General features: G+C 32.0%; 8 protein-coding genes across 13 annotated transcripts; 3 read left to right on the top strand and 5 right to left on the bottom strand.

Annotated features, from left to right (window-relative positions):
* Positions 1-3,183: 3,183 nt before the first annotated feature.
* ATERDJ3A (DNAJ heat shock N-terminal domain-containing protein) lies at positions 3,184-8,580 on the bottom strand. Its single transcript, XM_089717756.1, has 7 exons — positions 8,254-8,580; positions 7,329-7,384; positions 6,455-6,528; positions 5,612-6,141; positions 5,188-5,529; positions 4,460-4,810; positions 3,184-3,816 (listed from the first exon to the last, which is right to left on the bottom strand). Exons 1-7 carry the CDS (start codon positions 8,338-8,340, stop codon positions 3,529-3,531), a joined length of 1,728 nt encoding a protein of 575 aa, XP_089573882.1. The 5' UTR covers positions 8,341-8,580; the 3' UTR covers positions 3,184-3,528.
* A 2,241-nt stretch (positions 8,581-10,821) lies between these two features.
* Positions 10,822-26,943, top strand: LOC149498504 (ARM repeat superfamily protein). Of its 6 annotated transcripts, none has more exons than XR_016319543.1 (25): positions 10,822-11,345; positions 11,541-11,650; positions 11,824-11,896; positions 12,143-12,204; positions 13,957-14,098; positions 14,190-14,408; positions 14,532-14,598; positions 15,206-15,605; positions 16,469-16,616; positions 16,708-16,868; positions 17,591-17,690; positions 18,099-18,173; positions 18,438-18,572; positions 19,093-19,182; positions 22,002-22,184; positions 22,270-22,374; positions 22,632-22,790; positions 24,171-24,215; positions 24,327-24,548; positions 24,832-24,938; positions 25,017-25,073; positions 25,167-25,239; positions 25,424-25,685; positions 25,834-25,923; positions 26,532-26,943. XR_016319543.1 is itself a non-coding variant. In XM_089717831.1 (23 exons), exons 1-23 carry the CDS (start codon positions 11,205-11,207, stop codon positions 25,583-25,585), a joined length of 3,036 nt encoding a protein of 1,011 aa, XP_089573957.1. In that variant the 5' UTR covers positions 10,823-11,204; the 3' UTR covers positions 25,586-26,943. The 6 variants fall into 6 exon arrangements, 1 of the variants encoding a protein (XP_089573957.1); XR_016319542.1 differs by having other exon boundaries at positions 25,829-25,923; XR_016319541.1 differs by having other exon boundaries at positions 25,834-26,943.
* Positions 26,944-30,395: 3,452 nt separating this feature from the next.
* Positions 30,396-32,746, bottom strand: LOC149498503 (ran-binding protein 1 homolog b-like). Its single transcript, XM_089717742.1, has 4 exons — positions 32,445-32,746; positions 32,202-32,353; positions 31,949-32,074; positions 30,396-30,949 (listed from the first exon to the last, which is right to left on the bottom strand). Exons 1-4 carry the CDS (start codon positions 32,618-32,620, stop codon positions 30,720-30,722), a joined length of 684 nt encoding a protein of 227 aa, XP_089573868.1. The 5' UTR covers positions 32,621-32,746; the 3' UTR covers positions 30,396-30,719.
* A 1,217-nt stretch (positions 32,747-33,963) lies between these two features.
* LOC149498502 (metallopeptidase M24 family protein) lies at positions 33,964-39,289 on the bottom strand. Its single transcript, XM_089717741.1, has 10 exons — positions 39,150-39,289; positions 38,943-39,066; positions 38,657-38,741; positions 38,426-38,575; positions 38,177-38,330; positions 34,980-35,195; positions 34,754-34,890; positions 34,584-34,675; positions 34,317-34,496; positions 33,964-34,192 (listed from the first exon to the last, which is right to left on the bottom strand). Exons 2-10 carry the CDS (start codon positions 39,031-39,033, stop codon positions 34,107-34,109), a joined length of 1,191 nt encoding a protein of 396 aa, XP_089573867.1. The 5' UTR covers positions 39,034-39,066; positions 39,150-39,289; the 3' UTR covers positions 33,964-34,106.
* Positions 39,290-44,285: 4,996 nt separating this feature from the next.
* Positions 44,286-46,819, bottom strand: MSFC1 (Mitochondrial substrate carrier family protein). The gene is made up of 2 exons (XM_089718564.1): positions 46,275-46,819; positions 44,286-44,962 (listed from the first exon to the last, which is right to left on the bottom strand). The coding sequence occupies exons 1-2, from the start codon at positions 46,677-46,679 to the stop codon at positions 44,426-44,428; spliced, it is 942 nt and encodes a 313-aa protein (XP_089574690.1). The 5' UTR covers positions 46,680-46,819; the 3' UTR covers positions 44,286-44,425.
* Positions 46,820-47,800: 981 nt separating this feature from the next.
* On the top strand, positions 47,801-48,373 carry LOC149498500 (multifunctional methyltransferase subunit TRM112 homolog A-like). The gene has a single exon (XM_089717549.1). The coding sequence runs from the start codon at positions 47,880-47,882 to the stop codon at positions 48,246-48,248; it is 369 nt and encodes a 122-aa protein (XP_089573675.1). The 5' UTR covers positions 47,801-47,879; the 3' UTR covers positions 48,249-48,373.
* Positions 48,374-50,806: 2,433 nt separating this feature from the next.
* On the top strand, positions 50,807-51,618 carry EM1 (Stress induced protein). Its single transcript, XM_089718031.1, has 2 exons — positions 50,807-50,978; positions 51,113-51,618. Exons 1-2 carry the CDS (start codon positions 50,864-50,866, stop codon positions 51,331-51,333), a joined length of 336 nt encoding a protein of 111 aa, XP_089574157.1. The 5' UTR covers positions 50,807-50,863; the 3' UTR covers positions 51,334-51,618.
* A 56-nt stretch (positions 51,619-51,674) lies between these two features.
* G4 (UbiA prenyltransferase family protein) lies at positions 51,675-57,166 on the bottom strand. The gene is made up of 15 exons (XM_089718030.1): positions 56,926-57,166; positions 56,791-56,835; positions 56,563-56,651; positions 55,615-55,702; positions 54,815-54,900; positions 54,638-54,724; positions 54,485-54,550; positions 54,316-54,399; positions 54,166-54,227; positions 53,301-53,376; positions 53,155-53,217; positions 52,952-53,033; positions 52,779-52,855; positions 52,069-52,116; positions 51,675-51,923 (listed from the first exon to the last, which is right to left on the bottom strand). Exons 1-15 carry the CDS (start codon positions 57,029-57,031, stop codon positions 51,861-51,863), a joined length of 1,122 nt encoding a protein of 373 aa, XP_089574156.1. The 5' UTR covers positions 57,032-57,166; the 3' UTR covers positions 51,675-51,860.
* Positions 57,167-70,588: the final 13,422 nt, after the last annotated feature.

Below are 70,588 nucleotides of genomic sequence, written 5' to 3'. Positions count from 1 at the left end.
TAACTACTTCCTCCAAGTGATTCTACCTCCATGGGACCACATACATCAGAGTGTACCAACTCCAACTTGTTGTCTCTCCGTCTAGAGCTTTTCAAAAATGAGACACGATGTTGCTTTCCAAATAAACAATGATCACAAGGGTTTATTTTACCTTTGGCTAATAGGATGAGGGATTCCTTAGCCAACATATTCAACCCTTTTTCACTAACGTGCGCCAGCCGCCTATGCCATAAATTTGGTGAAGCATCATCTGCAACTGTATTCAGTTGACCCGCACATATTATTTCATGCGTCTTATACAGCGAGCAACATAATTTTCTTCTCGCCACCACCAAAGACCCTTTGGTGAGTTTTCAATTACCGTCACCTGTATGATGGTGATAGCCTTCCTTGTCCAGTACACTGACAGACAACAGGTTCAACCGAAGATAGGGAATATGTCTCACATTTTTTAGTGTTAATGTGCACCCGACACTTGTTTTTATGCAGACATCACCGATTCCCACCATTTGCGAGACACTATTATTTCCCATTATAATAGTGCCAAAATCTCCTGCTTTATAAGTGGAAAAGTAATCCCTTTTTGGAACACAATGGTATGAAGCACCGGAGTCTACTATCCACTCGGTATCTGCATCTCCAACATGACAGCAATCTACATCGTGAGTGACTAAAGTCACCTCACCATCTTCTGCTAAGACTGTAGCAGATGCATTTCTGTCATTCTCCTGTCTTCGGTTTGCATACTCCTGTTTGAGTAAATGACAATTTCTTTTGAGATGACCCTCCTTACCGCAATGGTAACATTTTCTCATCTCTCTAGACTTGGATTTACCACCTGACTTTACATGCCCTCGACCTCTACTCTTGCTCTGGCCCCTATTTCTGTGACAAAGGCTTGTGAACTGGTACTTGCAACATCTCTTCTTCGTAGTTCTTCATTGAGTAGTCTATTCTTTACCATAGACATTGTTACCACACCATTTGGAGCTAAATTACTTAATGATACCACAAACGTATCCCAACTATCCGGTAGAGATCCCAACAGTAGGCATGTTTGCATCTCGTCATCTAATGACATACCGCTAACTGCTAACTCAGTTTCAAAATCATTCAGGTGTTGTGTAATTGATCGTCCCTCTGACAGCTTTAAGTTCATGACTTTACGAATGACGAACACTTTACCTTGAGCGTTTGTAGCCTCGTACATATTCTCTAATATCTTCCAGAGAACTTGGGGATCTTTTTCATTTCTCACGTGGTTGTACAGGCTAGCATCTATCCATTGGCGTATTGTACCCAATGTCTGCTTTTTAATTTCTCCCACTGCCTTTCTTTCATTTCTTCTGGTTTTGCACTGTCACCTTCAATTGGATCGTACAGATATTTGCAATTGAGGTAGTCCTCCATTCTGGATTTTCACATTGAATAATTCGAATCCGTCAATTTGATCATTGCCCAGTCATTAGCCATGTTGAATTCTGTATTTGATAAAATTTTACTATTCACAAAATTCACTGTTCATATGAATAGTAACTTTGTAGAAAAATGGCAGAATTTACCAACTAAAAGCTCTGATACCAGTTGTTGGGATTATAACTGATCCCGAGTGGGGCCCACGAAAACATGCTCCAATAATTACGTATTGGATATTGATGATCGAATCTACCAGAAATAATGATTACGGTAAAAATTAAATAATTACCGTAAATGTCAGATGAAAAATAAGGACACCGAGATTTACGTGGTCACTCTTCAACTGTTATGGGCTACATCCACGGGACAAAAACTCCGAATAATTCTTCCACTAAAATTAGTAGGTACAAAAGAAATTACAAAAATAGTGGTACTCTAAGTGTTTTCTAAAAACACCCTAAAAATTATAATCCTCATTATTTTCTCTTAATCCCGATTTTAGGAACTCTTTTCTAAAATTCTATACACTCTATGTATTTCTATTCTTTTGTTTTTGTACATTGTGAGCTGCAATGAAAGACGCGTAATCAACGCATCCACCGCCTTCAAGCCATCTTTGTCGAAAAATTTTTTTCTTAAAAAAAACATGCGAACACATTTTCCTTTTTTCTTCTTCTTTTTTTCTTTCTTTCGCAGTCTTCTTTGACTGACCAAAACAAAACATGTTTGTTGCTTTATTTTTTTTTTCTTTCTTTAAACTTGTGTGGGTCCCACGTGTTGGAGGGATCCCACAACACTTCATTCATTTTCACGGCCGGAAAAAATAAATAAAACGAAAATAAATGCCTCCTTAGTTATTTATAGATTTTTTTTTTTTTCCAGACGATGAGATAACTTTAAGAAAAAACTAATGAAGTTAAAAGATTTTTATTGAAACAAAGTATCTATGATAAAATTAGAATATTTTTTAAAAAAAATTATTGATATCATTTATTTGATTTATAAATTATAAATAGAGTAATGGATTGGTCTAAGCAAGTATAAAACCTATTGCTTTATTATTTTCATTCTCCCAGCATAAATTAAAACATTTTTTTTAACTAGTAATTTTTTTAATTCTATTTTATGGAACTCTTTTTTTCCTAGAAATGAAATTTGAATTTTTTGGAAATCTTTTTTTGCTAAAAAGAAATCAAATTTCATTTCTAGGAAGAGACAGCAGTAAGTCAAATCAAAGCATTTTCTCTGTGGACAAAATTTAATTGCTTTCTTACACGGGTATCAGGTGCCTCACCGATGTCACCACTTAATTGACTTGGAGGTGGTCTACGAATCAGGATCAAAGTCAATCACCGTGACGGCTGATTTTCATATGCCAGTAGAAATAAGACATGACAGTCACGGCTGAGACAAAATCCCAAGAAAGGCAAGCTGGACCCTGGCAAAAAGGCATTTCACATTTATACCCCTCCATTCATCTAAGAAAGACAAATAGAGTTGGAAAAAGCAAAAAACGGATACATTATTTTCAAGAAATTTCTACCATATTGACTTAATTATAGTAATTGAGTCTAACACGGTAATTAAACTTTAATTTGTACAAGCAAACACTTCATTTGCATTTTTTGTTCAAACTATGATACAGTCTTTCACAGTTAAAACTCGAAAACAGAATGGGTAGATTTGTAAATTCCGGTGAAGAAATTTCAAGTCCTAAATATATCAGACCAAGGATCAGAGTAGGCGTAGTCCAAAAACAATGGAATATTAAGAATATAATAGTTATATATTAACAAGAAAAAAAATTAATTACAATTTAAAATTTATATTCCTAATAATACTACCAAAACCATTCTCCAAGACAACAATATTTTCCCATCTATATTCCACGCATTGCACTCTTGTAAACTGCACTTTTGCCGTGTGACAAATGATCCGAGTAATAGTATTAGCATCTTCATCGCCAGCATCGTAAGGGCTGACCGCTGAGTTTTTATATCTCTCTGCTCTTAACAAGACCAAGTAATCATGGTTTTTTCACATTTTTCCGCTATGCACATCAGATCAAACACAGGATTATTTATTTATTTATTTATTTTTTAATAAGCTGTCTCATTTGACCAATGGCTTCTGTCTTAACTTGGTAAATTGTACATCTCCATTAAGAACAGAGCTAATAAATCTCTCCACTTGTTCTACACTTATATCACCTGCTAAAGCCGCAAACTTCCCCTTTCGAGGTTTGTAGGCTAACAATAACTTATCTGATGATTTGAATCCGGATTTTTCAAATGCATTTAAAAATGCTGGCTGCCTGTTAGCATCTAAGAGAGCATAGGAAATGGAATCCCTAGAGCCAGACGCTGCGTTCCGTTGCCTTGTAAATGATTTTTGAGAGACCTAGAAGCACAAATCAGGAAGCAAACAATAGAGTAAGTCATACAACAACTTCCATTATCTTTTTTTTCCCCCCAAATATTCCTCTCAGAAAAACTAAATTAACTTTTGAATTAGGCAGCTCAACCCCAATGGAAAATAAAAACATGCACTTTAGAACTGTCCCTCTTGCTGATATTTTATCAACATAATGACACTGAATTATCATTTCAACTCCAAGCTTGCAAAACCAGCTCACAATGTGGGAAATATGTCTTCGTAACATGAAAAGGGTATTCTCAAGAATTAAAACATTAAATATATAGACTTGATTAACAAAACAAAGAATGAAATTTCTTCTAGCAATTTTGTCACAGAAATTAAATCATCCCATTCCACTCCATTAGCTTCAAAAAATATTTTAGGGTTGTCGGAGTCACATCATAAATAAATTTAGTTTTTCACTTTTATTAGTTTCCAATTGCCTTTTACATTAACTAACTAAAACGTTTATCATTATAAAATAGCAGAGAAGTGTAGAATAAAGAGGCATGGGGAATAAAAATGAAAAAGATATATTCCTCTACCATGTTTCAGGTAAAAACAGGCTCTAAAACCTGCTTTTTCTTCCATAAAAAGCAAAATATATCCACTTGAAATTTCTTACCGTAGATAAGATGGATTTTATCTTCTCCCTTGCTTTTGAAGATCTGAAAGCACCAATAATGCAAACAGGGATTTTTTCTCCACATAAAGCATCAAAATTCAACCCCGTTAGCAAAGGTAGTTGCTTCTCAACAGGATCATCCTGCTCTCTGGCTTGATTAGGCGCTGCCTTCTTGTTCTGTTTATCAAAATCTTCTAGCAAGGAACTTAGATCATGAATTGCGGATTGCAAATCTTTCACAGAAATCCCTGCTTTTAGGACATATTTTTCTCCATTTGATAGCCATCCAACTATAGCTGGAAGTGCATCAACTCCCACCGTCTTTACTATTGGATCAGTAACACCATGAACCTAAATAAAAACACCGCACCTATTCTCAGAATATATTATAAAGCATCCTTTTTCCTATAAAAGGAAAACGTCTGCTAACTTTGCCTAAAGTACACCAGTAAATTAATCGGTAAAGGTCCACATTAGAAATATTTAGTTTGATACTAGCAAATCAATAACATGGAGCTTTCTAGTAAAGACAAAAACAGGATTCCCTTTGTATCAAAGTTTGACAATCTAAGACTGTACTGTCAAAAACTAACAACTTTCTAGCATATTCAGATGCATATTTTAAATCACTATAAAGCAAACCAGAACATCTTCAATCTGTCATCCCGAAAGGTAAAATGGAAAAATTTTAATTCATAAATTAAGTTGATGAGCTAGCAATAACATACCTCTGCATCATTGAAAATGAAGCGTTTATGATATAGCCCACTAAGGACACGCCAGATAACAGGTGTATCCTTTTTGGTGGAAAGGAGCAATACTTTGGGTAATTGTTCCCTGCTACCAGAGGAAGACTGAAAGTATTTCACATCGATACGCCTAGAAAACCTTGGCAAATGATCTTGGCAGAAAGTTTTCAAATTTCTAGCTACCAAATCATCTGTGTACTCCACCAAAGAACCCTTATCACCTGCTTTGTACGAATACAAAAACACTCTTGGAACGCGGCGGGGATGTATGCCTAGTTCAGTGCAAAAAGACTTTTCAGCTTCACAGTTTATGCTTCCTACCTGTAAGAGAAAAGGAACATCATGAGCATGTGAAATGATCAATAGAAAATAACATGACGCAGAGCAACAAGTGTACAAGTACCTTTAGAGCTCCTTGCAATGAATCAGCAACCTCTTGCATGACAGATTCATGGTAATTGCTGCCCCTCAAAGAGGGAGTGTAAGATAACAACAGCCAAGTCATCCCTTGGTCAGCAATCTCTTTCTTAAACACCTTAGAGTTTACGGGCTTCATATTCTTAGGGGAGCTTCTTGAGCCAGATTGGAAACTAGACTGAGACCTAGCAGAACCACTGAAACTACCAAAAGGACCCCCACCAGTATCACCTCCAAAAAAATTGGAGAAAATATCATTCAGGCCAAAACCAAATGAATTCTGGGCACTGGGACCACCAAAGGAAAATGAGAATGATTGGGAACCTCCCTGCCCTCCCATGTTTGACCATTCATCTGGTCTGAATTTAAACCGATTTTGCCCCTGCCCACCGGTTGTAAAATATGTATATCCACCCTGGTCCCCAGGATGGCCAGCATCAAATCCAGGATTACCCTTCTCATCTCCATATAGATCATAATTTTTCCTTTTCTCCTCATCTGATAGAATCTCATAAGCTGATAAAACATGAATAGAGCTCAATTACTCGACATTATAACAAGAAGAGGATAACAATTATGAAGGGGATAATATACTAAGAATCCTGTTTTCATCAATCCACTGAGTGATTTATGAAATAACAATTTGATCTTCTCATGGCCAGAAGACCTTCCTCAAGAATTTAGTTTAGTGTTGTAACTTGTCAAGCAAGATCAAGAAATCACACACGGAAAATAACTGAAACATTATTAAACAAAAACCAATACACATTGCATATGGGAATACTGCTTCAGCAAGAAAAATGAGCAAGCAAGGCATAAAGACACTTACCATTATTAATCTCAGCAAACTTCTCCTGAGCACCCTTATTTTTATTCTTGTCAGGATGATATTGAAGAGAAAGCCTACAAAAAGATAATTTGGCCCAGGATTAGCAATTAAAATTAGGAAGCATAATACAACAGCAACAACAATTAGAATTGAAAAGCACAACATGCAAAATAAATAAATAAACGGGTGGGTCAGAGGGTGGCATTTTTGTGTGCTTTCTGTGTATGCAAATTCATGTATATGGTACAGACATGATGCAGTTCATGTTTAAACAAGGATGACAAGAAATAATTCAAGATGATCCAATATAAATTTAAAACACAAAATTTCCACACATAAACCTTGTATTTAAACCAATGTCCACGCAAAATACTTTGAATTGTCTATCATACCTCAAACAAATGTTAGAACAAGAAAACAAGCAATATAAAAGAAAATTCAAATATCTCGATATTCAAGATATCATCCCCGCAGTTCTCAGAGAACATAAAAATGTCATCTCTCCCTGAATCAGCAGCAGAATGGCTATTTCCTTCTTCAGTAATCCCATTATATACTGCATTGGTTGCTCCTTCAACACACCAAGCCAACATAGGACATATCGGCAGGTATTAACACTAAGAATGGCTTAATCCACTCAAGGAAATGCCCAACCCAAATACTGACCCCCATATCCGTGTTCAGGCCCCCGGAATTTAACACACGGGTTAGCTTCCAGGCTAAAACACTAAAGCCATACGAAAAGAAAGTAAAACAAGCATACTCACTTTCAAAATAAATGCATCTAGAATACAAAGAATCTAGATTTAAAAATTTAAAGAACAACAATCTCAAAGTTCTTGAAATAAGAGCAGAAATTGAAGGGAGAATGTACTTGTGGAAAGCTTTCTGTATTTCACGTTGACTTGCATTTCGCTCAACTCCAAGAACCTGGCATGAATAAATGATCTCCATAAACGTCTTGAACAAAATTCAGAAAAATCAAATAAAAAAAAAACTAAAAAGGAATGAAATGGACTATGGTTTTATAAGAAACTATGTTGGATTACAGGAATACTAATATTTTGAAATTTTCTTTGTCCTTTTTTATATTGTTACTATTCAAGAGTTTCACAGAAGGGGTCATTGCTTGGTGCAACTAGCATCAGTAAAAGCCTGTGGAAAGCAGACTCTTCCTAGAAAATATGCCGAAAGATGTGAAAGTTTACAATGACGCATCCAAGTAGCTAATTTTGATTTTATGCCCAAATAGTTAAAAAGACATCAAATTTTAGTTTTTACAAATTCATGTTGTTAGTTACTGCCCAATACATTATCCCAAATACCGACTTACTGATAATTTCAAAGTTCATCAAATCAAAAATAGCTACATCCGCTTAATTATCCCCAGTTCTTTTGCAAGATTTCTTCATTCACAAATATATATATATATATATATATATATAATAAAATAATAATAATAATAATAAACCCTCACTTTGCACCAGGTAAACACTTCAAATTTCAGGAAAAAGCCAATAAGTCGATCAGCTTGGACTGTACTTTCAAAACCGAGAATTGTACCTATTAAAAATATAAAATTCAGAAATTCCCCCTTTAAATTGTTAATTTTAACTCCGACTGAAACATATCTGCTACAAATTGATCCCAAAATCCAGCGAAAGTAAAGTGATAAACAATGAGCAGCATAATCTTATCCGAACAAATATGCAGACCCGAATTCTGAACTCACGAGAATTCGAAGGAAGCTCACTTCATTGTCGGAAAAGAAATATCAGAATACAACCAATTCAACTTACCTTGTAAGGATCAATAGTTTTGGCGTCTCCCGTTAACAGAACCAGAAACAAAACAACAGTTATCGACAAGGTAAAATGCCTGTTCATTTTTTTTAATCAGCAATCGTAACAAGATTGTGTTACAATGGGGAAATGCGAAATTTGTAAAATCTATGGTTGGTTTCGAGAAGCAGCAGGAGGCTAGCTAGCGAGCGAGCAGCGAGAGCAAGACTGAATTGAAGCGGGGCGCATTAATAGTTTCGCGGTGGAGGGGAAATTCTAGATGCTTCGGGTTCAACCGCAAAAGGCCGTTGGGCATACGTGCCGAATTAGAGTAATTCCACGCCAATTGACCAATAGGATTGTTTGTTTGTTTACAATTTCTTTGACTTTACACGCGAACTGGGTGCTTCAGTTTATTTGTCTGTGTAATTGGGATCCATAGTTTACAAAATAATGGGCTCAAGAGGCCCATAGACTCTACAGTTCTGGGCTTTAAGTAGTATTAACTTTCGGGCTTGCCATAATGCTTGTCTAGCGTAGCTAACCATTTATAAAACTTCCCCATCTTATCTGTCATCACCTTTATTTCGTTTTTTCGGAATAAACGCTAATCTCACCCTTGAATTTATTTAGCCCGATCAAGAAGTTAGATTTATCCTTTTAGACTATTTTAACTTTTAAAATTTATTTAAAATGATTGAAAATATTATGTTTAATATTTTTAGACCAATTTAGCTTCTAAATTTATTTTAATTTTTATAAATAATTAAATTGATTTAATTTAACATGATTGATTTTAAGTAAAAAAATAATTTTACCTTGAAACTTATCTAATAGGATAAAAAAAAATTGAAATTGACTTTTTAAATTAATTTAACCCCCCTTGAATTTGTTAAACAATTCAAAAATATCGAATTTGACCTTTTAGACTAATTCAGTTTTTAAAGTTATTCTGATCATTCAATTTAATAGGAAAGTCAAATAAAACTTTCTTCTAACATGGTAAATTTAGAAAATAGATAATATAAGTTTAATCTGTTCAGTATGAAAAATACATGGTTTTCATGTGCAATAATTCAGCAATAAAAGGTCATTTTAAAAATGTTGAAATTAACACATATTTATGAATTTAAAATCATTAGTCAAAATAAAAAAATATAATTCTTTATTACTGCTTATTATAGGTAATAGGTCCTAAAAGGTATCTAAAAGTATAACATACTTCATGCATGATTTTGTTCCATTTTATATTTAATTACTTTTTTTTTAATAAATTATACAACTCAAGTCCAACTGCAGTTTTAATAAAATCTATATAAGGATTCTCACTTTTTTAAGTATAAGGAAGAATCAAATGCTAAATTGTTCCAAAATATTAAAATTGATCTTTTAATCATTTCAAATAAATTCAAGGATAAAATTGACTTAAAAGGTCAAATTTAACTTTTTTTTGATCTAGTTGAATAAATTCAAAAGCTAAATTGATATTTATTTCTGATTAATTTTTATCCCTTCTCGTTTTACATCAGAAACATTAAGATTAAACTCTCCCAACACTTGTAATAAAAATTTAAGATCTATAAAAACATAATTTATTATAACACGGTAAATTTATAAAATACGTGATATAACTTTAATCGGTTATAACTTAAAAAATGCATGAATTTCATATACAACAATCTAATAATTAATGCTAGTTTTAGGATGTTCAAATAATACATATCTATGAACTCAAAATCATCGATCAGGGTAAAGAATAATATAATATACTTTTTATATCATTTTCCTCTATTTGATAATTAATTTTTTTTTTCAACTTGATTTCATCTATAATTTTAATAAATATTTATATAATAATTCTCACATTATAAGTACAATGAATAATCATGGGCTAAATTTATCTAAAATACTAAAAATAATATTTTTACTTATTTTAAACAAGTTAACGAGTTCAAATTAACTAAAATGTCAAATTTGACATTTGTTTATCCTGCTAAATAAATTCAAAGTCAAATTAGCCTTTATTTTTTTATTTAAAAAAATTAAATGTATAACCATGTATCTGAAATTGGCATCTCGTAAAGAAAAAAAAAAAAGTTGGCAAAGTAAATAAATATTAAGTAGAAAGAGAAGCATAAAAGGAATGCTTTTACAAACTCATATTCGTTTTTAGAAGGGGAGAAAAGGAAATATGTGTAAATAATAAATAATTTTTGAGCAATTCAAGTTGTATAATAGATTGGTTGGATTTTGAGTCGTGTTATACCTTATTTTGTATAATTGAATATAAAGTGATAAATGAAAAACTAAAATTAGCTAGTTAAATTACATGAAGTGAAATTAGCTAGTTAATTAGCTAACTATATACCCTTGCATGTTCTTTATAGATGTGGTAATTATACATTGCGGGATTCTTAACATTTACGAAAGTCGGGTTGATGGTTAATCATGGTGTCGTCGGCCTTGATGTGACTCTGTATTGCGCCCGGCAATAGAAAATTATCATTACAGCCCCCTAAAATGGCCCCTCTGTTTTCACTCGATTATCCATTAGCGACGTGTGATTCATTTCATCCTTGAGAAAGGTAGACTCGTCCGCACACAATCACTATTCTATTTCTTAATTGCAAAGAAGTATAATATAATTTTGCGGCCAAACAGAACAGCGACCACCCTCTTTGCTTTTCACAGCTCTCGCTTCCATTTATTCGTGCCGTTTTGTGTTCAGAGCTACACTAGGAGAAGAAGAAGAAGCGAAATCTGGACAATCGTTCATCGAAGCTTGTGCACTAAATTTTTCTCATCAGTACAGAATCACTGTTATAATAAACTCAAAGTTAATGTAAAAACCTCTATCTCACACGCACTCTATTGTCTTAATCATTTCCATTAGGAGTGACAGATTCTTCGATCCGATTCACTGATTGATAGTAACAGTTAAAGTGAGAGAGCAACTTTTGAGGTCCCCGATGGCGTTTTCAGCTTCTGATTTGCCAGCGATATACTCGTTGCTGGCTAATTCAATGAGCGGCGACGAGAGCGTGCGGAAACCGGCGGAAACGGCTCTCTCTCAGTCGGAGAGTAGGCCTGGTTTCTGTTCTTGCCTTATGGTACTCTCTTTGATTCTCTAATGTCTAGGGTTTTAGTTTCGTTTTCATATAATGCCTGTGAATTTATTATTAGTTTCGTTTTCATGTAATGCCTGTGAATTTAATTATTTATTTACTTTACGTGCGTTCATGTGCATGTGTTGATTTGTGAGGAATCTGTCTATTGTGTGTTAAAGTAAAATTTGATGTTTGCAGGAAGTGATAACTGCAAAGGATTTAGCATCTCAAGTGGATGTTCGATTGTTGGCTTCTGTGTATTTCAAAAATAGTATCAATCGGTATTGGAGGAATAGGCGCGATTCCTCGTAAGACAGTGTTTACTGTTCTTGTAATTTGTTTTCTTATTGGTGAAGTTATTTGCAAGCTCGTATTCTATCAGGCTCATTTGATCAGAAAACTGCATTTTTCTTTGGATTATTTATTTACTTGAATTGGTGATATTGTTAATGTATGTACCGTAACTTTGCTTTTTGTTCAGGGGAATAAGCAGTGAGGAGAAAAATTACTTGAGGCAAAAACTGTTATCGCATTTGAGAGAAGAGAATGATAAGGTGTTAAGCAAAACTTCTCAAATTTTTTTTTTCTTCTTTAATTCCCATTGCTAGGCGTTGGTAGCATATTGTTAGCAGTTTTTAATTTTTCTAAGTTTCTTTTTTGACTTTTCTCTGCGGTGCATATCAAAGTGTAGAAAGCTGTAGTTTATTTTTGTATATCACTTGATATTCCTTGTAATTTATTCATTTCTGGGAGTTGGTTTAGCTAACTAGATGTGCTTATCTGTGATTGTGTTTTACCAGATAGCTGTAATGTTGGCTGTGCTCATTTCAAAGATTGCTCGCTTTGATTATCCCAAAGAATGGTACTCTTCTCATTTTTCTATCTTTGCACTTTTTTCTGAGAGCTATTCTTTTCAAAACAGTTCTTTCAATTTATGTGTTTAAAGGCTAAAAAAGTATAAGATGCTGCTAGCACAACTGATTATGTTTTAGTAAAATTTTTGGAAGCACATGGGACCCAAAAGCCCGCGTGATGTTATGCTTTTGGAAGATTCTCTGTGATGACAACTTGAGATTAGGATCTTTGAGTTTCTTCATTCTTTTGTGGGCCAATTGTATTGCAAATTAAGAGAAATCTAACAATCTACTGTATTATTGTGTATATTCTATGTTGTATCGTGGGTTTTTGGTGCTTTGTCTATACTTCATACCCTAGCAAATTCCACTTCAGGTTATTAACTCCCAAATATGATCATGATCAATTTTGCAAGTTCCAAACAATATTTATCTCACGAAAGTCTACTGAATTATTGTGTATATTCTATGCAAATGCCTGATATGTAACATTAAATTGTAAATTAAATGGATCAATTAATAACAGAATGGAGATAGTGTAGCCTCTTCGCTTGGATGATTCTGTATGAGACTATGATTTTACCTTGTGCTTTACAAATTTTGAGTGCGTTCTCTAAAAGAATTTAAATACTTCCTTTCTGCATTCTATATTATGGTGATAAAAAATCTACTTACCTTGAAAATATCCATTGTTGTACATTAGGATTATATTAGGTTTCCTTCTTTTGGCTGGCTTTGAATTTTCATTTATAAATCATATCCATTGAGGAGAGAAAGAAAATGATGTAATAGAGAAGGATGCAGGAGCAATTGTTCAATTAAGGAAAGGGCATTTTCTAGTTTAGTTTAATACCATGAAAAATCATTGAAAATTCTAGTGCAAGGTAATCAAGATTGATAATAATTTTAAGAGAAACTGCATAATTATCAACAATAATTCACTGTTCGAATCATTCTGGCATGTCTGCTAGCAGTTGCATGAGTTTGGATAAACCATTATGATCTTTGTTTGGGGTGTAAACATGCTAGATTTAATTGAATATGGTGTTCCAAAATGTTTTTTATTGGCTTCATCTTTCAAGTACGATGTGCAAGTTGTGGAATGGTAATGTGTTATTATCATCAATGCTCTATTTATCAATGAGTTTCTTTTCTTTTCAATTGGACTAGGTAGTTGGAAATATCGGAATACCTGCTTCATGCAAAATCATGGTGCATTGGCTTCATCTTTAAAAATGGCCTCTGAAAGATGTGGAACAACTATAACAACTTGATTATCACTGATTGCTCCTTTTATCTAGTTTTAACACTTACAATAAGTTAATACAGTTACTGCTTGTGCTTGAGCTAATCAAAACTGACTCTTTAAACTTTGTGGTGAAAAAAGCATTACTGAGCATAAATGATTGAGGAAAATGAGTTTGCTGGATAACAAATAAGATGGAGAAGCTCTGTTGAGGATTCCTTTTTTCCTTTTTTTCTGTATTTGATTTTTAGATGGGGGGAAGGGAGAAATATGCTGTTGCAGGCAAAGAATGATTAAGGTATCATTGGAAAGACAAATTCACAAACAAATGTGGAATGTTCTTGCAAATAATGCCAACTCTAGCCACTAACTTTGATGGTTTATTAGTTTTTTTTTTTTTTGTTTAGGTTTTGTGCTTCCCTAGTGATATTTATCTTTCCTCTCTGTTTTCAACTAAACTAAATGATTCCCTCATTAGACTCACTATCTGCATTTACCTCCTTGACTTATTTAGGCCAGAGCTCTTTTCAGCCTTAGCACACCAGCTTCAGTCAGCAGATGTTCTTACTTCCCACAGGATTTTCATGATTCTCTTCCGAACCTTGAAGGAATTGTCCACTAAGCGTCTGACTGCAGACCAAAGGAATTTTGCAGAGGTATAACTGATGAGCATTTTTTTGATATTGTTGTTCTGTGGTGTTGAATCATATAGAAAGATGATGCATTCACAAATTCTTATAATGGCAGATATCGTCCCACTTCTTTGATTATTGCTGGCACCTATGGCAGAGTGATGTACAGACCATATTACATGGTTTTTCATTGCTTGCTCAAAACTATAATACAAATGCTCTAGAGCAGCATCATGATGAGCTTTATCTTACAAGTGAGAGATGGTTATTGTGTTTAAAGATAATACGCCAGTTGATAGTATCTGGGTTCCAAAGTGATGCTAAATGTGTACAGGTATATTTTTAGTATTCTCTCTCTATCTCTTGTATGATTTAAGAGCTTGGTTCCGTTTTTATTGTTAAAACGTGAAAAATAAGTGTTTGGTCTAAAAATTTTTCACCTTTTTATATTTTTCAGGAGGTCCGACCAGTGAAGGAGGTTTCTCCTGTTTTATTGAATGCCATTCAATCATTGCTTCCATATTGTGAGATGACAATCTTGTGCTTCTGCTGTCATTGCTTTTTACATACATATGCATGGGAAGAATTAGGCAGCAGTCCATAGCTTCTGCATTTTTTTGAAAGAAGTGGTTGTAATTTCAGTTGTTGATAATCATTTGTGTAACTGAGAATTTCACAAACTAAAACTAGCATTGATAAGTTAATAATTGCTTAATGAAATACAGAATGCAGAAGTAACATTACAGAGCAATAATGAAGTAGATTTTATTTGCTTTATGTCATTCATAAATGTTATTTTTTGAACACAATCAGCTCTCTTTCTCCTATTTTTGCTTGAGTTTACATGGGTAACACAGAAATAGGCTTCCCCCAACTCAATCTAGTTCTTTTGTAATTTTGATATGATATTTACACTTTTGGTTCCTAAAACATCATCTTTCCATTTTAATTTTGGAGAGAGCTTGTCATGTGGACCTTTTATTTTCAACTGTCTGGTCTTCGTGTATTTAATGTTGGTCTTCATATGTTTAATGTAGAGGGGAGTTGAGGGTGATGCTCTGGCTCCTACATTCTGTATTTCTTTTCAAGTTGCATGTTTAGTGTTATGACTTGTTTCTTGGATATTCGCAGATTCATCTTTTCGGAAGGGACAACCTAAATTTTTGGACTTCATAAAGAGGGCATGTACAAAATTGATGAAGGTTTTAGTCACAATTCAGGGCAGGCATCCTTATTCTTTTGGTGATAAGTCTGTCCTTCCACCTGTTGTGGATTTCTGTTTAAACAAGATAGTGGATCCTGAGCCTGATTTATTATCATTTGAGCAGTTCTTGATTCAATGTATGGTAATGGTAAAGTGTGTGCTTGAATGTAAGGAATATAAGCCAGTTCTTACTGGTCGGGTAATGGATGAAAATGCGATTTCAGTAGAGCAGATGAAAAAAAATATTTCAAGTGCTGTCGGCGGTGTCCTGACTTCACTTCTCCCGAGTGAACGCATAATACTCCTATGTAACGTGTTAATAAGAAGGTAACAGCACTCTGACCTATGTTTCACTCCATTAATTACCTATAGCCAACTCTTCATTGTTTTACGTCCTGACTTTATCCCACTTTTGTCTGATTTGGTGAGGATATCCAATTGCCTTGTGAATTTCAATCTTACAAGTAGAAGGGTTATTAGATTGATAATGAAAACCATTCATCTAGCTGTTGCATTATTGGTGGGTGCTCTATTTTGATCAAAAGTCTTTGCTTCAAACATCATAAACCATCAATAACAAATATATGGTTTAACTTTCTTGAAGGAACTCTGTTCTTTTTCTACCCCTTCGGTCGATTACTAGGGGGTCAGAACGCATATGACGTGTAACACTAACTGCCTTGTACTTTCACCATTTACTTTAACAACATCATCAATTGAAAACTTCAAGGCTATTGGAAGGCACACTCAAATATTTTTCTGCATTTAGTTGTGTTTGTTTGCATGTGTATTTAGATATTAGTTTTTTCTGTATCCCTGTCCTAGTTGCTTCCAGATGTTCATTGGTAATGAGATTGGCAACAATCATCAGCGTCAATGTATCACAACTCAGATAAATTAGCGTGGTTATGATGTCAATAGTAAAGTCTTTGTCTTTATTTATTTATATTTAATTGTTGCACAAGTCAAATTCCCTGATTTATGCTGAAAACATGGTGGCTGGTGCCAAGTGACTTTGTCTAATGATTTTCACTTCTAATCACTTAGGAACTACAGGTGGATAATTTATGTACTTTCTTATGTTGGTCTTCCTTGCTGTTATGCAGCTAAAATTGTAATTAAGATCACTTTAAAAATTTCAATAAATAAAAAAATAAATTCAAGTAAAAATGTTTTTGATGTTTTGACAGGTATTTTGTTCTAACAGCAAGTGATTTGGAGGAATGGTATCAGAACCCTGAATCTTTTCATCATGAGCAGGATGTGGTTCAGTGGACTGAAAAACTGAGGCCTTGTGCTGAAGCCTTATACATTGTATTGTTTGAAAACCATAGCCAAGTAGGTGGAATTGCACTTTGTGGAATTTTAATTACTTTTGCAGATATAACCAATGCTTAAAATCCCATTTGTCCTTGATAATTACTTTTAGCTGTTGGGTCCTGTCGTGGTGTGCATACTTCAAGAAGCAATGAATGGTTGCCCATCATCAGTTACTGAGATCACTCCTGGATTGCTTCTGAAAGATGCTGCTTATGGTGCTGCTGCATATGTCTACTATGAGCTTTCGAACTACTTAAGCTTCAAAGATTGGTATGCCCATTCTCCTTATTGCAAGTTCTATTTAGTCCATAGATCTGGCAATGGTAGTTTAGTGTAATTGATTCCTTCCGCATAAAGGCAATTGTTTGCGACAGAATTTGTCACTTTGACCTATCGGACTAGCATCCTGTACTCTGTCCCTTAGCAGAAAGTGAAATGCAAATATTGACATTTGTCCTCTTTTGTGTAAGAATGATTTTTCTGCTGGACTACACATGTTTGGTCATATGCTGAATCCAGAAACTTATGAATGAAAAATGCCTTCTTTGAGGATAATTGATTGCCCAATACGCTTGTAGTATTTGCTACATCTTTCATGCAAATGCAAAGAGAGTGAGTGGAGTGGGAGAAAAAAAAAGAAAAAGAAAGAAAGGATATTTGACTTATGCAAAAAGGAGTTCGGTGGATGGCTGTACAGTTGGAAAAACTGCTGTTTGATCTCAATAACTTTGTTTCTTCCTCACTATTGTTTGGGAAATACTTTTCAGGTTTAACGAATTTAATAGGAAAAGATATTACACTTCACGAAAAAAATGTAAGGACAATTATTAGGTCACTGTCTTCTTATGTTTGCCAATTTCAAACTTGTCTATGGATAGATGCTACGATTCCATTAGTTGCTTAGTTAGCAATTCTGCAACAAAATTTAGCCTTTCTGGTGTTATGTTTCTTGGATTATAATGACATGATCTTCTTTGAAATGATTGTTGCAGGTTCAATGGTGCTTTATCTCTTGAACTATCAAATGATCATGCAAATATGCGTATCATCCATCGGAAAGTTGCATTAATACTGGGACAATGGGTTTCTGAGGTACCAGCATTTTCTGAGTTCCATGATACAAAGCTCTAACTATTTACAAATTTTCCTTTTTCTAGACATGGTTTATGTAACATCTAATTTTGGTCATCACTGTTAATATGCATGTCATGTGTCGTGTGGTGTGGATGTTTCTCCGTGGTATGATGATTTATGACATGACTGTCACTAAAAGTTGTTGGAATTTGACTGATATGGCATTTTCCCTAATTAACGGAGCCTGGTGGTTTTATGCCACTGAAAAGAAAATGGTGTCCATTAAATTTACTTTATTAAAACTTGACATTTATGTTTTGCTTATTATGTTTTAAAAACTTCTGTTAATAATATCCCATGTTTTAATAACTTGACATGGAGATGTATGTGGTTTAAATATAGTAATGTATCTTTGATTTGCTGCAGATTAAAGATGACATTAAAAGACCAGTTTACTGTGGATTGATCAGACTGCTACAAGACAAAGACCTGTCTGTGAAGGTATGCTTATGCATTCACCTTATTTAGAGAGTATTGTATATGCCTACAGCACTGCTCTGTTAGACATGAATAGTATGGTCCTGCCCAACGCCGCCTTTCTTTGTCTAACTGGAGCAGTACCTGATTATGTTCAACTCTCTTAGCTTTGTCATATCTCCTGGTTTCTTTCTTTCTCACTTCAAATTCATAAAATTTTCTAACTGCTCTATGCCTAAGATGGAAAATTTTGCATGTTGTTTAACTAAAGTGCATTAATTGCTCTAGTTGGCAGCTTGTCGATCTTTGTGTTCACATATTGAAGATGCAAACTTCGCAGATAAAGAATTTGGGGATCTTCTTCCCATTTGTTGGGATTCATGTTTTAAGTTGATTGAGGAGGTTCAGGAGTTTGATTCTAAGGTAAGATAGATCATGTTTCTGGTTGATGTTCAGTGCGAGGTTTGACTCTCTTTTATGATCAATAACCATAGTTCCTTTGCTCTTCTAACTTCTAAGTGGTTTAGTTTACACGTTGTACTTCTATAAATATCTTAAACTGAAATGCAGGTAATGAATTTCAACACTTATCTCCAATTTTTTAAAAAAGTTTGTTTTTGTAAATAGGATGCAGTTTTTGGGCAATTTAAAAAAAAAAAAAGATTGGGGTTATTTATTTCTGGAAAATTTGTCATAAAGATGTGCAAGAGCTCCTAAAATTTTGTCATACAGAAAATAGCGATTTGCTCCTTAATGATGCTCTTGTCCTGTTAAACATCTAGGAATTATTAAGTTCAACATCTTCACAAACATCAGCTTGGGTGGCTATCAAAACATACTTTTGAACTATCGTTTATCTCAATCTACATCTTGGTTTTCTACAATTTGACATACTCTTGATAAAGTAACTGTTGTTCCTCATTTTCCCTTAATTGAATATCAGGTTCAGGTTCTGAATTTAATCTCTGTTCTTATTGGACATGTCAGAGAAGTCATTCCATTTGTGAACAAATTGGTGGAATTTTTTCAAAAGGTATAGAAATTATGATTGTTATGTTGTCCTTGTTTCATTTCATTTTAGGCATAATGCTTTCACATATGCCTGTGTATGTTGGCAAGGGTATACCATCATCGAAGAATGGTTTTGATGCGAAACCCCAAGAATTGCGTCATTGACACCCCAAAATCAGATTTGATATATAAACCTTAAAATCCTAAATTAGGAACCCTAATTTCCAAATTAGGAATTTCTTCTTGGATAAAATTGTGGATCCTAACCTAATACTCAACTAGAAGTATGAACTAAAGATATCAAGGTGAAGAATAAATACCATAAAGATTAACTATCTTTGATAAGTTCGAAACTAAATCAATGAAGAACCAAAGAGAGTTCGCCTCTCTTGAATTCGATTGCATAAAACGCATAAATTGAAATTTGTATCTCGATGTCCATCTTACAATATTAAAAACTAAGTATTTGTACACTAAGAAATCCTAAAAACTAAATAAAACATATAGCCAATTTGGATAGGCTCAACTATGTTAATTAAAACATAAAACTAAGTAAAAAGACTCAAGACCCACATGTTTAGATCATATTAATTAGCCTTGGATCACCTTTTAAGTCCATCTCTTCATAATCACCATGAGCTTGTTGATTTGCATTACTCGATACACAACATACTCGCTTTCTTAAAAAGGATTTGTCCTCAAATCCGAATTTTTATTGCTCCATAGGTATGGTTACGTATACCTTCCTTCAAGTGCAACTAGATCAATCCATACTCTTGGATCAAATGGAAAGTTCTTCAATTCATCATCTTGTGTAGGATTATATTGAAAAAAATATAGAATCATCTCTCCTAGCCAATAGAAATGCTCTCTTTTTAGTTCCAAAACCTTCATCTTATCGAAGTATGCATCTAATTTTTGCGCTTTTGAGTACCTGCTATATATTACAACAAAATCAAGGTAAATACAATCACAGTTATCAGTAAATTTACAAGGATCATGTTTTATTGGTTGCACAAAAGTGCTATGCAGCTTCTTTTCAAGTATAGAATCGACTTGATGTGCAATCCTTTCAATAGAAAGTGGTTCCTTTTTTAATTCTACCTTAGCTACAATAGAATGCTCTTCAACTAGTTGCATCTTTTCCACTTTCTCTTCTACTGCTAAATCAAGGTAGGTTGGAATCAGTTAAGAATGACTCTACTTTTCCCTTTTCTTTTCTCCAACAAAGGTTATTAGCTTGTACTGATTTTGAATCAAGAGGTACTGAGGCTATTTTTCTTTCATCCCTCGTTAAAGAACAAGTTCTTTAAGTTTATCATGGTTAGCAGTTAACATGCCATGGTCTTCCTGAAAGCAAGTGACTAGAACTCATTGGAGCCACATCACATAATATCTCATCTTTGTACCTTCCTATTAAAAATGAAACAAAGACTTGTGAGTCACCGCTACGTCACTACCTTCGTTTAGCCATTGAAGCTTGTATGGATGAGGGTGTATGGTAGTAGATAACGCTAGTTTTTCTACCAAGTAGAAGCTAAATTGACACAGCTGATAATCAATAATAACTCTACCAATCTTATTGCTACTTATTGAGTACGTAGAGTGGAATATCCTCACCTTATGCTCTTCATCATTATTTCCATAAGCATGAGGAACATGCCTTGGTTGCTTACTTTGCAAGTTATCAACAGGTGCATTTGTCTTCCCATTTTATCTCTTATCTTTTCAAACATCATGTTCATGTGCCTCAAATTGTTGTTGTATTGCTTGAAGAATGGAAAATTCTTCTTGCTTCTTTTCATCACTACCTTTGTTAAACATGATGATAAATGGACAAGAACTGAAACAAATAGAATCAAACGAAAACAAAAAGTATGGCAACAACTATTTTTGGTTCAACAAAAGAACAAGAATAAGATGATTTAACATGAAAACAAGCATGTAAACGCAAAATGAAAAGAAACAAAACGAAAGCAAACGGAAACAAATAGAAGCATACAGAAGCAAACTGAACCAAATGGAAGCACACAAAATCAAATGGAATCAAATGAAAATAAAAAAATAAGCAAAATAAAGATAGATAGAACCTGATTTGAGCTACGGCTTTGATACCAAATGATGCGAAACCTCAAGAATTGCGTCTTGAAACCGCAAAGTTAGATTTGATATATAAATCCTAATTCCCAAATTAGAATTTCTTCCTGGATGAAATTGCGGATCCTGACCCAATACTCAACTAGAAGTATGAACCAAAAATATCAAGGTGGAAAATGAACGCCACAAAGATTAATTATTTTTGATAAGTTCGAAAACAAGTTAAATGAGGATCCAAAAAGAACTCGCCTCTCTTGAATTTGATTGCATAAAACACATAAACTGATATTTGTATCTATTATATATCGCACAATACTGAAAACTAAATATTTATAAGCTAAGAAACCTTAAAAACTAAATAAAACATAAAGTCCAATTTAAATAGGCCTAATTTATGCTAATTAAATTAAAACATAAAACTGTTATGCCAATTAAAACATAGAACTAAGTAAAAGAATCAGGGCCCACATGTTTGGATCAGATTAATTAGCCTTGGATCGTCTTTTAAGTCCATCCCTTCATGATCACCATGAGCTTGTTGATTTCCATTACTCGACATGCATCAGGTTTCTATTGAGCGGGGGTCATTTCTTGACTTATTGAGCAAACTTGTTCAGGAGAAATCCTGTCTCTGTATGGAATTAAGTGGCTGAGCTACTTGTCTAGCATTTCTCCATAATAGTCTTATGTTGCTTTACCATAGATTGGCCTTTCAGTGCCATTAATTATTTTATGCCTTGCAAGGTCTGGGAGGAATCTTCTGGCGAGAGTCTTCTGCAGATTCAGCTTCTCATTGCTCTGCGGAACTTTGTGGTTGCACTTGGTTATCAGTCACCCAGTTGTTATAATGTGCTATTGCCTATTCTGCAAAGAGGAATTGATATAAATAGCCCAGATGAACTCAATCTTCTAGAGGATAGCATGCTGGTTTGCTTACTCATACCGTTTTGATACCTTGTTAATATTGATGTTTGGTCAACTAATAACAAGCATGGTTTGCATTATTATGAAGTTATGGGAAGCCACGCTCTCACATGCTCCTGCAATGGTGCCTCAGCTACTATCATACTTCCCATGTCTGGTGGAAATCATGGAAAGAAATTTTGATCACTTGCAGGTCAGCCTCGTTGAATGAAAGACCATATAATCCCTTATATTTGCAGCACTGTGTTCCTTTATTTTTAGGTCAAGAATATTTTGTTCTCTGCTTATTTGCATCTATATCTAGCACTACTGTCTCAGTTTAATTCGGTGAAACGACAATCTTATCATTCCTATGTGGCTTTTAGGTTTTGTATTGTGTTCTTCTGAACCTTTCCGCTTTCTTTTTTTCAGCCATCATTTTCTCAATTTTGTTTATATTGAAAATTGCAGGTTGCTGTCAATATAATTGAGAGTTACATACTTTTGGGCGGAACTGAGTTTCTAAGTATGCATGCCTCCACTGTAGCTAAACTGCTTGATCTGATTGTTGGAAATGTCAATGATAGAGGCCTGATTTCAACACTTCCTGTCATTGATATATTAATACAGGTACTTACATTTCAAATTTCCTAGTATTAGTATTAACTTAAAAAAAAAAGTCTGAAACTCCCAAGTAAACTTCCAATGCATAGTAAATTCCATCCACAGTTGACAAATTTATTACTCATTCAATGCATTTATTAGTTTCAGTCTGCATATTAAATCACCCAAGTTCACAGTTGCAATATGGTCAGAAGGTCATATATTTTGGCCCATTGGATAGTCACATTCTATCTCTCTGCTCTCTCCTTGCTCTATACTTTTCTTCCCCAGTTTCCCTTCATTGTCAACTACCTTCTCTTTATATCTTCCTTTAATTGTTTCTGAAGTCTGAGAATGACAGGTAAATTGGTTGTCATTTAACCTTTGAGACAAACTAAAGATTGGAAAGAGCCAAATGACCAAGAAATATCTTCTGACCATATCAATCATCAATTATGTTCCAGTCTTGAAAAGAAGTACCATGTATCATTTTTCTCCTATTGGTTTGGTGGGGTTCGAGGGGGTGGGAAGGATGAATATTGAAATTTCTTGTTTTTTTTTTTTTTTTTTTTTTGAATAAGAAATTTCAGTGTTTGATTATTAAATAGTTGAACTTTACAAAAAAAGAAGGAAAATAAGAAAATGTATTAATAAGTCATGAATAGGGTTCATACTCGTCCTGGCCTTCAAACTGGTTTAAACTCTTACAAACCAAAACAAACAACAAATGGAGAAGAGGAGGAGTATTTTTCTGGGGCTGTCATTGGAATGCAGGCAGAAATGTGAAAATTGAGAATAAAATTAAAAGGGGATACGAAAAGGAGAATTGACTTGGAATGTCTGCTTGGGTTTCCAGGTAAACTGGAGACAGAATCTGGGCTGGGTATTGCTACAGATTGTTAACTTTTGTTATGTTTCGCAACATACTAAAATTCAATTACTGCACCAAAATCTTGGAAGAAAATTTAATTGATAGGTACTTATAAGAGTAGTATTTTTTTTTTTTTTTTTTTTTTTTTTTTGATTCTCCAATAATGTTAATTGTATAGTTTGGGGAGCAAATGTAAATTTGCTTCCAATTGCAATCGAAATATTGAGAAATCATTTTTGAATGTTGAATTTTTTATTTACTTTTTAAGGTTCCATGTCTCAATCATACCTCCAAGAGCCTGTCATCCATATAATCCTTCTGAAGGCCCTTGTGCTGAAAGCATGCATAATTGAAGTTTTTGTTATTTTATTTCCATTTCTCCATAAGTAGCCACAAAATGGAGAAGATCTTAAGTAGTCTTAAGCCTCTAAGTGCATGATGAATATCATTGAAGTTCACTGCTATGAATCAAAGAAAAGGTTTCTTGTTTGTTTGACTTAAAACATTACCTGATCCATGACTTTGCTGTTTTGCAGTGCTTTCCAGTTGAAGTGCCCCCATTGATCAGTAGTACCTTGCTAGTAAGTGCAGTTCTTTGTGTTCTGAGATTCTTGAGGAATTAAAAATAAAAGCAAATGCGCCTTATGATGCTTTTTATATGTATTTTAACTGCACTTCATGTCCTCCGCTAGAAATTAATTGTAATATGTTTGAGTGGAGGAGATGACCTTGATCCTTCCAAGTCAGCTGTCAAAGCTGCTTCTGCTGCAATCCTAGCTAGGATTTTGGTAATGAATACCAACTACCTTGGCCAATTGACAGCAGATCCATCACTTCAATTGCTCCTCCAGCAAGCAGGTGCTCCAATTGAAGAGAATATACTCCTATGTTTAGTTGACATATGGCTTGACAAGGTCAGTGGATCAGGAATTCTTGAAGAATACTTTCTATGATTATTTGAGTTTTTACCTTCATTTTTTTTCTCATTTTAACTACATGCATTATTCTAATGCCCAATTTTGTATCCATTATAAAAGAAGATAGTCTTTGACAGATCTGATTGTAGACAGACCTTGTACGCATTAATTCTTGTATCTGTCATCTCTATTTACAATTTATATATATTTTCCTAGGCATTCTTCTTGTAGTGATTATGGTTTATGAGTCTCACTCTTGCCCTTTAATATTTTTATACAGGTAGATAATGTATCTTCCCACCAGAGAAAGATATTTGGTTTAGCCCTTTCAATAATTTTGACTTTGAGGCTACCTCAAGTGCTTGATAAATTGGATCAGATCCTTAGGTGTGAGTTCGATCTTGTTTGTGCCATAATTTAAAAGGTTTTCCTTAACTCTTGATGATGATTATTTATTTCGTGCAGTGTATGTACAAGCGTCATTTTGGGTGGAAATGGTGATTTTACTGAGGAGGAGTCCAGGTTACATCATTTATGAATCTTAGCTTGATATGTTTGATTTTATGCTTATGCAGTTAAGAGATAACATTGCATATTTTTCATAATGGATGACAGTGGTGATAACATGACCTCCAGCTTGTCTCATGGTGAGGGCATTGTTCCAAGCAAAGAAATCAGAAAAAGACAGGTGAACCATCAGTTCTAAATTTTTAATTAGAAAGCACGGTTAATACATTTTCATTGGGAATGGTCAAGAGTCAACTTCGGTGCAAGGGGCTGAGAGCTTAAATCTAGGCAGCCCCCTTTCCCTTCAGGAATTTGTGGTCTAAAAAGTTGAATAGTTACTTTGCTGATGGTTTTTTCCTGCTCAGATAAAATTTTCAGACCCTATCTACCAGTTATCACTAGAGAAGTCTGTGAGAGACAATCTTCAGACATGCGCTGCCCTTCACGGTGAATCTTTTCATTCAGCTATTAGCAGAATGCATCCTGCAGCATTTTCACAGTTGAAACAAGCTTTGAAGATGCCGTAGCCAGTCATAACACGATTTTTTGATGTTCAAATGATGATATCATGCTCAGGGCCCATTGCCTGTACAATGTTTTTGTTTACTCTTTGCATTGGGGATATAGGTAAGTCTTGACTCTTAATTAACTGGAATCTATTTCTCTCCCCCCCTCTCTCCCTCTCTTCCCGTTTTCAGAACCCTTTGGAAGCCGAGTCATCTGACATGTGTCTCTGAAGTAAGATCCTGATTGTTTTTACTAATTGCTAGTGAAGTTGCTCAAGTATTCTGGTAACTGAGGACATGTTTTATCAAAGACAACAAGATACTTGATTAACAACTGAACTGATCAAGGATAATCGAAGGTCATAATATCTCTTTTGGCTAACTTTACGTGTTGTTGCCATTATTCCCTACTTTTGAAAAATAGACTACCATACTTCAGTTCAAAAGTTTAAGTGCAACTGTGACATACAAAATTGAAATAAGATTGTGTTATTGTTAAATCTACATGATATTTTAAAAAATTTTTACTCTTCCATTACTTTCCCCTCTTCTCTCTTCGCTCCCCTCCACCTACCTCTATTACAAAACCTCATCCTTCCCAAATCTTTTAAGTGCATTGTTTCAGATCACCTATCACCTTCCTTGTTCTCAGCTCCGTTATCTATTTTTCTTCGGAAATCATGGGCTGTGACATTAATGGCAGTGGATTCGGGGTGGACTGTTGTTCTTTGAGGATGTCAGGGATAAAAGGTGGAATAGAAAGGAGAGACATATAGAGAACACAAATTTTTAAAAATATTTTTTATCCGATTAAAACCACAGGGTACAATTAATAGTTTCAGTAGAGTGCTAGATCAGGCCATTTTTTATTGTTTTGGGCGATGTCAACCAGTTATCTCTGTTTTTTATATTTGTATCTGGATGTTTTTTCAGTAGCTTAAGCTATGATTCGTTTTTCCAACTCCAGGTGCAATGATGGTTCAGTGACTTGGTTCGTGGTTTTGACATTCTTGGTTCAGGTTTTTTTTCTTTTTTTTTTAGGAAAAAAAAAAACTATTAGATTGGGGAAAAAAAAAAAAGGAAAGGCAAGAGAGAGAGTGGGATGGGTGTTATCTAATTATTATTTTCATTTTGAATTTCATTTGTATATGCCCCTTTTGGCAAAGGAAATTTCTGTAAATAGTTTGCTGGTCCTTTGTTGCCTTGATATTCAGGTACATGGATCACAGCTTTTGAGTTGAGTTCATAGGTTTTGATGTCACTCACAAATCTTATAGGAAGAGGGGAAAGGGTGTATATTGTCGTAAGTTATATTTTTTTTCTTTTTCTATTTTCATTTGTTTATATAATGTTGGTTGTGGAGTTTTGTTTGTTTGATAGATGCTTCATCTTTTCCCAAAAAAATATTTCGAGTGGCTGCGTGCAATTTAGATTGAGAAATTTTCTTTTAGAAAAACAGTTCAACTTCTTTTATATTTTCAGTAAGGTACATAGTTTTATAAACTGTTTTTTCTCAAAAAAAAAAAAAAAAGACACTGTTTGGTTTAGTTTATAAGTGAAACAATTACTTAAAATAAGTTAAGCATTTATAAGTATGTATTTGATTTAAAATTAATTTTTGATTAAGTTTATATTGTTCAATTAATTTTTAAAATATCTGTAGAATCTCTGTCTCAATCAATTTGTAGGCTTTCTATTTAAACACTTAAATTGATTTTATTTTTATTCTAGATTATAAATTTTTTAAAAGAACTTTTTGTATTTCATTTTTATTAGTCATTCATTCATTAAAGAAACATGATGAATTTTGAAGCAACATACAATTTACTCAAATTAATTTTTTATACTTTTTCCGTTCTAAAAAGATAGTCTTATTTTTCTTTTGTAATTTATGTTAAAATATAGTCTATTTTTCCTTTTTTTCATTATAATTAATTTTTAAATTGTATATTATATTTTTATTAAATTGTATTTTATTTTTAATAATCCGGATCAATTCTTATTTATTATTTTAATATAATAATTGCTTATGTATTATTTAAGATGAGTATAATAGGAAAGTTATATGAATAAATTTATATTTTAACCAAAATAATTTTCTTAATATGTGTACAAATAGAAAGGAGATTACTGTTTTTGGACGGAGGGAGTGCAATTTATCTCCAAAGTTTGTATAAAGAAAAACTAAAAAGTCAAGTTTTGGAAAAGATAATATTTGATTTATATCAAGTATAATCAAAAAAATAATAAAATATTTGATTTAACTCATTTAATTTAAATAATATTCTTCAATATAATCAAATATTGATTTTCTAATTTTATAATTTTGAAATATTTTTCTTAGTTAAAAGTATTTAAATTTTACCTTTTTAAAAAAAAATTGATTTTCTGTTGGTGTAGCTGCAGAGAAGAAATTGTGCAAAAAACATTAATTTTTTAGGCAAATTATATATTGTTCACAAATTTAGAGTAAATTGACTTTTTATTTTTTTATTAAAAGTTAATTTGTTTGACATTGTCCATTGTTTTGAGAAGAGTATTATTAATTAATTTTTTTTAATTTTATCTTTATTCTAAGAAATATTAGTTATCATTTATAATTTTAGAAATTTCTCTTATCACTTCTCTTTTTTTTTTTTTTTTTTCTCTCTTAATCAAATCTGATAATTTTCATATATAGTTTCGGTGATCTTGTTTTATTAAATATCATGTAAAAATATTAAAGGACAGATAAAAATGAAAGGAGGACTAATCTAACTTGTAGAAGGGAGGGACTGATATGCTTAAATAAGGCATGTAATTAATCATCTTATAAATTGAAAATTATGATTGGTGTGCTTCTTTCCAGGAAAAAAAAAAAAAAGATTATGATTGGTATGCTTCTAATTGTTTTGAGTAAAATGATTTTTCTATTTTTTTCTAACATTGAAAGAGGAGGTTCTGATCTAGATTTATTATCCTTATATACAATTATAACTATATGCAAAATGAATACTTTTTACACCACGGGTCAAGCCTAACTGTGCTGCGGTTATAAAATGATAAATTGTGTCGGTTATCGATAATTGATTGATGGTGTACAATGAATTGATATATATCGATAATTGATTGATGGTGTACAATGAATTGATATATAATGTAATTATATAGTTTATTTTTAAGTTCGTGCTAGCTTTTGTTTTTTATTTTCGTCTGGAATGACTTCATTATTTAACATGTCTCTTTCTATTTTAAATTATGAAATACCTGTAGGGCTAATGTATCAAATCAATTAGAGAAGTCACGCAATGAGAGTTGCAAATCCACTTATCACTGAAATTTCTCAACCATTTTGGTTTTGATTGATTCTCAATTATCTATATAAATTTTCTATTTGACATCATAAAAATATGGGAAAATATGGTGTTTAAAATTCGTCATTTGCCATAATACTTGTAAATTTCTCATTAGAACGAAATTTAACTTCTAAATCAAACAAAAAAAATTTAACTCAAATTCAACTTATTAATGGGTTTTATAATCAGTCATTAATTCCTTGGTTAGTCATAAATCTTAAAACTTCTAGAGTGGGAAACCCAGGCTGTCAATGGAACATACTTTTTGCAAATACAATCTGGTGTTTATGGAAGAAGAGAAACGAGAGTATCTTTAACCATCAATTCCAGGTTGTGGATTTACGTACAGGTTTTATTATTTGTAAGGCTAGAGAATGTGAGTTGACATGGTCTCTCTTGATTGCATGGGATATGGGAGAAAGACAGGTTGAAGGGCAAACAGATTCTCAAACATTGCGAAGCAAGCTACTAATTCTCGGGGTTTCGCAATGTTCTTTCTTCGTGTTTGAGTTTGTTAATTAGACCTTGAGTAATTTTCAAGAGGGTTTACCCAGAAGCAAATCAAGTAGCAGATTGGTTAGCTAATCAGGCAATGCAGATGGATGAGGGCTGCAGATTTTGGAACACCCACCTGATCGGATAGCGACAATGCCAGATGCTGGTAGATCTGGCCAAGGAAGCTTGTGCAATCTTTTGGGCTTTTTCCCTCCGTTTCATTCAAATTATATAATAACATTCAGGAAATAAACGTTTTCCTTTCGTTTTTTTCTTTTTTTAAATTCAAATCGCCAATAACTTTTAAGTCCAAACATTCCCTCACGCGCTAAAAACATTCCCTGAGTTTTAAATTATCTACAAAACGGCACTTGGAGGTTATTATTGGACAATAAGATTTAGATAAGAAAATTATAATATAAATTTATTTTACTAACGTCTTAATTATCCAGAGGTTCACAGTTACATTAAGCGGCAGATCAAAGAGACCCTCACCTTATTTCTAGTCATAGCCTTAAAAGACGTTGAAAGGTTAATCCAGTAGCACGACCAACAGTTAGAGGTACACGAGCAGTTAAGTTTAAATTATACATTAACCTTACGAATATAATACTAATATAATTATATTAAAATAATGTACTTCCATTCCAATCTTGAGGGGAGGAGACCATGATATTTTACAATCCAAGCCAAGATCTCCAGAACGTACTATCCAATTGGTGCTGCACACTTCACATGAAATTAAGTACCTTTGCTCCACTAAAATGTTCTAACGTATTTAATACTATTCTTCAACTTATCACCACCAGTCCAAAATTTCAATTAGGCTTTTAACATGCTAATTCCTACTGCAAGGCACGATCAAATTGCAAAGTATCAACTTTGAACTGCTAGTAAACGGAAGTTGGAATCACGAATTGACTTCTCTAAAAACGTGCTAAGACTCCGTTGATCATATCCAAGATAAAGCAACTTATCATTATAAAGGTTAAAAAAAAAAGGGGAAAAAAAAAAACTCTAATTCAAGGGGAAATAAGGATAAAAGTTTTAACAGTCAACCTCAAAACTCGAAAGCACTCTTCCATACTATATTTGCCCAGATTTTTACCAAGAAATATGATCCAAGACCTCTATAAATTACGACCCCAAACTGACCAAAAGAAATACCAAAGTCATCCACCAGACCCAACACAAACATAAACTGTGTGAATATACCAACAATCCCAATCTGTGGGAAAAATAACATCCACTAACAACTCAAAACCAAGACTATGCTGAAGGCATGCTGCATCAGAAAATAACAATATCCTTCATTTTCATGCTGATTATGCAGCATTGTCCTCCTTTTTGGCCTCTTCTTTTGCTTTCTCACCTTCAGCATCACTGCACTCCTTCGCTTCAACAGGTACCTGCTTCTTCTCTTTTGCCTCACCTTCAACATCTTTAACACTCAAGTTCTCAAGTAGTCCAGCAGTTTCTTTAGCCTCTTCACTTTCTTCTTTCTTTTCCTGAGTTTCGGCTATCTCTTGGACAGTATCCATGAAGGTTTTGCAATCTAATAGATATGAAAGTATCAGTCAGGAGAGAGATCATAAACCGTCTAAAATCCAATAGCATAATGACAGATAATGTGCATAGCATAATGACAGATAATGTGCGCGTGAAGGAGGTAAATCTTGAATCCAAGCGTAAATATCAACATAATATATCAAGAATGGGACAAGGTAACATAGTTGTCGATGATGTCGATGATTAAGGTATTCTCTTATACTGAAAATTACCAAACACAAATAGAACAGATAAGGGCAAAAGAAAGAGAAAAAATATACTGCCAATCAAAAAAGGCAAATACATGATAAACAAAAATAGTATTATCATTCTGATAGATTTTTGGAACACTAACAAGGATACAAGTCTTTCTCAAACTTATTATTTACCACATTTAATGCTAAATAACATCTAAGATAGACACGAACATATACAACTACAGGATGAGGTACAGAGTCCACACACAATATCATGTTAACAGCACTGAAGCCAAATGAAAACTATTTGTTGAAATATGAGCTTTATGTTTCGTGCTTCATTTTCTTTATATACCAAATAAGAGTTTGAAGAAGCATAATGATATTGAAAAAGAAGATACTACAGCAGCAAATTGTATGTCAATGTCTAGTTAGTAACACCAAAGCCATTCACAATACTTTATCCACGTGAAAGTAAATTAGAACAAAATTTCAAAAGCTGAAGTTCAATTCCTCCTTGTATACTACAAACTTTATCAAGTAATGTTCCAGGCATGGAATATAGGGAAGAAGAGCAATAGAAAGAGAATACATCTATTGTCACATGCTATCTTTCATCCCAAAAGATGGAAAAAAAAAACATTAGACAGTCATCAGTTTCCATCGATCTAGGCATCAGCGTCGTTAAAAAGTTTAACAAGATCAAATGATGAAACATCAAGTAAAGACGCAAAGGAGGAAGAAGATCAACTCTGTTCAAAACACAGATATATAGCAACAGATAACCAACAGATAAGTGAAATACATACTCTCAACTGAAGCAAATCTGATGCAGAAGAGCTCATCCTTCAATTCTCCATCAGCAAAATCAGTGGCATGCCACACACATGATTTATCATTTCCATGATGCTCTTGGACATTCATTGATGGTAGAACTGAAAATATAAGTGATAAAGATTAAATCATAATACAAACATTTAAAAGAAAAAAGCATAAAAGTTGGCTATAATTAATTACAATCGAGAGATTAAAAAAAAAGGAAAAAACAAAAGAAAAGCAGACCTAGGTGATTAGCGCAGATCTTGAGAGTCTTAGATTGGCGCATGACAAGGCGAACCTTGCCAGACTCCTTGTGCTTCAACAGCTTCACATTGCCAGCTCCTCTCTCCTTCCACTGGTTTCCGTCCTTATCAAATCGATAGAGCTTCGCTTTCCTATTGATCAAATTAGACAATTCTTAAGAGACAAAAAATCAAAGGAAAAATAAAAGCCCTAGAAAAAGAGTAGAAGAGAGTGAGTTCGTACAGATCAAGGATAGGATCCTCATCTTCCTCGCCAGTGGAAACAGCGACCTCTTCGAGTTTGACGATGGGAGCAACCTGAGCTCCGGTGTCCTCATCGTCGACGGCAGAAGCGTTCTCTTCCTCTTCTCTGTCTTTGTTGTTGTGCTCTGGATCGGTAGCAGCGGTTGTACTCGACATCCTTGGATTTTTTTTGTTTTTTACTTGCTTGCCGTTTAAGTGAAAAAAAATCGAGGGCGAGAGAGAGAGGAGGAAGGAGTGAGATTAGCAACCTAGGGTTTTCAATTAATCCTTGGATTGCACCTTCACTTCACCCTCTTATAAAAGAGAGACGGCATACTATGTGGGCCCACATGCACTACGCAGAACAGGTGTAAAGATTATCATCCACCTCGCTTCTAAATTTTACCCCTATTTAATTTAGGTCCCTTCGAAAGCGGAGGAAAACTATAAGAATGAAACATTTATTAATTGTCAAAACATTTTTCTTTCTTTTCTTTTCTTTTCTTTTCTTTTCAGTAATTTTGATATTTAATTCGCTAAATCTGTTCATTAAGGAGTTGCAAACAGGGACAAAGCTAGAATATAAATAGAAAGGGGTAAATTATACAACAAATAAATAAATTACACAACACATAAGTGAAAGGGTAAAATAGTCGGAGTGTTTTGAAAAAAGTGCAGAAATTAGAATTGGAAGTGTGAAAAATGTAAATTTTTTTTTTTCCTCCTAAGAGGAGGGGGCAATTAATCCCTCTTAATAAGCAGCTTTGTTCCAGATCGCAAAAAAACCCATTTTGATTTTTTATTTTAGGAAAATTTTGACAATTATTTATTAAAATTCTAATATCGGTGTATATATATATATATATATATATATATATATATAATACACAATTTTCTATTTTAATATGTTATATTTATACAATTACCCTAGTTAAAGCATAATATAAGCTATATTTCATATTTATAAGTTCTACTTATTATTTCAAATAAGATATAGTCTAAGATGATGTTATACGTTATAGACTAAGCTGATACTAAACCAAAACAGTGCAAATCAAAAACCTCTACCAAACGCAGTCCCCTCAGTCACTCTCGAAATCCCACAAATGAAAATCAATTTTTAGGTTATTTGGAAAATAATAGAAAATGTAAAATTATTTTAAGCTACCAAAATTACTGCAGTTCCAAGATTTTATATTGACCTCCGCATAAATACAAGAAATTCACTATATGATAACTTCTTTCCTTTAATAATAATTAAACGATAAAATTAAAACAATACTTCTAATTTCAATTATTATACGCTTTTTTCGAAACCTTCACAACCCGATTAGCTTAGGGCAGGCCATATACCCAATGATAATATGATTTCGGCACGAGACAAGTCTGCCGAAAAATAATTTAACTTGAAAAAAAAAAAAAAAGGAATGATGCAAAATGCCTTAGCGTCATGATCCGTTGTTTATTGAAGGTTGCTCCACTGTAAGTTTTAACATTTGATTTAAAATCATAGAAAAGGGTTTAAGAGAGATTCCATATGAAGGGGAATTCAATTAAGATCACTGTCTAGACACTATAATATTAAAATCATTTCATAACCAACCAGATACAAGGAGGTGAACGAAGTACCAAAACTGAATAAATAAAGGGCAGAAAATATATATTAAGACTCATTCTTGGTTTCAGCCCCATTTGTTGCATCCATAGGCTCCGCTTCTGTAGATTCCTCCGCTTTGTCACCCTTCTTAGCTGCAACTCGCAACAAATCCAAATTCAATCTCACAATTTCAGAATACTAATTAATAATTGATTAGAATTGTAAGTAGCAAACAATGAGATCAGAATTCAAATTCCATTCACCAAAAATATTTACCTTTCTTCTTCTTTCCACCGCCTTTCTTCTTTGTCTTTGTACCCAAAGCTAACCAGGCCTTGATTTCAGGATCTTCTATTGTCTTGGTGGGCTGCAACTCTTGAAGAGGATGAGATGTTATCCTATCTGATCCATTTGGCATTAGCAAAACCGTGAATTTGATATGAGCAACTAGATCACCTGCAAGAATAGGGCTAAAACATATGAACTCTTACCAAAGAGTATAATAAAGCCCAACAAAATCCCTTTCTGCAGCAACATTCTTACCAGGCTTCTCATGAAGAACTGGATATGGTTGTAGAAGATCATGATTTACACATTCAACCAATCCGAGTCTAGCTCTTTTCTCTTCTAGGGCTCTATCACATAGGAAAACTCACGTCAGTGAAACAGACAGAAAAAGGACATAAAACATAACAAAGCACTAATGTAAAAACCTGGCAGTGAATGGCATGATAGGGAATTTCTGGCTAATTTCACTGAAAATAAATCTAGAAGCTTTCATCTTCAAGTGATAATTCTTATCCACGGCTCTCTTGTAAATAGTGGTATGCTTCTCATCCAGTAGCTTAGGCTGCAAAAAGCAACCCACGCAATCTTAGCTTGAAATTATCATAACGATTACAAGAATAGGGTGAATTGTGTTGATGACTCCACAATTACCTTTCCTTCACCTGTGCTTGTAACAATATCTATTGCATACACCTCATTCTCCTCAAATTCTGCATCATCAACTCGTGTCTCTGGATTGGTGACACTGAGTATAACCTTGTTCCCATCAATCACAAACTGCTTCAGCTGGTGGCTAAGAACACCCTCAACAATTTTGCAGTCGTAAGCGGCTGCAACCTTCTGAATTGCTTCTGTAACATCTTTGTTCTGCCATAAATGAATTTTTATGAGATTTAGTGAACGAACTGATTGTATAACAAGATTAACTTATAATGGTAGGTGCCATTCATATAGACTGAGATAAGCAAGGATAACATTGCAACAATCAACATATTGGCCACAGCCTGCCACCTAAGACTCTCCTAACAAGTAAGCTGAGTTAGTCCCTTCCTATGTCAAAATGAATCATCATGACACAAGTGAAGACAAAAATTGAAAATAAATAATTAGGTAAAACCTCAGTGTATGACAAAATGTGAAGACTAAAATTTCAATGTACATTTGACAAGCGTACCATGCAAAACATAGTACAAGGCCAAGGGTAAAACAGGATCAGGTACCAACTTAGGCATTCAACCAAAAAATAAATGTCATGAAGTAGGTTACATATAAAGGGACTGTAATTAATGCACAGATTGTGACTCAATTGTATGGTAAATACATATTTAAAATTAAATTTATTAAAAGGACATTTAGGCCACATTTGATTGAATGAACAACAGTAAATAGGTTGGTTCCAGGAAACCAAATGCAGCCATCAATAATGTAGGCAACAGGGAAAAGAGCAAATCAATATTGCACAGATCAACTCGGCAAAGTTGCCCCTCTAATAGTATAAAACCAAATGAACCCTCATACTAATCTCTATGACCATTAACCCTCAAGAAGCGTTTCCAACTCTATCATAAATTATTCAACAAGGAAGTCAGTTACTTTTCGGCTTTTTCTACTAAAGCCTAAGCTAACACAAACCCACCATTTGATCACTTGACTCAAGCCACCGAAGAGACAACCAGCAAGAAAGTACAAGAAACAATGACAAATAAAGATTATCCCATCAGAGTAACTATGACCAAAAGCCTCACGTGGACATTGATCCATGGCTTTGAGTAGTAGTTTCATCATTTAGGAGACAGGTCAGGAATCCAGAAAGTGAATATCACAAATTCCTATAGTACTTCGCAATCAGAATATAAAGCGGACAGTTGATGGGGAGAAAAGGAAGATAGGAGATATAACAGCTCCAGGCCAACCAACTGATACAGCAGCAAAGGTGCAAATGAAACTTGTATTACACAAGTCAACATCTTTCATAGAAAGATGCTGTATAGGAAAGATAATGGTATGTTATAATCATAAAAAGTACAAAAAAACTACCCAGCAACTCAAAAATTCTTTTGGTGAAATATAAAAGGTACTTCAGAAAACTTAGTTTTCAACCTCAATGACGAATAAACTACAAGGCAAATTAACAAATAACAATGATCTTCTATCAGTGTAACTATGACTAAAACAAGCTTCACTGGAAATAAATCCTTGGCATGTTAAAAGTTTTCATCATGTAAAGATCAAGCCAGTCTGTAATGAACATATGACCAAATCACATAAAAGAATTATTCAGAAGAACTTTAGCAAATAAATAAAATCTACCAAAAAAAGCAGGCCTCAGCTGAAGCAACCATTCAAAAATAACAGGAACTACTCATTTATTACTTAATCGTTTATTAATTATAAAGATGTGGGCACATGCTTGCAATAGGTGACCTACATAAAGAGGCATCAAACAGAAGCAGGCATAGCATGGCCAGGAAAAACTATTGGCAACAGGGAAAAGAGGAAATCAACAAAAAATTAATCACCTCGGCAAAGTTGCCTAAGTAACTCGGAATCCTTATCTCAGTACAATACAAGGTAATGGATTTTATAAGATAAGCTAAAGTTATTGTGTTTCCCAATTCCCAATGACCCTCCCAAAATACCAAAAGAGAGAAGGGATAAAAGTATTTACAAAACTGTTGTATTTTAATTTACAGGAAAAGGGATATGATCTATTACTTAATGACCCTTCAAGAATTTAAAAAATCAGTGTACTTTGATGATTAAAGAAGTGAAATTAGTCCTAAGATTAGCAAGAAAACAAGAGAAAATCCCTGATTTCAGTTGCAACCGAAAAAAACTCTCCTATCAGTGTAACTATGACAAATGCTTCATTTGGATGTTAACCCATAGCTTATCAAAACATATTCATCCAAACATAACAGGAACTACTCATTTATTACTTAATCGTTTATTAATTATAAAGATGTCGGCACATGCTTGCAATAGGTAACCTACATAAAGAGGCATCAACCAGAAGCAGGCATAGCATGGCCAGGAAAAACTATTGGCAACAGGGAAAAGAGGAAATCAACAAAAAAATTAATCACCTCGGCAAAGTTGCCTAAGGAACTCGGAATCCTTATCTCAGTACAATACAAGGTAATGTATTTTATAAGATAAGCTAAAGTTATTGTGTTTCCCAATTCCCAATGACCCTCCCAAAATACCAAAAGAGAGAAGGGATAAAAGTATTTACAAAACTGTTGTATTTTAATTTACAGGAAAAGAGATATGATCTATTACTTAATGACCCTTCAAGAATTTAAAAAATCAGTGTACTTTGATGATTAAAGAAGTGAAATTAGTCCTAAGATTAGCGAGAAAACAAGAGAAAATCCCTGATTTCAGTTGCATCCGGAAAAAACTCCCCTATCAGAGTAACTATGACAAATGCTTCATTTGGATGTTAACCCATAGCTTATCAAAACAAATTCATCATTTAGGGGACAAAATCTCAGAGACAAAAAAGAGAGAGACCAATATATTTAACATGATAATTAAAATGAGCGAGGCATATAAATCATACAAATGCTCATTCAAAGGGCCAGAAGATTTCAGAAAAAAGAAAGAATGAATAAGGTAACGGGGCTATGAGCAATCAACCAATGAACCATACACAGACAATTAAATGTTTGCAATAACACAAACATAAAAGGTGGCACAATACTCATCAATATTCAAAATAAAATGAACTAAATATAAACCGTATAAAATTTCTTAATAAAATAAAAAAGGTTGCAGCAATCACTACACAGATGGACTAAAGAGTAGAAGTAGAGAGTATATTATTTTTAGTACAAATAAATTACCTTTTTTCCTGGCCTTACAAGCCTTAAGGCAACTTCAGCAGCAGTGTTTGCTGCCGCAATAACATCAGCTGCCTTCCCAGTAACTGGTCCAGATTGAATAACATGGGTATGCGCAACTACAGCAATGAACCCATCTATGTGACACCCCATATCACTGCATTCCATTAAAAATACGCGTTTATACAGATGAGCAAGAAAGATGTTACGATAAATTAATCTGAAAGCACAAACAAAGCTAAAAAGACTTACATCTTCACAATATCCCCATCTTCCAACACTGACTCATCACTAGCAAGTGGAGAAAAGTGGCAAACAGTATTGTTTACAGAAACGCAAGTTGGAAAAGCAACTCCTCTTTCAATCTTCTTCTTCACATTCTTGTACATGTTTCCTGTTTGCCTTCACACATGAAAAACTACCTATAAATTCCAATCAATGTCAAAGACATAAACTTTATGCAAAATATATCCGTGTACTTACTCTCTAATGTATGTATCTCCCTTCTCACAAAGGTCAACAATCTTAGCCTTGGGTTTGCATCCTGATATCACCAACTGCAGCGCCTCTGCAAATTTCAGACATTCAATATCCAAATAAGAGCCAATTTCGATAAAAACCCAATAAAATCAGCACACATTAACAGCGACAAATAAAATCAAAAAAGTCTATACGTTTGCTCTGTAAAAGAACAAATAGTGCACAATTACATGCAAATAGACTAATATCAATATATATGCAAAATGTGACGGATAGATAGAGGAATTACTATTGACGATCTCAGCGGCGCTTTTATATTTGGTTACAACTTCAGGAGAAGTAAGATCCAACTCCTTCTCCTCTCTTTCATCGTCCGACATTGTTTCGGTACTGCTTTGATAACTTTCAGAATCCTAATCACCAAGAACGGAGTATAAGAAGCCTGAAACGAAGCAAAAACAAAAATAATTTGATCTGAGAAGGAACCATAACTCACAGAAAATTAATTTACGGTGACGGCTACGCTGGAAGTGGAGGTGAGTCTAAATTGGAGAGCTAGGGTTTATTAGAGATAAGAGAAAGTGAGCTTAAAGTAGAAAAGGATGAGGTGGCTCACTGGAGGAGCTAGGGTTATGGTTGTTATTGCAGCGTTTACTTATATAGGAACCTTCTTTACCTTCTCAGGCTTGGTAGGGTTTTTTCCTTTTACTTTTTATCATCTACCGGTCTGTTTTTATTTTTGGGCTTACAGGCCTGTTTGGTGTGTTTACTTTGTCACGCAATATGAGGCATTTGCTTATTTTGGTGACACGAGTCGAAAATACAAACCCCTAAGTACACATGCAGGACCGACCTTAATGTATCCGAATACATCGAATTTGGCTGACCTTTACAATTTTATTCGATTTTAATTTTATCAATTTCACTCAAATTTCGATATTTATAACAATAACATCTTTAATTATATAAATAAACAAATATTTTTTAAATTAATAAAAAATAAAATCTTATTTTTTAATATTAAATTATATTATTAACATTTAATGGGTGAGATATTTATAGGGATAAAATGTAATATTTTAAAATAGGTATAAAATGTAATATTTTAAAATATAAGCAATTGAAATAATTAAGAATGGATAATAATTTTGCTATTATCAACCCAAGTGACTATGATTAGGACATTCTGTCCTTAAAATATAGATAATTAAAACACAATACATAATTTTACAAAAATAATTTTTATTCCATGCTTGGATTCTTTTGGTAACAGAAGTTTATATTATTAAATTATTAATTAACAACTTTTATTTCAAAAATTAAAATTTAGTTTGTGGAACATCATATGTTTAATGAATCTTTTCAAATTTTTATCGGAGTCACGTGATGAATTAAAAATAATGAAAATATTTTTATTTCTAATTTCATTATCAATTAATTCAATTGAGAATAGCTACAGAAAATGGAAATTATGGTAAAATAGATAAAAAAATTTTAATAGATTCAATATTTTAAATTTCTTTCAAATGGAAATAAATGTTTTAAGCTAAAAAGATAAATTTTACACTTTAAAATTATTAAATAATGATTATCATATTTTTATTATTGTTCTCTTAGAGAAATTTTCTCCATATACAAGCCCCAAATAGAATTTAAGATCACTTATTTAGAGTAACCAAATCCTTTCACTCTGACCAACTCACGTGATTAATAAATTTAATGAGCCACGTTAAAAATTAATGGTGATGTTAATTTTTTTGTAAATTTATGAAAATTATATAATCTATGTAATTTTTGCCGATTATACTTATATATTCAAATTATGAGAAAGATTGTAAATTGAACGACTAATTTTTGATAAGTTTAATATTTTTGAAGTCCATTTTTGATCATAAATAGGTTTATAAATTATTATTTATTATATTATATTAGTTTAAGTGCATTAGTCTTTTTTATTGATGCATTGCACGTTGACTATACTTATTACATATTAAATTTTTACATTTTTTTTTAACTTTTTATATATATAATCTTAAAATATAAATTTTTGTTCAGATTAAAATAAATACAATTGGTTAATTTGTATTATACTTTATTATACAAACTACTTGCAATGCTACATTTTATGCATTTCATTTATTTTTATATAATGAAGGTGTTCTTAAAATAAACTTCAACATTATCTCTAAACTTAATCCTTCAATCCCTAATTTATAAATATAGATTTTTAAAATCCTAATAGGTGTCAAAAAAAAAAAAATCAAGCAATCACTCAATCTCCAATCACTTGCCCTCAACTCCAAATCAATATCTATATACAAATATGATAATAAATAATAATAAATTATTTTTTAATACTAGGTAAAGAAAAAAGAAATGAGAATATGATATAAATTGATAATAGTAATCACTTTGACTATAGGGCAATATTACTTATCCATTGTATTAGAGAAAAAAATATATGTACATACATAGAGAAATATATAGTTATAGTATTGTTTCAGTTTCATAAACATTATTTTATTTGAAGTCAAATATATTTAGAATATAAGAAAAAGTGTATTAAGAAAATAAAAAAATGCTTAATCAGCAATAAGTCATCCATTTATTTCAGATATAAATCTCATACTAAATTAAAGTGATAGTAGTTAAATTTTAATTCAACAATGAAAAAGAAAATGAAAAATAAAAACCCATTATTAAGAATAAAATTCTTTTGAGAACTCAACATATAATAAAAAATAAATTATCTTAAAAAATTTCCAATTTGAATTTCAAGATCAACTCCTTCTTAAACTGGAAAGAAAATAATTTAATGAAATTTGACTTTGATGGACCAAAAAAAAGACTAAAGTCGAGTCAATAAATGCAAATTACAAAGCAATCATACCATGATCCAATATTAGTCAATTAATGAATTTATTCAAGTATTTCATTTCTCTATTGTTTTAAGTTGTAAAATTAAAATAAATATAAAAGTTAATTAATTAATAAAAAATACCACTTAAAAAAACGTTTTATCCTCTTCAAATAAAACATCAAACTTTCCTCCAATCATATAAAAAAAAAAAAAACTTTTTCTTTTTTATCTCTCTCATAAATAATATTATGTATATTCTATTTGAAAAATTATTTTTTAAAAAATATATCCAATCAAATCATACAAACACAAAGAAAAAAATAGTATACTTTTTCCTTTTTTAACTTTCTCCTAAATTAAATATTTTAAATTATAATCAAAATAAAAGCAAATATTTAAAAATAAAATATAAAAATTTTCAAATGTCTCATTATTATACATATATTAAAAAATAAAATATAAAAATTTTTCAAATGTCTCATTATCATATATATATATTGAAAAAAGATAAAACTTAAAATATAAAATGTAATTTTCTAATTGGCTTGACTTAGGCTATTTTTGGAATCCAAATTTCATTAAGGGCGATATTGAAAATTTCATTATTTCTCTCCCTATTCCCACATTTATATATACCAAGTATTTTGTATGACGTGCGTTGCACGTTAGTTATGCTCATTGTATACTCATTTTTTTTTATTTATATAATATTAAAGCATAAGTTTTGTTTATATTAAAATAAATACAAGCGGTTAATTTGTATTGCACTTTGCCGTACAAACTACTTGTAATGCTACTTCTTATATACTTAATTTTATTTTTATATAATGAAGTGGTCTCAAAACGTGTTCAACCCAATCCCTATATCTAATCTTTTAGTTCTTAATTTATAAATGTAGATTTTAAAAATCCTAATAGGTGCCCAAAAAAAAAAAGTCATTACTCAATCTCCAACCCCTACCCTCAACCCCAAATCAATATCTACGTACAACTATAATAAAAAATAATAATGTATTATTTTTTAATGCTAAGTAAAAGAAAAAAGAATGAGAAAATGATTTGAATAGATAATGAAAATTATTTTGGTTATTATTACAGTATTACTTAACAAGTGCATCAGAGAGAAAGGAATATACACATATATACACAAATTCTTACAACCCCAATCTTTTTTTAATCTCTCTCCTAAATAAAATATTATGTATATTCTATTTAAAAATTTATTTTTAAAAAATATATCCAATCAAATTCTTAAACATAAAAAAGGATATTAATAAAAAAGGAATATTTTCTTTATTTTTTTATCTTTCTCCTAAATAAAATATTTAAATTATAATCAAAATAGAATTAAATATTTAATAAATAAAATATTAAAAAAAATTTCAAATGTCTCATTATCATATATATATATATATATATATATATATATATATATATATATATATATATTTATTAAAACATAAATTTAGTAAAAATAAAACTTAAAATTTTGAAATGCTTGATTATTTATGGTATTTATTTAAAAAATAATTTTTTAAATTTATTAGGAGGCCTAACGGGTCGAAACAATGTTGTGGAATCCTTCTCTAGATTCACCAAATTGGTAAAAATATTTGCGGTCAAGATGACTCGAACTCAAAACCTCTGATTCGTTACATGAGTGAAAAAATAATTGGACTACACATGATTGGCTTAAAAAATAATTTTTTTACATATATTCAATCAACTAATAAAATAATATTTTCTAATTGAATGTGACTAAAATTATTTTAAGATATCCTAAATTTCATTAAAAACGCTATCAGAAATCTCGTTCCTTCCATTCCCATATTTATATATAGTATAGAGCATAAGTGTTTGAGTTTGATTTAGTTATACACAGGTGAAAGACTAGAGAGTTGCAAACTTAAAAGACAACTTTCTTTTGTTTTCTAGTGTTTGAGTTTGATTTAGTTATACACAGGTGAAAGAGTAGAGAGTTGAAAACTTAAAAGACAACTTCTTTCTTTTGTTTTCTAGTAGCTTCTTGCGTTATGCTTTGGTGCGGAACTCAACTATTAGAACGAACATTAAGATTTTCGATTGTTTCTTTTGGCAATAATTTATGTATAAGTGGCATTTCTGAATATAATAAACTAATTTTAATAAATTATTGAATCTATTATAGGGAAATAAGGGATGCCACCGCGTAAAACTAATTGAATTAATAATCAGGTAATATTGCTGCAAAATTATAAAAAAAAAAAAAACAGAAGACTAACATAAAATTTCAGATGGGATAGATCCCTAAGGTAAACACTCATGCTGTGCTTGAACAACAATAAATTTGCGTAAACATCTGCCAACAAAAACAACCTCATATGAAACTTATGCACTATTACACCCTTCAGATATTGGAAAGTAAAACCACTAAAAGGGTGCCAATATTGCACTCTTCCTCTCATATGCACCAAATATTATCAGGTTTTCATTTAGGTTTACCACAAAATATCAAGCACATAGTAAATGAAATGAAATTCGTAAGCTGTCTCCTGATGGCAGCCATGAAAAAGTCATATGCAGAAGAACAATGCCGCCAAATCTGTGTCAAGTGCAACAAGACAATTGATTTTAGCCTTTTATACTTGTTATGTTTATTATATTGACAACTTGCAACCAGCCGAGAGCCCTCCTTTAGGATGCAAGTTGTGACACAACTTAAAGATTCGATTTGATTTTTTTTCCCCTCCGTCCAATAATGCACCTTGATTCTTGTAATGCAGCAAAACTCAATAACAAAAAATTCAGAAATTTATAACTTCATGCTTGCAGTGGAAACCAGAACAAGCAAAATAATGTAAGGAATACCTACAAGGGTGCACTCCTGTCATAACAGCTCTCTAACCAGAACAAGAAAACAATGTAAACAGTACCTACAAGGCAGCACTGTGCAAATGTCTCCTCTCATAAAGTCCAATAATTTGGTCAGCTACAGCCCACATTATGGCCTGGCCAGGTGGAATTCTCATGAGCCGAGGCAACAGTCCTTTCCACAAGGCAAGAAGCCCTTCCTCAGCATATATTGTTCTGATAGCATGGATCATGCCTTTGTACTTCAAATTGCCCGCCTCTCGGCTTTGAGCCATTAGCCTTGTTTTGACAACATCAAATGGTCCAGTGCACACTGGACCTGCTGTTCCAGCAAGAAATCCTGATATCATGGACTGCCATGGTTGGAGGACTTTCCCATCACCTTCATGTTTCTTCCACAATATTACATCAAAAGCATTTTTTGCAGTGAACATCGCAGCCTGGTTTGTCCCATTACGCATAACAGTTGGGGCAGCCCCTGCCCAGAGCCCAAGGATGCCCTCTTCACGGACAATCATACTGGCACAATGAATGGGACCCTTGTACTTCAAAAGCTCAGGACTTAACCCTTTTTGCTGCTGTAATCTAATTTTCACCACCTGCAGCAACCAAAAATCAGACCAACTTTGAAGTAAGCTTCTACCTTATCTGAAAGAGAACATAGTAAGTTGATATATTCCACATTAAAGCAAATCAATAGTATTCACAAATATATATACCCATAGATGGATTCATTTAACTGGTGCATTAATATGATATAATCATGAATTTAAATTATCAAGTACTGTTGTTTATTCTCATTCTCATCCCAGAAAGCATACCAGTTGAACTAAAAGATTAATATACAAGTGATGCATGGCACGTTAACAAGTCTGTCAGTTGACAATTGATTCCAGAAAAATATTACAAGTCACCTTGTACTAAACATTGTAATTATACACAGGAGAATAGTTGGAACAATCGGTCAGTTGACAACATCGTAAACTGATAAGAACCAATTGGACAATTATCTTGAAAGATGTTTATCAATCCTCTTGTATCAAACACTTGACTTTCATGCAGTAGTGGATTCTTCATTCAACTGTAGATTTTATAATCACCATTTTAATCTAGTAAACTACAAATTGAAAGAAGTAAAATTAAGGGGGGAAGGAGCAAAGTAAGGAAGTTGGGAGATGCCTAAATACCAGAAAACCAGACCAAGGATTAGAATTTCTTTATCACTCTACATATAGTAGTTTTATCTTCAATGATAACAAAGGATTAGACTAATTAGTGACCTCACATGTATCAAAATGACCATAGATCAGATTGTGTGCTTTAAACCAAGACTACAATCAGCAACGCTTTCACAAAAAGGAAAACATATGATACATGCTCGAGTAATTATCAGAAGCCTGTATGTTAAACAAAAGAATCTTGATTTGCCTATCTCAAAGACTGAAATCGTAAACCCATATTCAGTTAAGAACAATTGAAGATTCTCACCCTTCATCTTTTCCTTGTTGTCACCCACATAATGAAATGTCCGATCCAATTCCCCAAAAAAAATGTACCATTGGCTTAATCTAACTTATTAGCTGAGTAGAAGAAATAATATTCCCCCTTGAACTTCACATGAGATTAATATAAGAAACGGAACGAATTCATTATTTCAAATACCAATCAGACCAAAGTGTACTAAGGGGAAAGAAAGTGGCAATGACAGCATGTCTTTTACCCTTGAACTGCTGCACAATTCTAGCATTTTCCTAGATTGATAATTTGTTAAGCTAAGAAACCCAAATGTTCAAATCACAACATAACAACAAAACCGTCCAAATTCTGGAAGTGAAAAATGAAAGCTTAAGCATTCATATTCAATTGCAAATCAACTTAATTTGGCATTCGAGTCAAACGAGCAAACCAAACCTCAAATGGTGTAACAATAGCAAGAGCCTCAAGAACCCCGGCACCAAACCCAGCAAGTAGTCTTCCTCGATTGCTGAGCTTGCCAGTCTCAGAATCCTTAAACGCTGATTGAAGCACTGCATTTGAACCCATTCGAAGCGAGTATTTCAACGTCAGGTGAGTAGCGAACGGAGTCAATCCCTTCCATAAAGCACGGACTCCTTCGGTTTTATATATCGTAGTACCGCAGTGGATTATTCCCTTATAGGTCCCAGTCTTATCAAGCTGCAATCTGGTCTTGATAACATCAATCGGCTGCAAACAGCAAGCCTCCATGATCCCACCTAGCGACCCCGACACCGCCTTCATGTACGGCGGAATCGCAGCTTTCCTCTGGTTCGGTTGCTGCTCGTTTGATTCTTTCATTTTCGGGCTTTTGGGGTGAAACTAGGATTTAGTAGCGAGTTGCGATAGAGAAAGAAGAAGGAGAAGTAAAAGAGAAGTTGGTGAAGCTCCTCGTCTCCTCCTTCGGTTCTGAGTAAATGCTTCTCGTTGAGTGCGTTTTGGTTTTGTTTGCTGTTCTGTCTCGTAGCACTTGTGAGGAACGAATTACGTGAAAGAATAAAAAAGGACAAAAAATGTTTACATTTTACAACATGCCATGATTCTTGCAATTCTGAGACGCATCTTTAGAATTATTGTCGATTTCTTTTACCGCTGTACGACGCCGAAATGTATGGTTCAGATTCTTCAATTAACAAAATTTGATCAGTAAATTATTATAGTTTATAAAACTGAGAAAAAGAAAATGAAAGTGAAAGATAAAATAACTTTTCTATTATAAATTTTATTTATAATAAATTTAAATATTTATATTTTTTTTACAAATAAAAGTTCATTTAATTCTATGAAATTAGTTATATTTGGATTAAGTTCAAAAAAATGAGGGAGCAAATATAGGAAAATATTTATACAAGCCATGCTAAAAAAGGTTTTTCCACCCTATATCCTAACTATTATTTGTTCTCTTTTTTTGTTGTTTTTTCATTTTTTTATTTTTCTTTAATATTAATTTTAGTTATTATGTAATAAATTTGATAGTTATTTAGATTTTAATTTTAGTTATTACGTATTAATTTATTTATTAGATATTTTTATATTTATTTATTTATTATATAATATAAATAGCATGCAAATAATATATTGTGTTTTATATATAAATTTACAATTGTTCACTAAATTAAAATAGATTGTTTTTTCTTTAGCACACTAGTCATTCATAATTGAAAATCGTAAATTAATTTGTCATCACACTTTATGTATTTGATTGCTTTCAAATTGACCAGCCTTTTCCTTCATAATTTTAGCTTTGAACTCTTTTATCATCAACGGTTCTCATTAATCTAGGATAAAAAGAGCCATTTAAACTTGCCATGCGGCCCATCTAAGGCCTAACTTTCTCGTAAACGGGCCTCTTGTTACCTAAAGCCCAAAAAGCCTAAAACGTGGACTAGGGTTAACCTATTTGCCTGAGTTCTCCATTAAAACTAGTTACAAACTACGTACCGCCATTGTCGTCCCTCTTATTCTGCGCAGTTTGGCTCTTGAAACAGAGAGAGAAGAGAGATGAGGCTACTCACGCACAACATGCTGTCCTCCAATATCAAAGGAGTCTCCAATGGCTTCCCTCTGCGGGTCGAGGTGGAGAAAGTTATTGAAAAGCAAGTTGACTTTAATCCCGATTTCCTCAAACACATGTTCCCGAAGATCGAGTGGAAGGCGCTTGTCGATGCAGCAAGAACAATGGGCTTCGCCGAGCTTCCAGAGGATGCAGAATCATCGATGCTTGACTCCGATGAGTTTCTAAAGAAGTTTCACCACGCGCTTTTGGAGCTCCATCTTGAAGAGGGGGCTTTGGTTTGTCCTGAGACGGATCGCAGATTTCCAGTGAATAAAGGGATTCCTAATATGCTCCTTCATGAAGATGAGGTTTGAGGACTGTTTAATTTATTAATGGAGGTGTAGAATTAGGTTTTTGGATCTTGTGCGTTTGGCGTTTTAGATAATTTTGAGGGTTTGAGTTATGATATTAATACATAGAAAGTATAAATTTCGTTGCAGATGATCGCCATTGATGTCCTTTATTTATTTATTTATTTATTTTATTTTATTTTTTTTTTTTTGTTAAAGCTATATATGAAGATGAATTAGCAACCATAAATTAGTCAAGGTATTGCTATTATTTAAAAAGAGAATCTATGTTATATTAATAGAACTTCTGTTTATGGAAGAGAAGGAAAAATTTCTCCAAGGGAAAACTTTCCCCATAATGTGGATTTCTGAAAACTTACACATCGTTCACTTGAAATCACTATATTGTAGGCAGCTCGCAGCAACAGCTATTAAAAATCAAGCTCCTCAATGAGCAAGAATTAGCAGAGTCTTAGCTAGCAATTCTGTTGATTTTGCTTTGCAGCTAATGTGAAGAAACTCTGAAGCAGCTTCCTAAATCATTAGACTAATTTCTTGTTTTTGAGGTTCAAAATGCCATATCTTTGCACAAGGTTGTTCGCTATAATTTCAAGTTGTTCAATTAATTATTTTCAAACACCAGACGGTTCAGTGAAACAGGGCACTACCTTGAACTGGGCCTTTAGCAATTTTATGCCAAAGATACAGAGCACCAATACACCATCACCATTGCTAGCGCCCGTTAACTAAAATTTCTTTAACTAAAGAATATAAGCTTTTGAAAGCGCAAGTGGTGAGATAGCTTCTTTAGACTTTCGAAAAGGTCTCAACTCCGAATGGTTAGAAATTTGGATGGAATAAGATCTTTCTACCTTATTATACAACAGGACAAGAAACTTGTTACTTAAAATTCTTCATATTGAATAAGATTCATAAGCGTAATTAATCATAAGCTGAAATTATTAGAACTGAACTGTGAAGATGAACCACCTTCATTGGTAATCTAATTATGGCAAAGCTCTTTCTTAGTTGGGTAAAAAAATTTTTCTAGGAAACTAATGTTTCAAGTAAAATTCCACCAGAATACACTTTTTGGAACTAAATTCATAAGGTATTGTGTTTTCACTTTTTAGATAAATGAAAATTAATTGGGATGCATGCTAAAATTTTGCTGCTCCACATTTAGGAGAAGTAAATTGAGAAATTTATATCATTATGTAAATGGAACCTCCCTCCATGTTAAAAAGCTTGCGAGGACAATTGACTCCAAAATATTATTCCACAAGTATAAGCTGCATATGGTTTGTTGTGAATGAAGAGAGTTCATGTGTAGGACTTGAAGTCTTTGATGAAAAGACTTGGTTATATCTAGTTATGGATTCATCTTCTATATAAACCATATATATATATATATATATATATATATATATATATATATATATATATATATATATATATATATATATATTAATTCAAAAGGAGATATTTATAACATTCACGATAAAAGAAATAAAACAGCAATAATAACCTTTATTTACCCTGAATGAGGGAGGCAAAAAGCACTAATGGGTGGACAGAGATGTATCTAGAAAATTGGCTAAGGAGGGTCTAATTATAAATTGAAAAACATTATTAGAGAGAAAAATATAAAAATCTATTGAAAATTCGTAATTTTCTATTCATTTAAAATTTTCTCCGGCGAATACGATACAAATTAAAGACCTTAATTACAAAAATGATTCATATAGACTTCACAATGTGTTTTATTATTGAAAAAACTTTAAAAGGTAAAATTGGAAAAGCTGGAGTCTAAAATCTTTTAAATAAATTTTTATAACATTTTCCTTGTTTATTTATTTCTTTCTTTTTCATTATTCTATGTTAAAATTAAAATTTTCGCCTATTAAAAAAAAAGAATTTCACATGTAGGTTCATAGTTCGGTTATTTTTTCAGTCAATGCCATTAAATTTCTTAAAAAAAGGCCAACTTTTTATCAAAATTAAAGTTATAGAGTTTAAAATTGATAAACAAAAATTTAAGGGCACAATGAGTAAAACCCTATGAATTCAGGGACTAACTTATGCATTTTAAAAAAAATTAAATATTTAAATATTTAAATTCCTTTTTAAAATTTCAGGGGCCTTTGCCCCCCTTGCTCACAGTTGAATTCGTCCCTTGGGATTGATCACTATGGCTTAAATTATGAGTTTAATTTAATTTCGGTTCAGCTCCTTTGCTTCCAAAAGAGAACAAGATTTATAGACCGTTATAACGATACAGTCGTGTACACCTTGTGTGAGTATATAAAATTAAAAAATAATAACCTTTATTTTACGCGTGTATGGACGCTTGGAGTTCTATACACAGCAATATAGGTAGGTCTTATCCAGTGAATAAAATTAGTTCACCACCCTAATCGGACGCGTGTCATTCCCATTGCTCGCTATATCTCTTGCGTGTCTTTACCACGTAGCTTTTTACTTCTTGCTTTGCCGCGTCTATGCACACTACTCTACTAACGTGTCACTTTGCTTCTTTACTCACCGTCGTTCCTCTGCTCTATAAATAAGCTATTTCTAACCATTCGCCAAGAAACACCTTTCGTTGACGAGGAATAAAGAAATTTCAAGCGAGAAGAATGGCTACAGAGCAAGAAAGGGCTGAACTTGATGCTAGAGCAAGGCAAGGAGAGACTGTTGTACCTGGTGGAACTGGTGGCAAGAGCCTTGAAGCCCAGGAACATCTAGCTGAAGGTATAACTTTTAACCAAATTTTTTCTTGTCATGCATGTTATTTTGGGGTTGCCTTTATATATATATATATATATATATATATATATATATATATATAAAATTTTTGACGGTTGCTAATTAGTTCAATTGATTAGGGCGGAGCCGTGGAGGGCAGACAAGGAGGGAGCAGCTGGGAACTGAGGGGTACAAGGAACTTGGTCACCGTGGAGGTGAGACAAGAAGGGAGCAGATTGGGCATGAAGGGTATCAGGAGATGGGCCGAAAAGGCGGACTTAGCACCATGGACAAGTCTGGTGAAGAACGTGCTGCTGAGGAGGGGATTGAAATTGATGAGTCCAAGTATAAAACCCGTTAGTTAGGTTCTTCATATCAGTGTTTTAACTAGTAGTTCCTCTTTTTGAACTAGTTGCGAGTAGGTTTGTACATATGGTAGTAGTAACTGCGGTATGTTGGTTGTTTTTGGTTGGTGTCGGGGTTTGTTTTCTGGGCATCAGTGTGTAACCTGTTGTATTCCCCACTGACAGGAAGTGGCATCCCATGGTTTTTGGGTCTTCTTTTTTGGCTTTATGTTTAGTTGCCACTCCGTAGAATTGTAGTTGGTTTGTGACTTGCAAAATGAAAAAACGGTCACTTTTGGTTTGCTTTTGTCTGCACCGGTGATTCCCACGTTTAAATTGAGCTTTAACTTGGAGAAACTTTAACAGGAAAAGGGAAGGGGGAAATGAGATTGAATCCGCTTAAAAAGAGCAAGAATGGTTACATAAAGCATGCCTTGAAAAAAAAAAAAAAAAAAAAGCCTTCCTGCGTAAATATTTGGTCTGGTTTTGTGCCTCGGAGCTTTTTTACCAGTGGTGTTGGTTGCGTGACATTCCTCGTGGCAAATTAGTGACTTGTCGCTAGAGCAGTTACCAATAAACCCAGCACAAGAAATGGTTGAGCACTAGCCTGGAAACAGAAAGTACGATGGTCATGCTGATATAATTAAAAGATTTTGGGGGCCTATTTGGGCTAAGTGTTGGCCATAAAAGGCTGTACCGAACAGCCAGCCATTCGTACCAATTCCAAAGAAGAGTTAAGTTTATGACGTTACCTGATATTTAACGTCATACTTGGCAGGGTCCTTGAGAAAATATTGGAACTGCACAATGCAGAAAACGTAAGTGTATCAGCAGACAGTCATTTATTAAATATATCGCCTCAATGATGGCCAAAATGAGACCAGTTTTTGTCCCCTTATCACAAGAAGTAGAGAGTTCACATGCACGAGATGAAAAATATTATTCCGTTACTCTTTTAAGGATAGAAGCAGATTATCCTAAACCTTTTATGGCATGTAGTGGATTTTAAAAATATTCTCGCAATTATGGCCTTGGGTGATAACCTGATGTCAGCTATAGTTGATCTGGATTCGAAGAATAAACATCAATAACAAGAGGATGTGCTGCTGAAAAATAAAGATGCCGTGACCACATGCAAGAACAAAGAGATGGTAAAAAATAACGAAGAGATGTTAAATTGCGAGTGAAATTGGTACAAATATTTATTATAGAGAAAGGAAGGCAGATCCATAGATGGAAATGGTCTAATATTCATGGCTTGGCGACACATAGAAGCAAAATAAAACCATCACACATTTAGTTTATTTGTAGTCTTCCTCTGCATTCTCACTTCCTCTCAACTCAACAGCTTAAAGTGCAGGTTAAATCAATGAGGAAGCCCAAAAAAAGCAAATCTATGTGGATTATATGGCATTTATTTGGAACAATATTATAATTTGATTTTTAAAGCAGCAAAATTTACCTGGAAAAAGACCTGTGGAAGTATCAAAGCAAGCAGGGCGAGAGCATAATAAGGTTTACCAGCCCCTAGCAGATAGCCTACATTCATGACAATGCAAGAGATTGAACACATCAAATTATAACCATATGTACAAGACATAAGTGTGATAATTGTATCTATTGTGAATAGCATACCGGCGATAGAGATCTGAGTTATGTCAATCGCACCAACACATATCCATTTAGCAGTTTCAGCACCAAAAGCTACTGGAAGTGACTGATCAAACAGTTTATTGAACCAAAAGGTCACACGAAGAAACTACAGACAACATATAGTGATTCCATTTGAAGACCAAAAAGATTGTAGATTATGAGCATATGTAGGAGATAGTACTAACCTGAAGACCCAATGCTCTATCCCCTTCAATACTTTTAAAGTCATTTACGATGGCAATTCCTAGCTGAAATTAAATAACAACTGTCAGCTCGATTCACAATGGTCAGACAAGTAATTCACACGCTAAGGCATTCAGTTAATTCGTACCCCAGCTATGCTGTACAAGAGAGTTAGAACAATTATGTCTGGTGTAAGGGTCCCAAACAAAGCTTGACCGGCCCACCTATCATGTAGAGATCGAACCAAACTTTCTTGTAAAATATTGAATAGTCCATAATTCAGAGTTACAATCTATAAATAGAATCAAACATATATATATATATATATATATATATATATATATATATATATATAAAGTCTAGAGGATGCTTGTCAATTACATGAAAGTATTAAAAGCCACAAGCAGGTAGGTCCTCCTACTAAATATTGGAACAATACGCGCTAATAAGACTATTCAATTTATCAGTCAGCATAATTGCTTTTGCAACTAGTAAAATTTCTGTAATCTTCCAAGAGAAAAATGCAGTTAGAATCACTTTCAACTGAATAAAATTCTATAAGTATGGAATACTCTATTCAGCATAGCCATTTGATATCTACACCCACCTTAAGTGCATGGTGTGAATTCTGGATCATCTAGAGCACAGCAGGATACCTTGCTTCTTGTAAGTTCAGAAAGGGGTCACAAAGTGATGTTTTATTACCCTAAGTTCTCACCCCTAAAATACTTGAGTAAACTCATACCTAAGGCCTGCAGATGCTCAAACCTTACGTAGAAAACTAAAGTAGAAATTGCTAAACAATCCTACCTAAGTACAAAATTCCTAAACAATTCCACTAAAACCTTCCCTCCAAGTTGGAATAGAACCATTATTCAGACCCAAGCACGCCTATTGGGGGTATATAATTGTAACTACATCATCCAACTGAAGAAATAAATATATCATGTACCATTGCACAATTCTATTAACATCAATATTTACAAAGAATGGTAAAAGGGAGGATTTCACACCATGGCAAACTGATATAGCTTGCTCCCAGGGCAAAATTTCCGATCCAACCATTTTGTTTCAGCTGCAATAACATTTAGAATTTAATCAGGCTTTGATAGCATTTTAAACATGAAAGTAAGATGGTTTTTTCTGAGTGAAAGTAAACTAACCTTTAGAGGAGGAGCAGAGTATATGTACGAAAGTAAGGATCCACCAAGAGCAAGGTAGAATACAGTAGGGGAGTTATGCCCCGCCTAAAAAATACTAGGATTCAAGAATTGTACTTGTCTTATGAATGAAAAGAAAAATATAAAAGTAGTAACCATTTAAATTACCTACCCACACATCCAATAAACCACTCAAGCCGAGCCCTCCTAGAAGCAGTACCCAGATTTGAGTAATGACCTGCATTAAGTTGCAAAGGATAGAAGGAGATGTGATTTCCCAATTTCATTTACATAAAACCTGGAAAATAATGAGTTTATTACATACCTCATTCTCAGAAATAGCCCCAGACGGAATTGGGCGATAAGGTTCATTAATAGCATCGATTTCACGGTCATAATAATCATTCAGTGTCTATGAAAGAGAGAAAGAGATTTCAAAATTTGAGGCCAGAGATTTAAATTCAGTCAAATGCAAAAACTGCATTGGCATATGGAAAAGTACCTGTGTGTAACCAGTCAGAAATGGACCAGACATCAACATGCAAACAATTGATTTTGCAACATCTTCCAAATTCCAATGGAAGTTTCCTGTAAAGTAAGCAAAATTCTGCCAAAAGTAAGCGGATCATTATTCGAATTTGCTACCATACTTCCATATATAGAAAGGAAAACTATTAACAACGGAGCACGCATTTGGTACCAAAATGCTAATCAAATTATCCTGATATCTGTATGCCAGAGAGTTCGAGACATGATAATCCACACGTTTATGAATGAAGTAACATTCTGGCTAAGTGGAGATGGGAAGGGAGACTTATCCTTTTGCGTTTGGGAAATTAATATAGAGATAAGAAAGGTAAGGGAGGGGAAGGAAATATAATTGCCAAATCGCAAACAAACATTCTATCTTCAACTTAGTTGTGCTAGTGCTACAACCTACTTTCAACTTTTTATTCATTTCTCAATACGTCAATTCTATTGATATTTTTAGAGAGTAAAGATTTAAGGGTTAGAAATGTTTTTTTATCTACAATATTTTGAGTGTGAAACAAATTATAACACAAGTTGATTAAGATTATAAAGATGACAACGATAAGAATTTTCAGGGTGAATTATATGAGTGCTTCGCAATTCATTGATTGCACAAGAAACCATCAGGGAAATTTAAAATGTAGGAGCATATTGCTGGCAACTGGGATTTCAGAGTGAAACATTCTCTTTTTTTTAGAACTCATGCAAGACTATCAATTGAAAAGTGAGATAGGACATAACAGTGATTTTTGAATCTTATAACTAGGATACCCGAAGCAGCAGCTCCACAAACTACACCCCAGACCAATGGAGGCCAAGTAACAGGTTTTGTAAGTTGAAGACGGATCTTCCATGTGTTCTGCAGGATAAGAAACATAGAATCAGTTAATACCTTTTGCTTGCCTTATAATTCTTCAACCCCTCCCCAACAAATATACATTAGTTGCAGATCAAATATATTGTGGGAAAGTAAAATGAAAATGAGAAAGCTGTTCTCTGTTGTGTCCAAAAAATAAAATCTTCCTCGGAACAACATTCCCCTTTAATTTTTATTTAAATTATGTGATAAGCAATGACCTAACGGATATGCTCTCACAATTGCCTTAGTGATGTCTGTTTCAAAAGACATACAATAGAAGTGCCTAAACAAGTCCAAGTTGCAGATACAAAAAACAAAAATTAAGGGGTGAAAAAAACAACATCAAGTACATCAACGCTCACACTAAAATATGAATGGAAAGCTAGTGCCATGATTATTCTAGTTTGATTAAGTACTTATTCACATTATCACACACACAGACAATTAGATACAAATATGAATCTTCCATCAGCAGTATCTAGAACAAGGAGAGCCAGTGATATTTTTTGGTTCCTCGGACATTCTAGCTCAATGGTTTGTTGAAGCAATTGATCAAAGAGCAATGAACCGTTCTGATACCTTAGACATTTTCTAGAAATTCAGCAGCATTCAAACTATGCTAGGGAAGTCAACCTTCAATTCCGAATTATTCCACATGCCTTTCCACAACCCAAATTTAAATTTTGATGGACATGCTAAAATCGGATTAGAAATTCAACTAAATTAGTAAAGAAATATCAGAGGATAAATCAGTAGATTTACTATTTTAAATCTTTAATTGTCATAAAAGCGGCAAACCTAGAAATTGAAGTTCAATATGACCAAATAAGGAGAAAAGTGAGAAATTATTAAGTACTCACTGATTCTTGGGCTGCTCCTTTAATGCCAAGAAGCTGGTTAAAGCTTGAACCACTGCCGGCGGGAGCCTTATCCGGTGCTTGAGGTTTAACTGTCATTACACAAGGCACAGTTTCAAATTTCTTTTTTTTTTAAAAAAAAAAAAAAAGAAGAAGAAAAACAAACAATTAAAGTACCAAATTCATTCTCATTTTTAGAAGCTTAATTGAAAAGCATAAACACTTAAAAACCTTCATTTGCATCAGTCTCTGTTGCTCTAATTGTAAGTCTTCGCCCTGAAAACAGCATACTCTCATCAACAAGAGAAGGAATAAATTATCAAATTAACATAGAATCTAGCGGAGCATGAACGAAGGTTGACTCACTTGTTACAGAAATGGATAGCGGATGGAGAAAGCACCGAGTCCGAACTCGTTTAGTATGGATATTAGATGTACTTACTGATAAAACGGTGTTTAAAGCGGAAGCCATTGAAGATAAAAGCTGCTATGACTGAGCTTACAGATTAGCGGAGAAAATGAAGATGAGACAGTTATATGATAAACTATTAAATTCACCAACAAAAGTGAATAACTTTTTTTTGTTTTTACTGTTTTTTTCTGTACATCGTCGGAATATGAAGTGGAGAGGAAGGGGAGATGGTTAGTGTGTGCTTAATTGTACTCGATGTAAGGTCCTCTGCTAACATGGCAGCATTGAATTGGTAGTTTTTGAAGTTTGATTGGACGGTTGTCACGTGTTGGTTACTTGATCCGTTGATCTGACCCGACTACACGAGGAATTTCCGACAGTAAATTGTCTTGGTCAGCATTTTAACGTTAGTGTAGTGCGAGCACTGCATCGGGGAATTAAGTAATTGTCAATTTGTCACTAAAAAATTAATATTCGGCCCATAATTTTTGTCTCTCTCTTTTCATCCGACTCAAGTTATCATTTGTTTTTCTTCCTTTGAAGTCAATAATATTCAAGATTTATTATTTTACTTTAATATAGTTTTTTTTTCAACAAATACAAAAGTGATATTACTATATTATCATTAATTAAATTTTGATATAAATAAAATTAACATATTAATATTTAATTTTTCAATAATTTTTTTTTAATAACTGAGAGGTGTCCGTAGAGTATAATAATTTTTTAACCTTTCAGTGCGTTTTTTGAGATCAAATTTGAATTCTCACTTTTATAGGATTAAAATCACTTACCATCTCAACCAACACCTTGTCGGTAATAAAACTTTATTTAATTAAATATTTGATTAATTTTAAGAACAATTTAATATAGATCATTTAATCTTTATAGATATTAACATAAGGTATTTGAAAAAAATAAAGTAAAAATTATAATTTAACTATATTAACTAAATTTTTTAATCTATGTGCAAGTCAAACATGCCACAAATTATGTGGACACGGGGAGAATTATGTTAACAATTATAATATATTGAACTTTACATTTTTATCTATTTTACCTAATTTTGACTTTTTAAAAAAATAGTACCCTCAATTTCAACTAAGAAAGAAATTGCAAATGAAAAAGTATTTCCATCTTCTTTTTTTTAAATTATCATATAAATTTGAAAAATTAAAATTTAAAAAAAAAAAGTTGCACTGGTCTAAATAAATAATGTTGCACAAGTTGAATTTTTTATTTTTGAAATAGATGTGCTAATTAATAATTTAGTAACATAAGTTTTTTTTTTTTTTTTACTTATTAAAAAACATCCAAGTACGACGTAAAAGTTAGATTAATTAAAAAATAAATTTTAATTATATATTTATTTTTATATTAATCTCTCTCTCTCTCTCTCTCTCTCTCTCTCTCTCTCTCTCTCTCTCTCTCTATATATATATATATATATATATATATATATATATATATATATATATAATTCTAAAGTAAAAAAAAAAAAATTTAAAAGCTGACTTGGCATTTTCTCATTTGAGTATTTTCTTTTTCCTCTTTTTTAGAAATTTTCTACATTTTTTAATAATTTTTGAGCATTTATTTTACATGTATATTGTAACATCCCTTCCCGGTCCACCCGTAAACCCGAATGAACCGAACCGAGACGCTACAAACTGGTTGACTGTATGGCCTGACATGCTTAAATCATAATGTATATTGAATATAATATCATGCTGATGTTGTTGACATAACTAATGTATTTAATATTTACAAGACATGATACTAGTTTACAAAATGAAATGGGCCCAACTGTATACCCTGTACATGCCATAAAAAGGGTAGACAAAAATACACATCCAAATGAGTAGCTACCCTGAAGACTGAGTCTTCTACAGATGAACTGCAGCAGTTGTAAGCTGACTCTCTACGGTCCAATCTCAAAACCTGCGAGTTAAACAGGTAACTCGCTGAGCAAATAAAGCTCATTGAATATCTCAACAGATAAAGAAACAATTAAACACATACATGTATAGAAAGAACCATGTAAACACATATGGCACATATAAGCACACACATCATGATACTTTCATGATACCTTGATTATCTTTTATACTGTTTATAATACTGTATAATTCATGAAATGTTATGTCAAGATATCTGTATGGCTCCATAAGGTTATAGTGAAACCGAAGTGATAAGAAAAACTGTATGAAACTGGATGAATACTGTATGCTTGGCTGCTATGGCCCATATATAATCATATCCACTCAACGGCCTGTAGCCGGAATATCAAACTGTATGAGATGCAGATCTGCTATCCTATGTCGCGACATAGCCTTATCTATATGGTTTCTACCTAACCTCAATGGAGCATAATGTTGGTATGTCAATAATATAACACAACATCATATTAATAGTTCATAACTTCATAATGCATAATGTTTATTTCATTTCACATCATTTGCATGCTTGCATGTTGTTTTGATACATGTTCTCATGTTGTATTTTGGTGTTAAAATGATTGGAGGCATATAAGTGAAGCAAAAGAATACAATTGCATTGAAAAAGAAGTCCAAAAGTGCATGAAAACACAAGTCGCGAGCGCGCCTTGCAAGGTCGCGAGCGCGTAAAGCACCAGATGAGAGACAGTGAGTTATCGGGCACAAGTCGCGAGCGCGTAGAATGCAAAATGAGAGACAGTGAGTTCCCAGGCCAAATGCGCGAGCGCGCGATGAAGGTCGCGAGCGCTTACAGGCCAAGGGCCAAGTACGCGAGTGCGCACTTGAAAGTCGCGAGCGCGAGATGTGCCAAATGAGAGACAGAGAGTTTGCGAGCACAAGTCGCGAGCGCGCACTTGAAAGTCGCGAGCGCGAGATGTGCCAAATAAGAGTCAGAGAGTTTCAGGTGAAAGTCGCGAGCGCGCATTTGAAAGTCGCGAGCTCGAGAAGGCAACGCGAGCTCGTCATGCGATTCGCGCGCGCGCTTCTCGTTTTTCAGCCTGCACAGTCTGTACTCTTTTGGTCATATCTCTCAATATACAACTCCGATTTGGATGATTCAAAAACCCATGTAAAGCTAACACATAGAGGAACAAATAACTCTTCTATGACACTTCCTAATTCCATCATTAAATGGGGTCAAAATCAAGATGAAGTTACTGGTAAAATTTCCAGCAAACCCTGTTTCAGCATAAACTCACTATTTACTTCATTTATTCAATACCTCCCCTGTTCTCCCCTGTTTCTCACCATTACCAGTCCTCCCACTCAACATGAAGCAATATTGTCTCATTAGCAACACACCACACAAATTCTCATACAAAGAAAATAGTAAAGGAAAAGAGATATCAAACTTTTGCTCCAAAAAGCTTGAGCTCTTCTTTAACTTCTTTTTTCTACACTCTTAGAACTCCCTTCACCTATAAATAAGAATTCTTATGAATTCTAAAATAATAGCACCAAATGATTCAATTATAACTTCAAGAAGGTTTACTTACTTGGATAAAAGAGAAGTTGAAGTTAAGGCTTAACTACCATTAAAATTGAAAGGAAGGTGGAAGAGGAAAGGAAGAAGATGAAGATAAACATGAAAATGGGAAAGTGAAATGGGTATGCACGGGTAGGCTCTAAAATATCCATGACTTTGTGTGTAAAAGTTCTAAATGGTACCTCAATTAGCAAAAGGCTACTACTTAATACCCAAGCTTGATCTTTTAATGCAAATAAATCCTCACCCATATGCTTTGCTCTTTTTCTCTCACTCAAGTAACTCCACTTATAAACCCATTCTACCCCAACCGGGTTTGGTTCAACTCGACTCAACTCGACTACTCAACTCTATGCTAAGACTCGACTCAGTAGGATGTCACATATATATATAAAATATAGAAATTTGTATAACTAAAACTTTAAAACTTTTTGATCGTTGAATTTTAAATTTTAAAACTTTTAATTATATATATATATATATATATAATCTAAAAGTTTGAATAATTAAAATTCAAAAATTTTAAATTTTTTTTTCTTATCTATATCTATATTTATATATCTATATATACCTCTCAATTTTAATGATCTTTTTCACAATGGTTTCTTTTTCTTTTTTATTTTTTTTGTTTGTTGGATTATTTTACTCTCAACTTTTCAAATTTTGATTGTGCTCTCAAATCTTTATTTGTTCATTATTTTATTTTGATATATTATTATTGTTATTTTAATTATTGTTTTTCGTATTTTTAATTGCAAAAGGACGATAATAGTAACTTCAATCCCGCCTTTTCTTCTTCATTTGAGGTAATGCAATGTCGACGTAATGTCAATTCTTTGGTTTTTTTTTCTCTTTTTTAATATTTTTTAACTTTTTCAAAATTATATAATATGACAAAAATTTTATGCTTCTTATTATATTTGATATTATTATAATATGAAATAAATGATACATGGGCAGAAAGAAGTCGAGATAGAGGTAAAAGAGAGAAAATGAAGAGACAAATAGAATTGATATTAATCAATCTCATTATTTTCATAACTTATTAGATTTTTTTTTAGAAAAATAATTTTTTTATTTTATATTTTTGTACAATCAATTATATAATATTGAATATTTATTGCAATAATTTTTTCAATTTATTATTATCATCATTATTATTATTATTATTTTGCAATTTATTTTGTTTGCTAGGATAGGATATTAGAGAAATCTTTTACTATTGAAGTAAATAAACATTTAGACAATTGATTTAATTAAAGAAAAAAATCATTAAATTCAAAAAGTACATTTAAAATAATAAAGAGAATTATAAGATAACATCTAATAAATTAAAAATAAATTTAGCATTTATATTTAAAATGATATTTATCATTGAAATTTAAATTTATATCTAATAATTAGATTTTAAAATTAACATTCATTTATATAATTATCTATATCTATATTTCAATTTTGAATTTTGAATTCTTTTTTCTTTTTTTTATAAGATCACTTAAGATATGTAAATAAAACTTAGGTGATCGGCTTATATAATATTTATAGAAATTTATAAATTAATTTGAAATGTTATATTTGCATCAATAGCAAATTATAATTGGATAAAATATATTCAGTTTCTAAAAATTAAATAGTAATTAACACTTATTCTTTTACTTTTGTAAAACAATTGTGATGTGTAAATAAAAACTTAAAAATTTTAAAATTTAAACAAGCTTAGTTTAAATTTATTTTTTCTTATTCATTTGGTATGTAAATAAAAGTATTTTCAACACAAATGACAATATACAATAAATAGAACAATCCGCGCAACGCACAGAGCTTCGCCTAATTAAAATATAATTTAGGAATCCTATATATTTTACATATATTTTTTAATGATCAAGTAAAAGAGCAATTTGATTAGTAGAAATTTTGAATAATTGGTTAAATGTATCTATCTATGAGAATTAATTTATTAGCAAAATAATTATCAATTTTTTCAATAGAAATCAATTTATTAATATCATATTACTTTTCTTATGTAAAAAATTTATTTTTCATTAATTGATTTATCTATTAATTGACTTTTTATTTTTTATTAAATATATTTGTAATTTATTCACATGTAACTACTTTAATAACATACTATAGTTTTACCTCTAAAATATAAATTTAAATTCATTATTTATTTATAATTAAAATTTAAATACACAATTTATCCAAATAAAATAAATAAAAGATAAAGAAGAAGAAAAAGAACAATCTATTCGACCATTTTTACTATTGATTTCAATGTGAAATTACAAATAAAAATTTTTCAAAGTAGCAGCATATATTATATTATATTGAGCCCACATTAAAAATGAATAGACGGGCTTAGATCTGGCCCCTTTCCTTTGCCCCACAAAAACCCAGCCCACTTTAACTAGTAGTCTCTTTACTGTTGAGTAAATGCATTTTTTAAGGGTTCAAACGTGGAGGATTGTGATGACTGAATTTTGGAGAGGAGAAGAAAAGATGTGGAGTGGGAATGAAAGAGAGAAATAGAGAGAGAGAAAGAAAGGAAATAAAAAAAAAAGAACAAAAAAAAAAAAGAAGCAAATTTTGAATTAAATTAATAATTAATTATAATTATTTTTTTCTATTTTTACTAATAAAATAAGATTTTGACTAATAAAATATAATCGGTATTAATATTGTTGTCACTGCTCATGTTGCTTGATTGTTGCTGGGAGCTTTTTTTTTTTTTTTTTTTTTTTTTGAGGATATAACTGATTGCAACTAAGTTTTGAAGTTATAGTTGATGAAAATTTTAGATAAGTTTGTGTTTTAAACTGTATTACACTCACATTTCAATTAATTGCATACAAAAATATAAAATATATGAATTATGAAGAAAAAGTTAAGAGTATTACATCTAAGAATGACAAAATATCAAAAACATTGATCCTTTTTTCAAAAAAAAATTATCAATTCTATTATTTTGGTTACAGTTACACCATTTTCACTAACTAAAACATACTGAATTGATTTTTTAAACCAAATTTATTCAATTTAATTTAATTTAAAAATTATATTGTATTATATTAATGCTCACCTGAAATGGTTGAATTCTAATATATTCTCCCTGTTTTCATATTGTTGTAGATTGCATGTATATCCTTAATTAATCAAGTCACGTTTAGGCTTAATACGAAACTTGAAAACCGGCTTAGAATTCATTTTACAGCAATATAAAAAATAAAAAATAACATGTAAGTGTAAAGAGTTCAAAAAAAAAAAAAAAAAAAAAGGAATGAAATGTTTATTTTGGAGGGAATAGTTTAAATATTACAAATGAAAAGATATAGATGAATTGGGTAAATGTAAAGGAACTCGTGAAGATAAATGTTAATAGTATGAACTTATTTGGATTTGGGATCAACCAATATTAAAAAATTAGTATTAACTAATTAGTTAGCTGATTTTTCATTCTTCTATGCCTTTTGAAATTTTACATTTAACCGTGAAAAGGGATTTAAGCCTAATTAGAAATAAGACGAGCCTAAAGCATAACGTAGGATTCTTAGCATTAAAATAATAATAATAATAATAATAAAATTGTTAACTTTTTATAGGGAACTTTATGCTAGAAAGTGGATCATTGATAAGGAACCTACATTCCAAAATAAAAAAAAGAAAACGTTAACCTATCTTCCACTAACTAATTTGCTTTTGGATTGTTGATATCTTTAATTATTGTAGAAAATATTTTTTTATAATTAATTAACCATCAATAATCACAAAAGATGATTTGACAAGAATTTAAGAATAAATTATACATTAATTAAGAAGTTTAAGGATCCTGTGGGATTCTTGCCAAGATCCTCCACTGAAGCAGGTGATAAGGATGGTGTCTCAGTTTCTTCTTCTCATGTCTTGTTGAACATGTACGATTGCTTCAACTTTTATAAAACATAATATCCAAATTCGAGGAAGGTTATCATTTCCAAATGCGAATCTTTAACCTTTCATACTTCAATTTGATGCACTTTTATCAAAAGGCTACAAGTTGATGCATCAATTGGTAGATCTTTTGATGAAGTTTAATGACAAGGTAAATTGCTTTTATTTATTGGGAATATCAAAAGAATAGAGAGACTTTTTTAAAAATGTTTCCCGATGTGAATGTGTATTTGGTATGTGAAGTTGAGTCGTCAAAAAAAAAAAAAAATATTGTCTACTAGTGAGAAAAAAAAATGAAAAAGGATTCAAAATCAGTGTATTGGATAAAGATTTTTAAAATTCGAAGTTTATAAATAGATATCTGCCGCATAATCATTAACGCCTTCCATTCGTTCGACGCATCGGTCATAATCCATATTAGGATTCGAGATGCTTTTATATATGTTTTTTTTTTTTCTTTTATAGAGTTATATTTAATATAAATTTTTATTTCCTAATTAGATATAAATATTGCATGTGTCACCATATCATAATAAATAATTTAAAATCTATATCAGCTAGAATTCAATAATGTTGATTATTTACATGTTCTTTATCTCCTTAGGTTTTATAAAAAAAAAATTTTAAAATCAATAGGCAAATTGCATCAGTAGAATGAATTATCAGCAAGGTTAAGGTTTTAAAAAAAATAAAAAAATATATAGAATGGTGGATTGGGGGATAAACTGTTGCTTGAAAAGATGTTGACCAAACCTTAATAGCTACCTGGTCCAAGAATGACGTATTCTTTATATATTTGCACCATCCATCCACTTCTATTCTCTGAAGATATTCTTTATATATGTATATATATTCTGATTCTCAACACAAGCTGGGCTGGTGGTATGTATGTCCAAAATTTAACTTCAATTAGTAATAGCATCTGATATATAAGAGAGAATAAAAATGGGATGGAATTGGATTCTCAATTCCACCCTGCTTATGGGTTCTTGCCCCGGCCGCCAGTGATTCTTCTGCCAAAATTCAGAGAGACAATTTTAGGATGCTTCAATGGCAGATGTTTATGGCTACTTGCCATTTGGCATAAGCAAGTCCATCTTTTGGTTTCGTTTCAAGGAATCATGAAAATTGAAAATATTATTACATTCGGGTGTATGATGCGAAAAGGTGTTATTCAAAAATCAAAAGCCTAGGAAATAGAACAATCAAAGGTATCTATCTTGCATTTTTTTAATCTATCAAGATTCAAGACGCTAGATAGTCCACAAAGATGGTAGATGAAAGGTATTATAGAGCGAAAGTAATATATGTGTGGCTTTAAATAATATTAAGAAATTAGTACTTAATTCATAGAATTCAATAGCATGAGTGGTTATTGTTTACATGAATTCTAACGTCTAAGCGTGATTGGCAAGTGAAAATAGCCAACATCTACCGAGAGGCCAATACAGCAGCACATTGCTTAGCCAGTGAAGCTTTTGATGGCAATATGGGTTTACGCATGCTTGCAGGTCCTAGTGCTAAGGCCAGACAACATCTTGATGCTGATGGTATCGGTATTTTTTGGCCTATAATGGTCTCCTAACGGGGTATACCCCTCCTTTGAATGAAAAAATAAAAATAATTAAATTTATAATTAATGATATAAATGGTTATTTTTTATATTAAATTTAAAATAAATCAAATTAATGAATTTTACTGTTGTCCTTTTATTATTTTTTTTCATTTCTATAAATTTCATATCACACATTCTTCAAAACATGTCTATTTATTAATTTTCAATCTCACTTCAAAAATCATAATATGTTTTTTCTATTACCTCTGTTCCATAATACTTGTCACATTTGAAATTTCACATCTCTTTAAAAAACTATTAAATTTGTGTAAGTTGTAATAAATTGTTGAGTAAATAGACTATATTACTTTTAATTAAATATTAATTATCTAAAAAAACTATTAAATTAAAGTAATAATTATTGGTCATATACAAAGGATAAATACGGAAAAAAAATTTATTACTCTTTGAAATTACAAATGTGATAAGTATTTTAAAATAAACTATTTTCTCAAATGTAACAAGTATTATGTAACAGAAATAATATTATCTATCCTTATTCGTATCATATATTTTCATTGTATCTAGAAGTTTACTTGTAGAATCCATCAATAATGGTAGTTATATATTATATATATTTTTTATTTTTCAAATTTTTAGTAACCGTACAAAGCGCAGGTCTATGGTTGGTTATAAATAAAATTATGAAAATCTTTTTACACAACAAAAAGAGATAAAAAAATAAAAATTAACAATTATTTATTAACTGGGTGTATAAAAAAAAATGGATATACAACTATTGTAGAGAAGTATTTTGGATCAATAAAAAATTTTTTCTAATGAAAATGATTTAATCAGTGACATAATATATACAACGACAAATTTTTCAAATGAACTTCTCCAAGGAGGAAACAAAAGTCAAAAGCAAGTGCTTCTTTTGCACATTCAATAAATAATCATTATCCATAAGATGAAAAAACAAAACAAAAGACGAAATCAAGGCTACAAATTAACGTTTTTTTATCTATTTCTTTCATTAAAATAATAATTGACAACTGTCAACTTCTATAAAAGTCATTTTCCAATTTAGGAATACTTATAAAACTCCAAAAAGGACTTGTAAATGGAAAAATACATCACACATCTGTTAAATGTAATTGACAAATACTAAGTACCTAATTTTTGTATGATATGTTAATGTGTGACAAATACTGTCTCAATCATCATTTATCTGCTAAGCTCTACGGCTGTGATCTTTGGACTGTATTAATCATGCAATAATATAAATGTCTACAGAAACATTATATGTTTGTCTTGACAAATTAGCCCCATGTCTAATGTAACAATCTCAAATTCATTTGACTTCGGCTGTATGATTCTTTTATTCGTATTCTATTTTATTTATAGCTAAATCTATATTATTGTCGGAAAAACAATATTGTTTTCCATGCCTAAAATTAAAATAATTTTCAATTTTGTATATTTTTATAATTATATCCTTTTTTTGAAAAATAATTACCAATATGCAGACCATGAAAGGGTATGGCAATGAATAAGCGGTCATCTGTTTAGTCTCGCAAAAGGATAAGTGATTATGACAATGGTGAGATCCTTGATATATTCTTTGGTTCAGGTTGATTTTAGTTTTGTCAACGGAGAACATAATCTTTTTACTGACTATTTAGCTAAGAAGGGAATGTATGCTTCGTAACTTTTTTTTTTTTTTTAGTATGATTTTAAAGTTTGGTTTTGTTTATGTAATAGCGGTTTTTTTTTTTTTTTTTGGCTAAATAGTGAGATGAATTCAATTTGATGTGTTAAATACTAATTTGTTCTGGAACCTAAAAGTTCGTTCCGTTTTAGGAACTAAGCGATATAATTAAAAAGGGTAAGGGGGTAATTGGTAAGTTATCAGTTTCCAAATTATCTAAGAAAGTGTAAATGTGGTGAACAAAACCTGGCTCTGATAAAGAGTAGCTTCCATTGATTTTTTTTTTTTTTTTTCCCTCTTCTTAAATGTCATCGTACTTTGTGCATCAATATGTTGCCTAATGTCTCCATTTTCTTCTCTTATTAACTTTCAAATTAGAAAAATCTGGATTAATGGGAGTTTATCAATTTTTGTTTGAATATCTTCAATGCTAATAAATCTACGTGAGGAGTGGAAACTTTTGACCACAGTTGTTTTTAGTAATTTCGTGAGTTAAGGAAATGATTATCCCATTTTGTATGGCTTGTTGTATTATTTCGGCTCAAAAGCTTTCAAAGACTTAAAAAAATAAATCTAAATTTACCTTTTATCAATTTTTTATGTTTCAGGCTTTTTTTTTCCTACAGTTTCTTTTTTATTTGGTAAGGTCACAAAACCTTAGAAGAATTAGAAAAAGAATACTGCCAAAAAAATGCAAAATCTTTGGTTAGTCTTTTAGTTGCAATAAATCATTTAAAATATTTTACTACTTTTTTTAAAACCAACAAAAAAATATACTTGAAACTCCTAATTATTAACACGATATACATTTTTTTTACGCATGATAAGAGCAACTTTAAAGTTAATTTATGTGTATTTAAATTAAAATATTATTATAAAATTCTTTTCAGTAGGATATCTATTATGTTAAAATTAAAATTTTTTAAAAATTAATACATAATAATTTAAAAGAATTAAATTATATATAGAGAGATAAAACTTCAATTGCAAATTTAGAAATTTTCAGTTAAACATTTGATAAAAATAATATTCATATTTTAGCTGCATTTGCATATTTTCTGCTTTAGTGGATTATTCTCCCTCGCTATTACCAAATTTCAAAAATTCTAAAAAGCACAATGCCAGGTGTCACAAAATTTCGCTAAAAATATTAAACTTGTTTGGATAAAAGGGAAATCTTGATAAGAAAAGGAAGGAATAAAAACGATCCTAGGAGACATTTGTTTTAGCGGGAATCTAACGCCAAACCCGCTAATGTTCCGTCTTTTTCGGTGCTCATTTATTTTTTGCTGTTTTATATTTTATATTTTATTTTTAGTATTTTGGCATTTTGCAGCTACGGATTTAGACAGCTTGTTTAATTTTTATAGTGGAGACTAGTATGCGTTGATCACTAATCTTATGTGTTTGATAAATAATATTTTGAGTTCGCTAAAAAAAAGATAAACAGTACTTTATAAGCATCATTTTACATATTCAGCCACCATAGATTTTTAAAAAATAAATATTATTTTTTATTTATAAACGTATTTTCGCATTTGGATGGAAAATGATATTTAGTTAAACTTTTGTCAACAGTAACAGCTCCAGATAAAATTCTTTCAAAATTTATCTAGATATATTGTTTTTCTTAAATAAATTTTTAAAATCAATTATCCAACCAAATTGAAAAGGATATTTAAATCTTATTTAATTACAACTCTGCTTTCGTGGGTGTTGCTCGTGGTTAAGTTGAATCGTAGGGCTACTATTTGGGTCCTTTGTTTTATCTTATTGAGAGTCTATTGGATAATTGGATTGCTTAAAAACTCAAAATTATAGAAAATTAAATGGCTTAAATACTTATTAAATAATTAAAAATATAAAAATTATTATTTATAAGTGATACTAAACACACATTAAATTAATATTTTCCATATGCAAATTAAAAATATCAAAAGTTATTATCGCTAATGTGAAGAGATATGCAATGTTATAATGATCCAAATTTTCAAAAGGTATGATTGTTTTCCGCACAATTTGGGTCACTATATAATTTTTTCCATTAACTACAAAAGTGAATTTATACATCTTATCAACTTTTATGCATGAAAAAACTTACTTTTAGAATTAATTCAATAAATTATACAACTTATTTGATGAAAATATAAAATTATCTCCTATAATTATAAAATAATACCATATACGTTATTTCATTTAACAATCAACTCTTGTTATAAATTCATAATCTCAATTAAATATGATGTTATTCTAGATTCGATATTCACAATTTAGTTTAAATAAAACACCCCTAATTTATTTGATTCGTTAAATTAAGGTCTATTTAGTAAAATTAACTATTTCAGTAGCGTTTAACTGTTAGTAGTTTGAGTAATTTTTTATAAAATGTTAAAAGTTAAAGTTACACGGGTTAATTTTTCACAAAATACTATTTTAACTTCTAAAAATTAATTTAAATACTATATTACTGAATACTATAAAAAATAACATTTAGAGTTATTTAAACGTGGTCGTTATTTTTAGACCATGTGGTATAGGTTAGACCAGGCAGTATAGGTGAATCATATGTACTCAAAAGTTAATTTTTGTGTGGAGTGCATTAGGGTATCCTTCCTTGCACAAGGTACTCATGTATTGTCTAGTCCTCCCACTAAGCTTGTTTATTGGTTACATCATAATCGTATTCCCGTTGCATAGTTAGAGTTTATTAGTTTTGATGTTTTTGTTTTTCCTTTTGAACTTTTTGCTCTCCTTAAGCAACTAAAAGACAAAAAAGACACCTTAATCATAATTATACGAAAAACTACTTTATCGACAAATGTATCGTATCTTATTTGTAGTTTTATAACATCACGTGAAAATATATATATATATATATATATATATAAATAAAATATAATTTATTAATTTATTTAATAAAATTTAAATAAAAAACTAATAT

Source organism: Jatropha curcas, chromosome 2, assembly GCF_041381405.1.
Source record: "Jatropha curcas cultivar XTBG-Jc1 chromosome 2, XTBG_Jcur_1.0, whole genome shotgun sequence".
In the NCBI taxonomy this organism is placed as follows: domain Eukaryota; kingdom Viridiplantae; phylum Streptophyta; class Magnoliopsida; order Malpighiales; family Euphorbiaceae; genus Jatropha; species Jatropha curcas.
The sequence above is the reverse complement of the archived record's forward strand: the minus strand, read 5'-3'. Positions and strand labels throughout refer to the sequence as shown.

Coding starts and splice junctions, on each gene's coding strand:
- ATERDJ3A (XM_089717756.1), bottom strand. CDS start 8,340: ATGAACAGGCATTTTACCTTGTCGATAACTGTTGTTTTGTTTCTGGTT. Junction 5,530..5,611: donor CATTGCAAGGAGCTCTAAAG/GTACTTGTACAC, acceptor TTTCTCTTACAG/GTAGGAAGCATAAACTGTGA. Junction 4,811..5,187: donor TCATTTTCAATGATGCAGAG/GTATGTTATTGC, acceptor GTTTTTATTTAG/GTTCATGGTGTTACTGATCC.
- LOC149498504 (XM_089717831.1), top strand. CDS start 11,205: ATGGCGTTTTCAGCTTCTGATTTGCCAGCGATATACTCGTTGCTGGCT. Junction 14,409..14,531: donor GTGATGCTAAATGTGTACAG/GTATATTTTTAG, acceptor TATATTTTTCAG/GAGGTCCGACCAGTGAAGGA. Junction 17,691..18,098: donor TGGGACAATGGGTTTCTGAG/GTACCAGCATTT, acceptor GATTTGCTGCAG/ATTAAAGATGACATTAAAAG.
- LOC149498503 (XM_089717742.1), bottom strand. CDS start 32,620: ATGTCGAGTACAACCGCTGCTACCGATCCAGAGCACAACAACAAAGAC. Junction 32,354..32,444: donor GAGGATCCTATCCTTGATCT/GTACGAACTCAC, acceptor TTTGATCAATAG/GAAAGCGAAGCTCTATCGAT. Junction 32,075..32,201: donor GATCTGCGCTAATCACCTAG/GTCTGCTTTTCT, acceptor TTATATTTTCAG/TTCTACCATCAATGAATGTC.
- LOC149498502 (XM_089717741.1), bottom strand. CDS start 39,033: ATGTCGGACGATGAAAGAGAGGAGAAGGAGTTGGATCTTACTTCTCCT. Junction 34,676..34,753: donor ATCATGCCATTCACTGCCAG/GTTTTTACATTA, acceptor CCTATGTGATAG/AGCCCTAGAAGAGAAAAGAG. Junction 34,497..34,583: donor AGTTCTTCATGAGAAGCCTG/GTAAGAATGTTG, acceptor CTATTCTTGCAG/GTGATCTAGTTGCTCATATC.
- MSFC1 (XM_089718564.1), bottom strand. CDS start 46,679: ATGAAAGAATCAAACGAGCAGCAACCGAACCAGAGGAAAGCTGCGATT. Junction 44,963..46,274: donor CTATTGTTACACCATTTGAG/GTTTGGTTTGCT, acceptor TGGTTGCTGCAG/GTGGTGAAAATTAGATTACA.
- LOC149498500 (XM_089717549.1), top strand. CDS start 47,880: ATGAGGCTACTCACGCACAACATGCTGTCCTCCAATATCAAAGGAGTC.
- EM1 (XM_089718031.1), top strand. CDS start 50,864: ATGGCTACAGAGCAAGAAAGGGCTGAACTTGATGCTAGAGCAAGGCAA. Junction 50,979..51,112: donor CCAGGAACATCTAGCTGAAG/GTATAACTTTTA, acceptor TCAATTGATTAG/GGCGGAGCCGTGGAGGGCAG.
- G4 (XM_089718030.1), bottom strand. CDS start 57,031: ATGGCTTCCGCTTTAAACACCGTTTTATCAGTAAGTACATCTAATATC. Junction 53,377..54,165: donor AGCTATATCAGTTTGCCATG/GTGTGAAATCCT, acceptor TCTACATGATAG/GTGGGCCGGTCAAGCTTTGT. Junction 51,924..52,068: donor AGTATGACGTTAAATATCAG/GTAACGTCATAA, acceptor TTCTGTTTCCAG/GCTAGTGCTCAACCATTTCT.